The sequence below is a fragment of the Juglans regia genome, chromosome 14, assembly GCF_001411555.2.
Source record: "Juglans regia cultivar Chandler chromosome 14, Walnut 2.0, whole genome shotgun sequence".
In the NCBI taxonomy this organism is placed as follows: domain Eukaryota; kingdom Viridiplantae; phylum Streptophyta; class Magnoliopsida; order Fagales; family Juglandaceae; genus Juglans; species Juglans regia.
Window position 1 is genome coordinate 17,936,949 of NC_049914.1, and position 64,790 is coordinate 18,001,738.

The following is a 64,790-nucleotide window of genomic DNA, read 5'->3' on the forward strand; positions in this document are numbered from 1 at the left end:
AACAAAGTTATGCGAATCTCTTCCCTTGAATAAGGTTGTAATAGATCATGATTCATCAATGCTGAAACTTTAGGCTGTAAAGTGTCAATAACTAATGACATTCTCCCTTAGATTAGATGTAGTAAACAACCCTCAAATATAAGAGTTTGTAACTTCTTCCAATTCTCATATCTCTTTCCATGTCTGGCAGGTTTGGTGTTATTGGTAATTTGGTATACTTTATTAAGGTGAAATGTTTCAAAAAAAACACATTTAACCATTTTCATTTCAAAGGAACGTTTCAACATTTTAAGTGCAAATAATTTAGAAAGGTCACTCGTTAGAAAATTGTTGCACTTGTGCTCGTCTCGCTAGTATACCTTTGAGATTAATCATGATTTGTTTTTGGCATCCAATGTCAATAAAAAAAAAAAAATCTATTCAAAATTATTCAATTACTTTTTAAATCAAACCAAACATCTTTCCATCTTAACGTTTCCTATCCAACCATTATTCAATCATTAGCTAAATACAAAAGTCAATAAAATTTAAAAAACAAATGGTGGACCCAAATGGCTACCTAGGTTAGCCAACCCGAACCGCATGACCTTGAAGGCCAACCTAGGGCACAACCCAAATTTTAGGTCAAAAGCATAAACTCTAACCCCGTTCGAATAGTAAAAGTGTTTCATCTCATCTTATCATTACAATTTTCCCTAATTTCCATACAAAATATAATAAACAATTCAACTTTTTTAAATCTCAAGACAATAATAATATTAAAAAAATAATATTCTAACAATATTTTATTTAACTTTCAACTTTTTCTCTAGAAACTAGTTACTTAGGTACTATTCGAAGTTTGTTGAATGTATTTTGTCAACTTAGGGGGTTCTACTCCATTTTAAAGACTCCAGAGTGGACAAAAGAGTTTCACTAGGATAGTCCCTCATTTTAGCATTTGGAGTCATGATAAAATAAAATGACATATGCATGGGTTAGAAATATTTTTGTGACATGCTTGTATGATTATAACGTCATTTATGACATGTACTAAATAATCATCTAGCAGAATAAGATAACATGGTATGACATATTATAAAAAAAAATTAAATAGGCATAAATAAAGAATGAATATAATTAATGCACCTTACTGCCTTACATACATAAAGATACCGCAAATAAGTTATAAGCTAACTTATAGAAAGTCGTGTGTAACATACGTGTAGCATAGGCTGAAATGAGAGATGTTCTAGAGTTAAAATTTCTTAATCCGTATAAAAATAGAACCTAGTAACTATGGGCTTAATTTGCAAAATTACCTCTTAACTTTTGAAAAATTGCAAATTAACTCCTAAACTTAAGAAAATTGCAAACGAAGCCCAAACCTTACCACAATTTACATACCTCACATAAGTTTCATCCAAAGTCCAAATATGGGCTTAGATTTACAAAAACTAAACCCTACTCTAAGAATGTCTCTAGGTCAATTCATACATAGGCTAAAAATGGTGTTTTGCTTACTACTTGGTCATTAATCACACCATCATGCTTAACTTGAAATCACCAACTCATAAATAGCATATCCCTAGTTCTAATATCATGTCAAGATATTAAATCAAGCATTATACAAAACCTTAAACTCACCATTTCAAAGAATTAAACATCAAGATTAGGTCAAACCGGACCTAATCTTGGTGTTCTGGGTTTAACACTTGCATTTTAACTCCAATGACTTCAAAAGTTGACAAATCTCACTTGTAACATGTTCAACATTCATACCTAAGTTGATATCATGCTTAAGAAACAACAAAAATCACATTCTCAACAAATGAAAATTGGCTTGTGTGGAAAACTTGGAAATCGAAACTTAGCATGCTTCTGACTTAAACATAAAGACCAAATCCTTGATTTACATGCAATAAATCTTGAAATAATAAATCCATATACCTCACATTCAAGTCATAACTTGATATTAGCATCAAATCCAACATGTGATAGCAAATAAACACACCAAAGCATCCATGAAGCCTCTAAACTTAGCATAAAAACATATTTTTTGCATGTTTGTCCAAAACTCCAACAAGACCTTAAGTTATAAAGCTTTAAAAAATCCACTTAATCCATAGATCAAAGCTTTCAGAATAAGATTTACAAAAAATAAAAACCATAGATTCAAGATCCTAAGGCTAAAAAACAAACTAAACCAACAAAATTCATTTGGAAGGATTCGACTATAACACTTTGTAGATCATTGAAAATCATTTTATGAAAACCTAATATGCTCTAAATAAAACCATAAACTTACACAAAAATTATGTCAACACATCATGGAACCGAGATTTACAAAATCTTTCAACAAAACAGCAAAAACTTCCAAGCTTAACAACATACTCCCAAAACTGAACATCATCACACCAAAATACCAACATTCAATCCTTCAAACCTCCCATAAAATTAACCAACACTCTCCCACAAATTCAAGACTAAAAAATTTTAAAAATATAAGAGAAGCTAGGAGAATAAAACTTACAAGGATTGGAACAAAATAAGCAAAGCGCCAGAAAATGTTTTCCTCCAATGCTCACTCGATTTCTCTCTAGAAAAAGGGATGAAAAAATGAAGTGTGGGAGAAATGAGAGGGGTGGCATGGGGATGCATAGGAGCTGACTTGGATTAGGTGAGTTCTATGACACAAGATGTGAGGGTGGCTTATGCAAGAGGAGAAACAAATCTGATGCAAAGAGGTTGTATTTTGTGCTGCCGAGATGGTGATTTTAAGGGGTGATGTGTTAGTTATTTGACCTTTCTTAAATGGTACTATTTGGGGCTGAAAATGAGGTGAAATTTCAGTCAAGGAAAGGCCATTCAAGTGGGAGAAATCTTGTGGGAGAAGCTTGGAGGAACTAAGTGTTTCAGCTAGACTAAAATGAGCTTAATCAAATGCATGCACTTAGGGTTTAAAGAGGGTTTCGGTTAGGGTTTCAATCAAGATCTAATTTTCTTGGTTAAAAGCAAGTACGAAGGTGTAAGGGAGTGAATGGGGGTATAAGAGGGTACATTTGAGTGATTGGTTTCTTGTAGAAGTTGCCTAAACCAAGAGGGAATCACAAGCAAAAACGGATTGCATGATTTAGGGTTTCAGTTACCCTAAGCATTTGGGGTTTTGGTTTGCACCACCAATTCTGGGGTTTCATTAGGTTTAAAACCCTCTTTGTGGTTGACCAAATAGTGCTCGAGTGGATGGAATAGTGAATTGTGTAAGAAGCTTATTCACTTGCTTGGTTTTCACTCCATTCACTTTACACATTTGTACTTATTTAGACAAGCATTAAGTGGATTTCCAAATGGGTGGTTGTGATGATGCCACATGTCTAAAAATATGAGCTAGGGATTCTAGGCTAATTTGGACTTCCTACATGGCGATTTGACAGCTGTTTGGACCAAATGCCTAGTGGGCTCTCCCGAAGGGTTACTATTCACCTGAAAAACTTGAAACTTTTTATTACACTATAAAATCTTAATTATTCATACAAGTCTAATGGTGTAATTCATTTCGCCAAATTATACTCCTAAGTGCCTCAAATAATTAAAAATTCAAATCCGTTCCTATAGCGGTTCATAATCTGATTACATCAATGGGCTAAAACCTAAGAGAAAACTTAGGGAGCGGTTCGGTTGCTCCCCCTCATTAAACAACCCTCCAATTGTTGTGCGCCACGTAAGCAGTTTATAATGTTTAGTTTGCACTTACATACAACTGATCAGAGACCCATACAACCCCCTCCCTTACTCCTTTGTCTTCCATACCATCCCAACCCAAATGAAATCCCACCTCACACTCATCCCTGACGGCACTCGACCCAGATGGTGGTAAGGATGGAGCTTGACCCAGACGGTGATGGAGCTTGACCCAGACGGTGATGGAGCTCGACCCAGACGGGATGGTGCACAATCTTGTTGATTTTTCTTTCTTGTTACATGAACACCGGTTACAAGATGCTCATTTGAACAGTTCAGAAATGCTACAAAGTTCCTTGTTCACCTAGTAGTAAGTTATCTAGCAACAATTTCTGTTGCCATTCAGTTTTAGTGTTCTTTTTATTTATTTTTTCTTTTCTGAACAAATATTAGAGCCCTTCACATATCCAGAATTCCTAACTGTGTAGGCTCCTTTTTTTAATTCTTGCAATTTTCCTAGGGTCATGTTTGTGATGCAGGAATGTAGAGCACATGTTGTTCAGTGAAAGGAAAAAGTTGAGATGCTACCAAGTTAAGTTCAAATACCCTGTGCAATCCTCCCAAACTTACATCTATGGGGGCATTCTTATTGCCAGATTCTTTGTATACTTTCTTGTCATATTCTTTTCATCCCCCGGGAGCTTGGAGATGAAGATGAAATGAGGAAGGCGCTGCCCAAACAACGATTTCTGCCTCTTTTGCGTGTGGTGATTCTGTGTGGTGATGTCTAACTAGTCTATTGTATTTTTTTTCCTATGTGTTACTATCTTAATGGAGGGCTGCTATTCTATCTATAACAGCCTGACCATCCCGCAATGCTTCTAAAAACCTAATTGATCGCTTGTCGCTTGATTCATGTAATCTTTCAGGATTTTATGACATTTCTACGGTCTAAAGAAACACTTCTATCCAATTTCTTTTGGGAAGTTACAAAACTTTAGCGCATAAACATTAGTAATATTATGGGATACGAGGATGAGGAGCAAGTGCAACCCGATAAATAGTTCACGGATCTGTCCCCGTTATTATGTTGATATTCGTAATATTCTATTGTTACTTGATTTTGGGCGATGATCAAGATGGGGTTCGTAAATTTTTAACAATTGTATGGATATGACTTATGGATAATATTATTATTTGGAGAGTTAAGTATAAATCTCTGTACTCATATTTCTAATTATGACTTATTTCTTACCCTTGTTTCGTTGTGATTATTTTATATGCATATGATGGGCATACAAGTACACAGCGTTCTACGGAATGCAAGGGGTGTTTGCCTATATGGCGAGCATCCTGATGTCTCGACCTTTTGCCAAATTCTAAGCAGGTATTGGGGCGCCACAAATTTTTCATTGTAGACATGGTTCCTTGGATTATGCAGACATTTACATTGGTTTTGTGTTTTGGTTAACTTTTGTAGGTTGTAAGCAAACAAAAACCCATTGATGAATATATAACAATTTGATTTGTGTTTGCCTTTTTTTTGGTTGCGTGGCATTGGGTTCTTTTTCTTCATTTGTTTATTTTGTTACTTTTTTGTGTTGACTAATTGAGGTCGCCATGGTCTTTTTGCCTTAGTCTTTTTCCTAATGTTTTTTTTTTTCCCTCTTTTGTGTCAATCTCCTTTATTCTTGCTGATTGTTTTTGGCTTTCCTTTGCTGGTTTGTTTATTTTCGGTTCGGTGGTTCATTCCTTTTGTCATATTTACTATTTTATTGTATCTCCTTTGCTTTGCGTTGATGGTCAAATGAGTGTTACCCTTTTTGTGTGCAAGTTGGTGGTTTTGAGGTCCAATTATTGCCTATCAGATGTGCATGACTTGGTGTTTTCTTGATATATTTAGCTAACATTGGCCTTCCTTTTACTTTTAATCCATTATATGGTGTTCCTTTACTCTATGCCTTGTTTTTCCTTGGAGTTTTGCTACACAACCTCCATCACACTCCACACTCCACATTTTTTTGAATTTTTAAAATTTTTAATCTTTTTTAAAATTTTTTTTTGAGTTTATTCTTTTTAAATTATTTCAAATTTTCTATTCATTATTTATATAATAAATATTTGATAAAAGAAAAAAATAATAAAAATTAAAAATAATATAGAGTACGGAGTATTAAGAGATTGTAAAGATTTATTCTTTCCGTTGATGGTCCAGTTCTGTTGTTCCTTTTCGTTGTATGACATGCTTTTTTCTTTTATTATTATTGCATTATTGGAAGTTGGTTGCTGATGTTTTCTTTTACTATATCTTTAATTTGAACGATGTTATTGTATTGTGCTATAAAAATTCTATGGTCATGATTGATCTATTCGTATGAAACCTCATGTTTGGATGATATTTTATTATTTTAAAAAACTTCACGTTTTTATACTTTTATGGTTAAAAAAAAAATTGATATGTGAAGATTTCTTTTACACTTTCAAAGATAAAAATTTCATTGATGGCTATCACCAACACGCAATCCACAACCACATAAAAAGAAAAAAAGAAAGCACCAAATCATAATTCAAAATAAGTAGAAAACATGAAATATATATATATATATATTTTGGCAGAAATAAATGAAAAACAGAATTATAAACATTTGATTTTTGAATTTTGAATTAGTTTGTTAAGATAGGATTTTACGTATAATTGTAAACTTGAATTTCTTATGTAACAAACAGCTTGATAGAACACTATAAATATACAAACATTTTCAGTAAGGTATCAAAACCTACTATGATAAAAAACCGAAAAAACCTCTCGTCTCTCTAAACCTCTTCCTCTCACTAAGCTATCTAAAACTTCAGATAGAACGAAAGGGGGTGGGAGCTTCGGCTTCCCCCAAATTCCTCCTTCCCCTCCCCCTTTTCGTCTGTCCATGTTTATCTCTGCGTAGTGTTTGTCTTGGTTTTATTTTTTTATTTTTCAGGCCGAATAAGGGAGGATTGTCGTTCGGGTCTTTGCATCCGTCTACCTCCTACACGCGCCCCACCGGGATGAAGCCCAGTCGTCGATATTTAAGCCCACCAAATATGGCGTTCATCGGCCCGCACGCGCGGGATGAAGCTTTGGATCTCGTCGACGCGTGCCCACCACGCGCCACTGCAGAGCCCTTTGCCGATACCATGCTCGGCTTCTCTGGACTCCTTGACTCCGGGGTTTCCAAGATCGACCGTCGGTTTCCCTCCCCGAGTGACTAGCCCCCTGTACGCGCCACTGCCGACACATCGTGCACTGTTCATTAGCTGTGGTTTTCTGTTTCTTTGTTCTATTCCAGTATTTTGTTGCGTTTTGTTTTGTGTTCTTGTGTTCTTTTGTTGACCCAAGTGAGGTGTTGTGGCTTTGGATCGTACGCAATTTGGGGCAAGTGCTATTTGAGAGTGGGGGCGATGTCATGGCCGATGATATCGTACGACCAGTACTCACGTAGGTGCTACCTGCGTAGTGGAGGCTGTTGTGTCCGTACGTGAGTTGGGTGCTCGTGCCGTCAGGGCTCGAGATGCCAATGCTTGCGGTGGGCATGTCGTCCGGGTCACACCGAGGCTTGTAGTTTTGTAGTTTAGTTTGTTAGTTAGTAGTTTTTAGTTGTTAATGTGTTTTATTTGGTTTTTGTTATTTTAGGTTTTAATAAAATAGAAATAGGCTATTGGATTTAGTGTCCATAGCAGTGTTCCGTACTTTTCCTCCCTAGGAGGATAGAGGGGCCTTCAAGTTCTGTTTACAGAACGCTTTCTTTGTTAGGAGAGAGTTTATTGAGAAGTTAAGACAATGTCCACCACAAAAAAATTTGTGTGTGGGGAAGCCCTAGAGCTTATGCATAGTTGGCTTATAGTCTGGATTTATCCATGTATTGATAAGTCACATTTGTAACTTCGGTTCATTAATGAAATGAGACTATTCATAAAAAAAAAAAAACCTACTCCATCATATTTTCTCTTTTATCCTATATATATATATATATATATATATATATATATATATATAAAGATATAATAGGCATCACCTAAACAGAGAAACAAAAGACAAAAGTAAATAAAAAATGAAAATAAAATGAATGAGAGAGCATAATAGGAAGACGATATATTTCTTAGAACGATAAGGATAAGATTAGGCCTGTGTAGGAAATGTTAGGACCCAACCCGACCAAAAAAAAAAAAAAAAAAGCGGGTGGAGCAACTTGCGGGTCGAACCCGCTGAAACCGACATTATAAGAAAAACTCAAATTCAATTCAAGTCGTCAAACGATTTGAATCCCGTAGAACCCTCGAGAAAACACTTTCTCGCCCTTTCCTATTTGCCAAACAACCACCTATTCCCATGGCCTCTCCTCAGATCTACTCCTCTTTCAAGTACTCCGACAGCCACACCGCCGTGGCCATTTCGTTCTGCACTGCCATAGTCTGCGACACTATCTCCTGGCTCCTCATCTATCGCATCAACTCCTTCAACTCGAGGTCCTCAATTGACAAGGCTACCAAGAAGCGGGAGATGATGAAAACCGAATCCTCCGCCAAGATCGCCAAGAAATCTAAGATCAAAAAGATTGAACGTGTCGAGAACAGCCTTAAGGAGTCGAGCCGCGACCTCTACCTCTTCAAGTTCAAGTCCGGCGCCGTCATCGCCCTTGTCCTCTTCGTCGTCTTCGGTCTTCTTAACTCACTCTTCTTAGGGTTTTCACCATCACGCGGCACCATCTATCTCCATAATATTTTCAACCAATAAAAAAATATGGGTCGTTAGAGAGGACCAACCATATGAAGCAACCAAGAGAGGGCCTAAGACGAGGAAGCTAGCCTAGAGACTAAAAGCAAGAGCAACCCTCGTTGTGTTTCTACTTAGAAATTGAAGTGGTTTGACAACATTAGCATTCATGGAATTCGAATGGAGTGGTTTAAGGTTTATGTTCATGGGATTTGTAAGGTTTTTGTTGGATCTGTTTGTATACAAGATTTGGGTTCCTGCTTTCAATCTCGGGTCGGGTCGCCCATATCAGATTGGCCTGTGTTTGAGACGATTCAGGTCGGGTCGAGCCAATACATGAGTCAGTTTGCTGGGATTGCAGCCCTACATAAGATCTAGATATAACTTATTATTATGGATTTTTTAATTGTCAAAAAGGGTTAGTTATAAAATTAGTCCCTTGATTTTAGCAAGTTTGCAAATCACTCAGTTGGTTTTAATCTTTTTTATAATTTACTCCCTGGGTATGCAAATTTTTGTAATTCGATCAATCCATCAGACTTTAGTTCAAAACGTGTAAATATTATTTAGATCAGAAGTTGAAAATATTTAATTAAAAGAACTTTCAAACATATTAAAAGGATAAGAAAAAATGAAACTTAATAAAATAATCATAAAATATGAACATGGTTAAGAGAAACAAAATAAAACTAAAAATGTTAGTAACTAATTTTAAAAAATGATGAATTAAAAAAAAACTTATTATTTTGAAATTATAAATTATTTAAAAATAATGATAAAACTATTAAATTATTTAAAACTACATTAAAAATTGTAGAAAATTAAGAAAAATATTTGAAAGAATTCTGGAATATTATTTTTTTAAATAAGTTAAAATAGTTTATAAAAAATCTAAAAGAATAACTATAAAAACATTTAAAAGAAAAAAAGAAATAAAAGAACTCGTAGGAGAGGGAACCCTTTGGTGGTAGCACCTAGAGGGGGGAGGAGTCGGATCCCCCTCAAAATTGTTTTTGTTTTTTAGAATAAGGTAACTATTTTATGTTTTAAATTATTTGTTCTATATTTAAAATCTTGTTAGATTTTCATTTTTTTAATAAGGGTGCAACATGTCACCATCTATTTTCATTTTTTTAGAATAATGCCACATCGCAACCTCTTGGCCGGTTAGATGAATTGGCTGGAGTAAACAAAGGATAGAATTGCAAAAACTTGCATATCCATAGAGTTAAATTATAAAAATTTGAAGCCGATGGAGGGATTTACAAACGAGCTAAAACACAAGGACTAGTTTCATAACTTACCCTTGCCAAAGGCTGTCATTTATTGCATTGGTTGTTTCAAACATAAAAGTGCCTAGATTAAAGTTGAACATTAAGCTTTTCTCTCTCTCTCTCTCTCTTTTTAAATAGGGAACGGACTTTATTCATTATAAATCAAATCAAATCAAATCCTGAATACAAGAAGGGACATTCCCTTGTCAAGAATAGTATGAGGAACCAATAGAGAATACCCAGGTACAACCTTATTAACATCTCTTCTCACATGATTAGCCGACCATTTGCCAAACTGCTTCAACTATAGCTTGACATCTTCAACTACCATACTTGTACTCACCCTCCTCTGTGATGTCCTTAATAACCTATTGAGAGTCTCCCTCTAGAATTACATTATTGAGTCTCATCTTTAGGCCAAAACATGTAGCTTCCAATGTACCAAATGCTTCTGCAAGTAGAGGATTAGGGAAGAGGGATTTGCTTAGTCTTGAGGTGGCAAAAACCTTCTCAGTCCAGTCTCTCACTATAATACCCACAATAATTTTGCACTGTGTTCTATCAACTGCAGCATCCCAGTTAATCTTATAGGTGTTTAATGGAGGTGGATGTCATCTAAGATCCGTAGGTTTCAGCACACTTGGTTGAACATCTTTACTAGTTTTGGAGTCTTTCATCCATTGTAACACTTCTTAAGCTTGCTGGGCTACAATGTTGGGGTGTCTGAAATCAACTTGAAACACACAAGTATTCCGTCTCTGCCATACTCTTTTAGACACCACTGCTACTTCCTCCACAACCTCCTTTCCCTAGTCAAATCCCATCTTCTCAATTAGTTCCGTATAATTACTTTTGATGATGAATCTCTTTTGGATTTTCCTAGTACATTGGTTCCATATGTATTGAGCTTGGTGACTCTCTCGAATTCCTATCCTGTGTCGTCTTTGAGCAAACTTTTTCATTCTGCTTAATAACACCACAATGAAAGCAAAAAGAGGGCAGTCTTTCATACTTTGTAGGAAGCCATAACTGTTTTTGATCTATAGTCATAAATCTTCCTCTAGCTAGAGGTTTGTAGATATCTATCTCCACTTTGATACATAGGAACTGACCCCAGCCATTAACTACACCATTAGTATCGACTTCTACAATCTTTCCCACTCCATAACCAATTTGATAACCCACCTCTTTAGTCATGCTAATTAATGGCATGTTATGGACCTGTATCCAAAATGCTTCGTTAGAAAGGGAAAGTCCCATGGTGGGATGGACCCATCAAAAGCTTGCAAGCATACTAACATTCTGTCAAATGACCATGGCCTCTCCATGAGGATTTTATGCTTATCCTGTTCATATTGAAACTTTACCAAAACACGATTTTCTCCCACATCCTTGAATTGAATCCAACTTTCTGTCCTCCAAATCGTCGACATTGTGGACCCGAATGCCTCCATATTGATCATTTTGTCAGTAATGACCAATGCAAGAAGACACATATTCCCTTTGGTGACTGATCTGTTGACTTCTACTGGCGTCAGAATGGCTTCTTGTTTTTCTTAATCAGTTGAACATTCAGCTTTGATTTGAAGTAATTGCTACTTGTAGAATCATTTTTTTGTCATATTTTAGATATTAAGTTTTACTCTGCGTGCTCTCCATCTTGTCGATCTTGATTCTTTAACATTCTATCCAGTAACTCGAAAGAATCTTTGCTAACATATATTTTTAATTAAATGCTACTTGCATTGCAATCTAGAATAGCTCTTTATCAAACAACTATCTCACACAGTCTTGTGGAAGCAATCGACATCGATGACATTTGCCATCCTTTACGGAAAAAGAGCTAACATATTGTTGCTCATAACGTTAGCACATTTGAGATGTTAGGCTGAGGACCCAATATTAATTTTGTAATATCCAATCCCCCCTAGGGTTATGAATAATGTTAATTTTAAAAAAAATAGAGCGACTGATATATATTCTACTCGCCATTAAAAACTTTACTTCTTATTGAAGCGCGACAAGTACAAAAGATTGATTTTCATAAAATAAAATGTACTTTATAAAATCAAATGAGTCTGCAGAAGCATCTATAAAAAATCTTTCACACCTTGTACTACAAAATTAAATGTTTCTACCTCTTCTTCCTAAGCCAAGTTCCGTCTGGAAACCTCACATCTCACTTTAAGCATCCACTTAGGACAATCACATATTTAAATAAGTTGAATACTCAATAAGAACTACTACATTTTGTAAACATATAAGAACTTAGATTTTCAGTCAGGCAATAACATTCACAATCACATTCATTCACATTCTTCACATTAAGGCATATTAATACTAATATATGCATTCTTTAGTCATAATGTGCAGTCAGGCATTAACATTCAGTCACGTTCAACCTTAAAGAGTCTCATTATGACTTAAACACCCAACCACACCTTTTATCTCTCTATTTCTTTCTCTTGTATCTCTTAGTGCCAACACCTAGCCACTCCTCCACTACTTCAGAATACTTCAAGCTTCTGCTTCATCTACTCCATCTCCTTTGTTGGCCAAGTCACACACACACACCATTGGAGATTTGTTCACAAAAAATACAAGCTACCAAAATACCCCTTTTGCTAGCCATCAACCTTTTAGGTAAAGGAGGAGCTCGACTTTGGGTCACCCAAGGACGTATAGATTCTTTTCGAAATATGCCTTTTTATGCTTTTGGATGATGGATAAACGAATGTGTTTTGTAAAGACCATATCTTGGTTGAGTAAGGAAGAGATGAACATGAGCATAGGAGTCTCAGTTTTGAATGTTTGGTATGATGGTTGATTTTCATAAGATGTTTAGTGCTTGAGTTTATTTATTGATGCTTTGATGTTGAATCTAAAGGAGTACCTTGATCAAGAAAGGCATGGCCCTAGTGAAACAAAACTTTGTCCTTGGATGGAACAATATGTTCATACGTTATGTGTGTTCCTTGATATGTTTTAAGTGAAAAGTTTGACTTGGGTTGATGATGGTTTTAGGTTTTATGTATGTGTGCATATATGTGTAAATATGGGTTTGCAAGACAACCGAACCTTGCTTGAATTCTGAAATATTGGAGTGTGATTTGGGAATGTTGATTTGGAGCAAGTTAAAATGTGTTTTTCTAAGGGGTTTTCGATGTGACCAAGAGAGGGTCTCAATTTGATTTTTAAGGACTTGATCTCTTAGCATGTGATATTTGGTTTTGATTTTAGAAGTTTTAAAAACTGTTTCCTTGGTGTAGTTGAGATCTTGTAGTGAAAGTAGTGTGATGGAAATATCTATGTTGTTTGATAAATGGATGGAGATGTGTGTGATAGATCATGTTTAGGTTGGATGAAAATGGTGTTTTGAATGATATGGAGCTCGGTTTGTTTCATGACGTGAGTTTGAATTTTAATGTTGGTTGTACAAAGGGGACTTATCCTTGTGACCTTCAATTTGACATTCTATTAGTCTTTAATGGTGTTTTACATGACTTAGAGATGTGTTTAATTAAGTCTAAGCATAGATATTAAGTATAAAGCTTGAATTGGAAATCCTTGAGGCTTTTGGGTTGCCCTTTGTAGGAGTCTTTGGTGCTTGTATTCTTGGTATGACAAATGGATATTTTCAATACTTGCAATACAGATGTTTTGATTTAATTGTAAATTAGGGATTTGAACTGAAGTCATTTTGAAACTTGATGCAATGGGTTATGAGTAAGTCCCAGCGAGAGAAAACATTATTTTATTAGAAGAGCCAATTAAAGGGCATACTTGGCAAAAAATGCTTCTCAAGGTGGAGAATTCAAGATTAGGAAATTAGTCTAGTTATTGTTAGGGCATGTTTTGGCTAAGGGTGTAACCGGTCCGATTTGGTCCAGTTTTGAACAAATCTTGGAACCAAACCGATATACATCGGTTTTGCATTTTTAAGAATTGATACTGCATCGATTACCTTCCTAAACTTGTACTTCCGGTTTTTAGTTTTTAATATATATTAAATCTCTAATCTCTTATATATATAAATATTAGTAATACACTAATACTATTAGTATAAAGTAATACCATTGGTATAGTACTATTAATATATGTTAGTGATAATATAGTAACTAATATACTAATATATATTAGTATTACTAATATATTTATCAAAAGAAATATGTTGATAATTTATTAAGCTATAAAATGTAATTAATATATATTTTATATTTAAAACATATAATCAAATAAATTTTCATGTTTAAGATTAAAATTTTATGTTATAAATTATAATATAACATTATTTCATATATAATTATAATTTATAAAAATGATATATAATTATAATTTCTAAAAATGATATATAATATAAAAATATTATATATAATATTAAAAATTAATTAAAAATATATGAATTTGCAAACCAATCTGGTTCTATTTTTAAAATGGAGGAATCGGTTCCAGACCAAACCAACCGCTCTGATCCAATTCAGGCCTATTCTCCGGTTTATTTTTATAGCCCTAGTCTTGGCTACTTGGAAAAATAGTGATTTCCATAGAGTTGGGTGGAAATAGAATCAAAATGTGAGTTTAACTTGAGATCTAAGACACTATATCAAGTCTAAAAGAAAATGGGGCCATTTTACAATTTAGATAATATCCAAGGACTAAAGTGAAAATTCAGCTTTCTTAAGGGCTTAGTTGCAATTGTTAAATGCCTTGGAAATATTCTTATTTTCTTAATTTTACTCTTTAAGAAAAACTCACTTTCCCAAAACATAGCTTAACCGATCCTTATTTTCCACTTAGTACGCTCGAGTAAGTTTCCTCTCGACTATATTTATTGATTATATGATTTATGATTGTGGTTTACTTGTAAGTGTTATTTTTATTTGATTTTTATCACTATTTTATTTATGAAAAGTGTCATTTTCCCTTAAATACTATTGATTTTATTTTATTTCTACATATTTTTATTTATTTTCTTAGATTTGAAGGAATGAGAAGATTTAATATAAAAGGAGACCATTTTTGTACAAAAGAAGAGACTACGGATCCAGACCGATGAGAGGCAGTGAGATCTGAAGAGAGTCGATGGGATTTGGGAGAGGAGCCTTGTCTCATGGGTAGCAAAGAGATTTCTCTCGTCCAAAAGCGAGAAGACTTACCTCTCGGTAGGTGAGGAGACTCGCGACCAGAAAATGCGAAGACTTAGCGACGAGGTTCTAGGCAGTTAGATTGGGCGACTAGTCTAAATGACCAACTTAAAAGATTAACCTAAACGATATCGTGGACAACAATTAGAAAAGGTGAGATGAGTCTTTTATCCCGGTGAGAGTCTTTTATCTTGGTGGGAGTCTTTCCACTTGGTAGGCGAGGAGAGGGTCGTGTGGTTTTTGTAACCTCCACGCTTGTTCATTTTTTACCTCCACGCCAATTATATTCAGCGCACACGACATCTACTTGGTGAGATAATTCATCCCGACTGGGATCAATCTGCTGCTGACCACCAAATCCTTCCGAGCTCCACAATTCAAGTCACATATCACTGAATCTTCCATTTTAGATAATCTTGTTATCCTTGGGATAATTTCTTTTATGTTAATATTTATCTTTATAAATTATTTTGCAGATCTTTAGGCTAGATTGTAGCAGCATTTACATTGTTTCCAGATTTGAATTTCAACATCTATTTAATCTTGACTTGTGGGATGAATAAATGAGAGTTCTGAATCGGAGTCAAGAGTTTTTATGTTTTAGAGTCTGAGTCTGAGTTTAGAGTTTCAGAATTTATTCTTTAGTGTTTTTCCGAAAGACGGAACTGGAGGGTAAAGGCGAGAGCCGCATGCCGCATGCCTCATCAACCGACTTCAACAAAAATACCAGTTTTATTCTTTTTCTTTTTAATTTCATTATGAACTAATTCTATTTTCTAAACCTTTGATGTAGCCTAGCATTGAAGACACAATCTATATTCTAAGTTATTTTATTTTCAATATTTTCATGATTGAGTGTTTATTTCTTATTCTTAATGCTTACAATTTTCTAACTAACTATTGTTCGATCTTTTGGATTGCAATGAGACTGAGAGGTGATTTGTAATTAAAGCTCTAGGATTAAACACCATTAGTTGAATGAAAATAGAGATACTTTATCGCGACTAATGTGAATTTCAAGAAAAAGCCAAATAATTTAATGAGTTTCAAATTAGTTAAATTCACTTCAATTTTCCAAATAGTAATTAATTTAGTCTATTTCAATACTCAATAACATAATTATTCCTGTGAGTTCGATAATCATTTTTCTTTAAAAGCACTTTATTACTTGTTACGATTCTGTGTACTAGCAAATATATTTTTATGCAAACAAGTTTTTTGCGCCGTTGCTGGGGAGATTAAGAAAAAATAAGATTGATAATCAATTCTCACTACAGTTGGCTACCGAGGAGAGCAGTGCAATTGTACAAAAGAAGCTGCCACCTAAGGAACTAGGTCTTGGAGAAGCAAATTCGACCACCATCTCTCTACAGCTGGCAACTGAGAAGAGTAGTGCAATTGTACAAAAGAAGTTGCCGCCTAAGGAATTAGGTCTTGGAGAAGCAAAACCGACCACCATCTCTCTATAGTTGGCGGATATATCCATTAAATACTCAAGAGGGCTCATTGAAGACGTACTGGTGAAAGTTGATAAGTTCACTTCCCGACCGACTTCATTGTACTCGATATGGAAGAGGATGAGGAGATCCCTTTGATACTGGGCTGATCTTTCCTGGCGACGGGGAGAACCTTAATTGATGTCTAGCAAGGGAAACTCATTTTGAGGATTGGCGAGGAGCATGTCATGTTTGACGTGTTTAAATCTATGGAATTCCCGTCTGATGTACATTATTGTTTTCAAATAAGCGACCAAGACATGGTCAAGGCTGACGAGACGTATGGAGTTGAATTTCCAAAGCTACCACTCGAGGTATGTCTTACTCACTCTACGTCTATTGAATAAGAAGATGAAAAGGTTAAGGAGTGTGAGAGATATTTGAAAGCTGCACCTTCCCTTTCTCCTTCAATAAAACCGAAAGTGGAATCAGCCAACGTCACCAAGGAACTACCTAGGCTTGAACTCAAACTACTTCCATCAAATTTAAGGTACGCATTCTTAGGCCAGGACTCTACTTTTTCAATCATTATTAACAGTTCCTTAAGTGATGTAGAGGAAGAGAAGTTGCTGAGAGTCTTGCGGGAACACAAAATGGCCTTGGGTTGTACCATCTTGGACATCAAAGGAATTAGACCATCTCGGACATCAAAGGAATTAGTCCTTCAACTTGCATGCACAACATTTTAATGGAGGATAATTTTAAACTAATCGTCCAACCTTAAAGGAGACTGAACCCATCAATGCAAGAAGTATTGAAGCTTTTAGATGCCAAGATCATCTATCCAATCTCAGATAGTGTATGGGTAAGTCAAGTGCAAGTTGTCCCAAAGAAATGAGGGATAATCATGATCAAGAATGATAACAATGAACTCATACCGACGATGACGGTCACAGGATGACGAGTATGCATAGACTATTGAAGACTGAATGATGTAACTCAGAAAGACCATTTTCACTTATCTTTTATTGATCAAATGCTAGAAAGACTTGCCGGCCATGCCTACTACTGTTTTCTAGATGGATATTCCGGTTACAATCAAATAGCCATTGCACCTGAGGATCAAGAGAAGACCACTTTCACCTGTCCTTACGACACTTTTGCATATAGGCGCATACCTTTTGGTTTTTACAATGCGCCAGCCACTTTTCAAAGATACATGATGTCTATCTTCTCGAACATGGTGGAAAAAGTTTTAGAAGTCTTCATGAATGATTTCTCGGTTTTTGGTCACTCTTTTGATAACTATTTATCTAATTTATTTTTAGTTTTGCAGAGATGCAATGAGAAAAATCTTTTTTTAAATTGGAAAAAATGCCACTTCATGGTCAATGAGAGAATAGTACTTGGCCACCACATTTCCTTCAAGGGAATCGAGGTCGACAAAGCACAGATAGAAGTTATTGACAAACTCCCACCACCGACCAATGTGAAGGGCATGATGAGTTTCTTGGGTCACGTCGGATTTTATCGTCAGTTTATCAAGGATTTTTTCCAAATTACTAAACTTCTATGCGCTCTGTTGATTAAAGATACTCGGTTTAAATTTTATGATGAATGCTTGCATGCTTTTGAAACATTAAAAAAAAATTAATTTCAACACTTATCATAGTAGCACTGGATTGGAATTTACCTTTTGAATTAATGTGTGATGCTAGCGATTATGCTATAGGGGCTGTTTAAGGACAGAGAAAAGATAAAATTTTTCATGTTATTTATTATGCAAGTCGGACCTTAATAGAAGCTCAAATTAATTATGCTACTACTGAAAAAGAATTGTTAGCAGTTGTGTTTGCCTTTGAAAAATTTCATTTTTATTTGATAAGTTTGAAGGTGGTTGTCTACACTGATCACTTAACACTTAAATACGTACTGTCGAAGATGGATTCTGCTACTGCAAGAGTTTGATTTGAAAATAAAAGATAAGAAAGGTACCGAGAATGTAGTGGTCGACCACTTATCTCGCCTTGAGCTTAAAGAGCCAGCTGGCGAGGAAAATTTTCCAATTAATGAGACCTTCCCGGACGAGTAGTTAATGGCTATACAATTTGTTCCATGGTATGCCAACATGGTAAATTATTTGGTGTCCAAAATTCTACTGACTGAAATGACATATTAACAAAAGAATAAGTTCTTCTCTGACTTGAAATATTATTTTTGGGAGGAATCTTTTCTGTTTCGGCACTGCACGGACCAGATAATCGGGAGATGTGTGCCTGAGAAGGAGATGGCAACTCAGACATTGCCACTCATTGGAAGTGGGCGGCCACTTTGGTAGGCAAAAACAGCAGCGAAAGTTTTACAATGCGGCTTTTATTGGCCGACTATTTTTAAAGACTCTTTTAATTTTTTTAATTTATGTGATCATTGTCAAAGGGTTGGCAACATTTCTAGGAAACATTTTTTTTTTATAGAAGAGCCAAAGTCACTTGTCCATGAGTGACCCCGTCCAAAATTTTATTAATAACCCTCACTTGTGGCGGAGGAATACCGTGGTTACAGACCGACACCTAGTATTACAAAGAATATTACCAGATGTCAAAATTACACAACAAAATAACAAACCTACTAAAACGGACAAACATTACACACGAACAAGACACTAACGATAACGTAAAGAAGGCAAACCCAAATTATCCAAACGGATTAAACCACGAAGCACCCTAGGCACCTCCCTAACAAATCTCCACTCTGAATTAAGACCCGACGCACCACTCCGAGCCAACCAATCCGCAACTTTATTTCATTCTCTATAAACATGACGAATAACGCACACCATAGAATCCATGAGAGCCAACGTATCTTCCCAAAAATCTTCTAAATACCACACACCACACCTTCTCCTATTCCACCATGAAATCACCTCTTGCGAATCTAATTCAATTTCCACAAAATTAATCCCCAAATCCTTACATGCCTTGAGCCCCTGAAGAACAGCTAACAACTCCGCTCTATTACTTGTACCGATACCAATAGAAGAATTAAAAGCATAAACCATAAGACCATGATCATTCCTAATGATACCGCCCACCCCTGAACAACCAGGATTACCCAGACTACTCCCATCTGTATTCAATTTAAACCACCCATGAGCTAGCTTTTGCCAAGCCACTGGTTGTAAATGCTTTCTAATAGGAACCAAAACAGGAATATTCAATGACTGTAAAACCTGTGAATCATGTCTGGAACAATTCCTAACCTTTTTCATATCTCGAACTACAACTCCCATCCATCTACTAATAGAAAGCCGAACCGAAAAAATAGACTGGAACCTTCCCTCCATACGCGCAGCGCAACGTCTAGTCCATAGATGCCAAGTAATAATAGATGGTAAAATCCCCACTATTATTCCCAGTTGAGAATTAAAAGATGCCATTCGAAACCAAATTTGTACCGTCTCCCTCCAAGTACGACCAATAGGAATACCAAAAATAGATCCATAGAAATGCCATAAAGCCGATGCAAATTCACCTGTAAGTAACACATGATCTTGGTCTTCATAATTACCTTCATCACAACAATCACAACGAGAAACTATCTGGATCCCAATGCGTCGAAGACGATTATCAACACTTAATGCCATGAACCACACCTTCCACATTAAAACCGAAACTTTAAGTGGAAGTAATTTATGCCATACCCAAGGATGCCACTCCATACTAGATCCTTGAACACGAATATAATCCCAAGCGGATTTGGTCGAAAAATTCCCACTGTCATTCTTCATCCAGATCAACACATCAGATCAACACATGAGATGCCTTTAAACAATATTTTAGTGATTGAATTATTTGATGTTAGGGGTATAGATTTCATGGGTCCTTTTCCATCCTTATATTCTAACAAATTTATTTTGGTTGTTGTAGATTATGTCTCCAAATGGGTGGAAGCGGTCGCCTTGCCAACCAATGATGCGAGGGTCATAGTGAATTTCTTGTGGAAGAACATTTTTTCTTGATTTGGCACGCCGAGGGCCATAATCAGTGATGGTAGGAAGCATTTTTGCAATCGCCAATTTGAAGTGCTACTGACTAAATATGACGTTACCCATCACATGGTGACATCATACTACTCTCAAACGAGCGGCCAGGTCGAGGTATCTAATCGGGAGCTGAAGTGCATACTGGAGAAGACAGTGAGTGTCTTTTAGACAGATTGGACGAAAATGTTAGATGATGCGTTATAAGCCTATCAGACAACATTCAAAACACCGATCGGGATGTCACCTTATCGACTCGTTTATGGAAAAGCCTGCCATCTACCTGTGGAGGTAGAACACAGAGCCTATTGGGCGATGAGAACACTAAACTTTGATTTATAAGTGGCTGGCAAGAAGAGAATACTGCAGCTCAACAAGATGGATGAGTGTCGCAATGATGCTTATGAGAATGCTCAGATTTAAAAAGATAAAACTAAAAGATGATACAATAAGCCTATTCCGAGAAGGGAATTCGAAGTCGAGCAAAAAGTTCTATTATTTAACTCAAGACTTCGACTCTTCCCTGTAAAGTTGCACTCTCTATTGTTGGGACCATTTGTGTGACCCGTGTCTTTCCCTATGAGGCGGTTAAAAATCATAACAAGACAAAAGACACATTTAAAGTAAATGGACAGAGATTAAAACCCTATATGGATGGAGACTTTAACTCAAAAAAATGTTTCATCGATCTCGCTAGTAATAAATGATTAGAGGACAATGTCTAGTTACAGAATTTAAATAAAGTGCTTTTAGGAGGCAACCCAAGTTTTATTTTATTAAGTTTTATTTTTGCTTAATATTATTCTCTCTTTTTTTTTTATCTTGTAAGAACGAAGAGGCGATGAGATCTCCAAGGACTACACGGCTGCACCTTTAAGGAAAAAATTCAATTGGAATACCAAAAAAAAAAAAAAAAAAAAATCAAAGGAGCATCTCTTACATTCTCTCATTCTTTGCTTTAATTTTTCTTTCTTTTTTCCATTGAGGATAATGTGATATTTAAGTTTGGGGAGAAAATATATTATTTTATTTATATAAAAAATAAAATAATAATAATAATGATGATTAAAAAGTATGGTTTGATGAATAAAAAAAGCCTATGATAAGAATATGATTGAAATTGATTATAAGTTTTAGGAAAAATTCTCATTACTTAAGTCTAGTTGTTAATTGTTTACTTGGTCTTACTTAATTTGATATTTTCTAGGCTCAATGAATGCTTCTTATGATCATTAAGTGTTTTGAGTACCTAGAGAAATTTTATGTGAATTTTGTGAATTTATAGTCTCAACTCACTCTAGAACTTGTTTGATTACACTCAAGGCGAAATCTTAGACAAAATATTACTGTGGTAATGATTAAGGCATTCTTTGGATCGATTGAGCCTTTCAAGCTTACCTATTTATTATCTTTATCTCTAGTCGCCCCTTTGACCTTTATTGAAATATATTTTGGCCTTATATTTTTCTTTCTTGTAAACCTCATATTCTCTACCTATTTGAGGTTAAATACTGATTTCCTTATCTTTCAAGAGAACTAAGTTTACACAAAGTCATAGACTCACAAGAGCATGAAAGGCAAGAGAGGTAGAATGTCTACAAATAAAGTTAAATATAGCAATATTTTCAAAATCATAAGTTTGGGGATGTGAAGAGTCAAGTCGTCTACTATGTAGCCAACAAGAAAAGGTCGACGAGAGTCATCCACAAAGACAATTGAAAAAGTATGGAATATTTCCACAAAAAAGAAAAAAAAAAAATGTCTGACCTACCAAATAGAGGGGTAAAGAAAGAGATACTTGGAAGTGCAATAAAGAGAGATATGTTGAGAGATTTACAAAAATTGAGAAGAGATGTTTGTGTTAGAAGTGAGAATGCTCTATTTATTCTGTTAGTGTTCAAACTTAAGTTCTCTTGTTTTGTTTGAATCCTATATTTTCTTTGCAGCCCTTACACTAGCCTTACATTACAAGTTTAATGAAGACCTATTGATCCCTGGTGATAGTTTATGTTTTACATTAGTGGAGAGTGATTTTAAAAGCAAGCCTATGGAGTTTTTAGAGATCCATTATCTATTTACTTGTTTGCATAAAACTATTTGGGGAGTTAATGATGAAGTGAGAATGATGGGTATGCATGAATGTGGAGATGGATAATGCGGTGGAATTGAGTTTTGAATTAACTTTTGGGTTTGATTGATCTTGAATGATTCGTTTGAATTATAGAGTTTATACAATCTTTGAAGCAATAATTTTTGTGAATCAAATCAATTCTTGTTTTAATTGTCTTTTTTTTTTAATTAAGAGCCGGAAGTCATATGTCCAATAGTGACCCTTTCCCAAATTTATTCATAAAACCTTCACTGGCCAATGGGAGAAAAAACCCAACAAGAGCACAACCAAGAAAACAAACTAAATAAACCTATAAATCAAAATAAGGTAAGCAAAACCAAAAAAAAAAAAAGGCTACTAACACCTTAAAGAGGGAAGGCTGGAGAAGTCCAACCAGAGCAATCCTCTAAGAATCTGAGGCATGTTACAATTATTAGAGTAACCAATTCTACGTCTGAGGCACCCTCCTTTGCTAACCAATCCGACAATTTATTACCTTGACGGAACACATGCTGGAAACGACAATTGAGAGTACGAGTCAAACCAACAAGCTCTTCCCAAAACTCCTCTAGGTACCAAACACCACATCGCCCTCTATTCCACCAAGAAATAACCACCATCGAATCAATCTCTACTATCACATGTAAAATATTTAATGATTTGCAAAGCCTCAAACATTTTCTTCTTTACTCGGCGAGCAAAGTTTAAGTTTAGGAGTATTTGATAAGTGTTATTTTTATGTGATTTTTATCACTATTTTATTTATGAAAAGTCTCATTTTCCCTTCAATATTATTTATTTTATTTTATTTCTACATATTTTATTTATTTTCTTAGATTTAAAGGAATGAGAAGATTTAATGCAAAAAGAGAGCATTTTGGTACAAAAGATGAGACTACGGATCCACACCGATGAGAGGAAGTGAGATTTAAAGAGAGCCGATGAGATTTGGGCAATGAGCCTTATCCCGTGGGTAGCAAAGAGATTCCTCTCACTCAAAGGCCAGAATACTTACCTCTTGGTAGGCGAGGAAACTCACGACCAGAAGGCACGAAGACTTGGCGACAAGATTCTAGGTGTTAGATTGGGCTACTAGTTTAAACGACCAACTTAAAAGACCAACCTAAACAACATATTGGGCAACAACTAGAAAAGGTGAGAGGAGTCTTTCATCCCGGTTGGGAGTTTTTCCACTCGGTAGGCGAGGAGAGGGCTATGTGGTTAGATTGGGCTACTAGTTTAAACGACCAGCTTAAAAGACCAACCTAAACAACATCTTAGGCAACAACTAGAAAATGTGAGAGGAGTCTTTCATCCCGGTTGAAAGTTTTTCCACTCGGTAGGCGAGGAGAGGGCTATGTGGTCCTTGTGACCTCCACGCCCGTTCAGTTGTGACCTCCACGCCAGTTATATTCAGCGCACATGGCATCTACCCGGTGGGATAATTCCTCTTGACCAGGATCATTCTGCTGCTGACCACCAAATCCAAGTTCTGAAATCAATCTATAGGCTAACAAATCCTTCTTAACTTCGCAATTCAAGCCGCATATCACTGAATCTTCCATTTTAGATAATTCGCTTATTCTTGTGATAAATTTTCCTTTATGTTAACATCTATCTTTAGAAATTATTTTCTAGATTTTTAGGTTAGATTGTAGCTGCAGTTATCTTGTTTCTAGATTTGAATTTTGACATCTATTTAATCTCGACTTGTGGGATGAATAGGGGGTTCGAGTTTTGAATTGGAGTTGAGAGTGTTTATGTTTTCGAGTCTGAGTTTAGAGTTCTAGAATTTATTTTTGAAGTATTCTTCCGAGAAGGTGGAACTGGAGGGCAGAGGCGAGATTTGTATGCTTCATCAACCGACTTCAACGAAGAGCATCAGTTTTATTATTTTTAATTCCATTATGAACTAATTCTATTTTCTAGAGTTTTGATGTAGCCTAGCATTGAACATAGAGTTTATATTCCAAGTTATTTTATTTTCAATATTTTCATAATTGAGTGTTTATTTCTTGTTCTTAATGCTTGCAATTCTCTAGCTAACTATTATTTAATCTATTGAATCACAATGAGACCAAAAAGTGATTTGTGATTAAAGTTTTAGGATTAAACATCATTAGTTGAGTGAAAGCAGAGATGCTTTACCGCGACTTCGCTTAGTAACTATGTATTTCCTACCATTTTCGGTAGCAAATATGTGGACTACAAAGTAAGACATGTGTCATCAAGTATCCATCGAAATCTGATAATCATAATTCTAGTCCATGCCCCTAAGAGCACTGATTCTTCAGAAGTGCAAAACAAGGGAAGAAAAGTAAAAGAGAGAAGAAAACGAGAGGGTGGGGGGGCTGTAGCTACCTCTAGCATTGGCAACGATGGCCCTTACCAGAAAGTCGATTCTTTGGCTTCTTAAGCCAAGTTGTAAACTGCAACAAAAGGCATCAGAACACTCCCCATCCATAGTTTCCCATCCTTTTCCTCCACTTCACTTACTGCCTTGACAACTTTCCCCCGACTGTCTTCCAATATCTGCAAAAGCTTACCCTCTGGGCTGTATTTGACAACTGCTGCATAGAGCCGGCCCCCAACGTGAAGCATGAACTGAATTTTCACAGGAATTGGAAGCTTGAGGACAAATTTTCTGATTTTTGGGTATAGTGCGTAGACATAAGTAGATATGGATCGTCGAGAGTGGATTGCCACCCAAAAGTCACCCTTTTCGTTGGTCCTGACATTGTCAGGAAATCCGGGCAGGACTGCTAGTACCTCTGATGTCCCTGCCTTCTCACCTTTCAACCAATACTTTCGTAACCTGCATGATCAAAGATCATACAAGAATTCGTCAATAACTAAAAGAAAACAGCAATAATTACTTCTGATGAGAATAGCTTTAATTGAGCGAAAGAGGTTCCCAGGAAGTTATTTGGAGCATACACACCAAACAACTTTGAAATCATTCAGTTCTATCAATAGAATAGAAAGGTACTCTTGGTCAACTCACAGCATATAGAAAACAATATTTGGACATATTTTCTGCGAAACATCTGTTGCAAGTTCCAAGTTGAAACTTGCTCTCTAGAGTCATAAGGCGAGATCGCTTCAATCAAACCAGCCCGATATATTTGCGATTAATGGCAAGCAATAAAACAGAAAGACAAAGACATGAAAAAGTGTAGAGCAAAATGAGGGCCGATCTCAATTCTCAAGTAGACTCTACATGCAGATATGACCTATACGTTTGTTAAGGGTGGTAAGTTCATAAACAGAATCCTCAATATTGACTTGGGAAAACCTACAATTAAGAAGGTTAGCTCACCTGCCAATGGATCCTTCACAAAAGACAAAGAAGGAACCATCCTTGCTCAAGGACACCCCATTTGGAAATTGGAGATTCCTCAAAAGGACACTGGTTTCCTTAGTTGTTGGATTGTATTTCAGAACCCTCCCAGTATTCTCCGCAGAAAAAATCAACTGCAAGAAGTTCCTGCATGAGATAACCATGTTAACACTAATGCATAGCGGCTCCCTCCTGTTAAAAAAAATAACGCCTGGAGATTATTAAATAAGGCAGCAGAAACACGTAGGAGTTCTCCATAACATAATAAGAGTGGGTGGGAAGGATCAATCAGGGACGCCCTAAGAACTTGACAGAAATAGTCTTGAATGATGTATACCAATGACCTGCTGATTGATAGTCTTTGGAATTCATTGATAGTTAAACCAGGAAAGTAAAAAATTCAGGATCAAGAAATTTGTTGATAGTTTTGTTGTATCAAAGCCACCCAGAAACACACTCAAATACAAGATAGAGACAATATGTAAGTGGTTCGGCAATTTGCTTACGTCCACTATAGCGGAAACAATAGATTTCAAAGTGTTTGTATAAAATATACAAACTCTAACAAGATTATCTCTAACTCTACAAATGGCCTCTTCTATGTATTTCCCACACACTATTTCGTTTACAAATGATCTCCTTTTATAGGAGAAGCCTCAGGAGACAAACATACAATTAAAGGTGTAACACCCGGATCCAACCAAACTCTTTTTTTTGATTATTTATTTATTTTGTTATTTATTTATTTTTGTTTATTTTATTTTTCTACCCGCATGTTTATTTTTTTTCTTTCTTTCTTTGCGTCTATATTTCTTTTTTTCACCATAGTGTTCCTTTCGTCCATGACTTGCACGTACTCACCCCTTATATCCATAATATTTTTCAGATATTTTGGATACTTCAGCGGAGGTTCAAGAATAGGAAGCATGGGTAAGGCTTGTGGTCATAGTCTATTATATATACAAAGAGGGTATTTGATATTGGGGAATTTTATGGAATAGTTTCGTTCTGTTGACTCAGTACTTTGGGAAGTTGACTTTTTATTTTGAGATTTCTTCGTAATCTTAGTTATTTATTTTGGAGTAGATGGTTTAAAACAATAAGGTATATGATTAAATGAGGAATTGGAGTTTACATTTGTACAATGAGATATGATTTTAAGTGTTAAGAGGTAACTCTCTGACCCATCCGGGACCGGGGCGTTACAAAAGGGGCTATAGGAGACAAGCTTGATATTTAGAGCAACTATTCAAGACTTCTGAGGGGCTATTGTTCACACTTGGGTTGATATTTAACAATCACCCCCTCCACTCATATGTGCCATATTAAGCTGCTGCAAATTGTTGTTTCTTTCAAATGATTTTACCCTCTCATTGAAATACTCATTATATCTGTCATGAGATTTCTGCTATCAAATGTGCTTTAAGGCACCAACGCACCTGAAGGTGCTTAGCAGTGTGAGATATTGATCAATTCCAAACAGTGTTGGAATTTGATCCCTGTGACGACTTTCGTCAACATATCTGGTGGATTGTCTTCAGTGCTAACTTTCTAAAGTAGAATGTCCCATTCATCTAATATCTCACATATAAAGTGAAAACGGACATCTATATGTTTTGTTCGAAAATGATACACTTGATTCTTGGCCAGATGAATTGCACTCTGACTGTTACAGTAAAAGGTAACCTCTTGTTGTTTAAAGCCCAAATTTGCTATCATTCCCTATAATCAAATGACTTCTTTCACGGCTTCTGTCACAGCCATGTATTCAGCCTATGTTGAGGATAGTGCAATTGTAGATTGCAAAATAGATCGCCAACTAATTGGTCCTCTAGCCATAGTGAACACATATCCAGTTGTCGATCGTCGTTTGTCATGATCACTAGCATAGTCTGAGTCAATATATCCAGTTACTAGACTATCTTCACTCTTCTCGAACTTCAAATCAAGATCTACAGTCCCTAGAATGTACTGTAGAATCCATTTAGCCGCATGCCAATGTGTCTTTCTAGGATTATGCATATATCGGCTGACTAGCTGACGGCTTGGGAGATATCAGGCCATGTACACATGATGGCATACATTAAGCTTCCCATAACACTTGCATACGGGACATTTTTTATTAGTCCCGCTCTTCATCACTTTTAGGAGACTGCAATGCACTGAGCTTGAAATATGGGGCCATTGGATACTTACTAGCTTTGTCTTCGAGTTCATGTTGAAACGTTGTAGTACTCTCTCCATATACTGCTTCGAGTGAGGTGAACTTTGCTTTTCACTCTATCTCTGTTAATCTCCATCCCCAATATTCTAAATGCTTCTCCTAGATCTTTCATTTCAAACTCTTGACTCGATTGAGCTTTCAATCGATCTATCTCCACTTTGTTTTTACATGCAATCAACATGTCATCTACATATAAAAGCAAATATATGAAAGATCCATCTGCGAGTTGTTCGAAATACACTCAGTGATCGTATCGGCAACGAGTGTATTTCAAGTCAATCATGAAGCGGTCAAAACGTTTGAACCATTGTCGAGGTGACTGCTTCAAACCATTGAGAGATTTCTTCAGATTGCAAACCAATTTTTCTTTACCAGCTTCTTTAAAACCTTCCGGTTGAGATATATAAATCTCCTCCTCCAGATCATCATGTAAGAAAGCTGTCTTCACGTCATGATCACTATAGTCAATTCCCTTTGTCTGAGCATAGCCCTTGGCTACCAATTTAGTTTTGAATCGCATCTCACTTTTAGCAGCTTGATCATCTTTTTAATTGAAAACCCACTTACAACCAATTGATTTCTTTCCTTTTGAAAAGGCACAAGCTCCCATGTCTGGTTCTTATGAAGAGACTACATCTTCTCGCTCATTGCACTTTTCCATTCAGTCTTTTCGCTAGACTGTATGGCTTCTTTGTAAGTGGTTGGGATCTGATCGCCTTCAGCTGGAAGTGAATACGTCACAAAGTCTACGTAACGTGCTGGTAAATGCGTCTCTCTTCTCGGCCTGTTTGTTGGAATTGATTCAGGTTGGCTTGGAGATATCATGACTGGACTATCAACCTCAAGTTGCCCAATCTCTTCATTAGCGACTCCTGATTCTTTTGGTATAATAAACTTCACCTTCTGCGACTCACAAGGTGCTTTGCTATCATGGCTGCCTTCATGGGAGTCTTTATGCTCATGCGACTCGAGCATCTCAGACTCGTTGAATGTAACATCTTTACTGACTATTACCTTCTTTGACTCTATGCACCAGAGTCTATACCCTTTTACACCAGTACTTAAGTCTAAGAATTTTGCTTTCTTAGCTCTAGGATCAAGCTTACTTTCTTTAGTATGATAGTAAGTTGGACATCCAAAACTATGTAAAGAGTTATAATCAGTAGCATGTGTACCTTTCCATATTTCAATGGGTGTCTTCCTGCCATTGGCAACTGCGGGTAATCGGTTGATGAGGTGGCAGGCATACGTCACAGCTTCAGCCTAAAATTGTTTACTGAATCCAGCTTCCAGTAACATACACCGTACTTACTCTAGCAAAGTACAATTCATCCGTTCTGCCACACCTTTTTTTTTGCGGTGTTCCTCGTATAGTGAAGTGTCTTACAATTTCCTCTTTAAGGCATACTTCCATGAAGGGGTCTAAAGTGTACTTACCTCCATTATCTGATCTGAGCCACTTGATCTTCCTCCCAGTTTGAGTCTCGATCATTTTCTTCCAATCAAGGAAGATCTTCAACACTTCATCTTTATGCTTCATTGTGTACACCCATACACAACGAGAATAATCATCAACAAACGTTACAAACCAGTGTTTACCTCCCAAAGATGCATTTTTGGTAGGTTCCCAAACATCAGAGTGTATATAGTCAAGTATCCCCTGTGTACTATGGACTGTGGTTCCGAACTTGATCCGCATCTGCTTCCCTAATACACAGTTTTCACAGAAAGAAAATTTACCAGTCTTGGCACCTTTGAGTAAGCCTTGCTTTACAAGTGTTTGCAAAGCTTTTTCTCTTGCGTGTCCCATAAGTATGTGGCAAAGCTTGGTGGTGTCAACATCAGTCTCATCTAGCTTCTCACAGATTGTGGAAGCTCTTCCACTAACAGTACTTCCTTGCAAGAAGCACAAATTTTCTCGCTTTAAGCTCTTCATAGTCACCTGAATCCCCATTACCACCTTGAGAATTCCATCTTTTATAGTGATTCTGAATCCATTTGAATCCATAGTCACAAGTGAGATAAGATTCTTCCACAAGTCTGGAACGTATCGAACTTCTGTCAATGTCCTGACGGTTCCATCATGCAGCTTCAGCCGGATGCTACCTATTCCCTGAGTCTTATAAGCATTATTGTTGCCCATAAGTACTGCTCCATCACTCTTTGTGAAGTTAGTAAACCAGTCCCGATTGGGACACATGTGCTAGGTACACTCGAAATCCATTATCCATTCATCAGAATGACAAATAAATAATAGACCTGTTAAGGCAAGATTTGCATCTTCATCTCTGCTGGCGACATTGGTTGTGGAGGGTTGGTTCTTCTGTTACCCCTTTAGCTTGGGACAATCCTTTTTCCAATGCCTTTTGTTGTGACAAAAGACACGTTCATCTTTGGTGAGTCTTCTGCCGACTGATGAACCACGTGATGTGGCCCGTGTTCTCGATTGAGAATCCTTCTTCTTTTCTGGACACCTTGACTTCGGTCTCCCTCTTGCTTTAAAGGCTTCATTTGATGTATTTAGTTGTACCTCCTTATCTTTTCTGTGGTGCTCATTATTTATCAAAACACTAGATACATCGTTAAAACTAATATTTTCCTTCTCATACAAAAGTATGGTAATCAAATGTTCATACGTATCAGGCAATGAATTTAATAAAGTTAAGCCTCCTTATCTTCATCTTGGATTTCTACATCTAAATTTTGCAAATTAGCAAGTATCTGATTGAAACTATTAAAATGTTCGGAAATAGACATACATTCTCGCAATTGGAATCTGAAGAGCTTTTTCTTCAAGTATAAGCGACTCTCAATACTTTTTGTCAAGTATTTTTCTTCCAATTTTCGTCAAAGTTCACTTGCTTTTGTCTCTCTCATGACAAAATACTTCTGATCTTTGGCAAGGCACAAATGGATTGTACCACAAGCTTGTCGGTTAAGCTTGTTCCAATCCCTCTCTGTCATGTCCTCCGATTTCTCTTCCAGCGTAATATCCAACTCTTGTTGGATCAAAACGTTCATGACTTCACATTGTCACATACCAAAGTTATCAGTTCCATTGAATTTCTCAACTTCAAATTTGTCATTTGACACTATGGATCTACGCCCAGAGCTACTAGCATTTCTAGAGCTCCATCACCTGCAATTTCTCCTTTTGATTCCATCTGAAATATTACTTGCCTCTGAAAAATGAATTTGAAAATTTCAACCGTACGGATGAGTCTAGAATGATCCAAATAGTTGGAAAGCACTATTGGATCGTCGAAATCAGACTCCGAATGGCGTAGATCAAGCCCAAAATAGATTTGAAATTTTAAACGGTCTAGATCGATCAGGAACAGTAGCGGAGCGGGTGGAGACGCGGGGGGAGCTTGGGCCCGTGTATCTCACTCGTCTTCAACCTCTGGAGTGCATGGGGGCGTGTGTAACTCACGCGTCTTCAACCTTTGTAGCGCGTTGGGGTATGTGGGCGCGTGTACTGCACTCGTCTTCAACCTCTGGATGACCGTTGGCAAGTGAATCGCACCTTCCGACCTTCTAGGAGTATGTGTGAGCTCCTTCAACGTCCGTTTTTTATTCCATTTGCGGCAACGTGCTCCTCTTGTTGAGACGAACCTCCTGGTGTGGTCAAAAGTTGATTTGGATCAACTTGAATTTTCTGGGTAGCACAAAACTGAAGCTCTGATACCAATTGTTGTACCAAAACCACCCAGAAACACACTCAAACACAAGATAGAGACAATATGTAAGTGGTTCGACAATTTGCCTACATCCACTGTAGCGGAAACAATAGATTTCAAAGTGTTTGTACAAAATATACAAACTCTAACAAGATTATCTCTATCTCTACAAATGGTCTCTTCTATGTATTTCTCACACACTATTTCATTTACAAATGATCTCCTTTTATAGGAGAAGCCTCAGGAGACAAACAGATAATTAAAAGGGCTGTAGGAGACAATCTTGATATTTTAGAGGCAAGCTTGATATTTAAAGACAAACTTAATATTTGGAACATTTATTCAAGACTTTTGAGGGGCTACTTTTCACACTTGGTTGATATTTAACAAGTTTTTTTTATAAAATCTGAGTATTCGATGGGACAGAAAAAAGGAGGCACTTTTATTTTTTACTTTGGGGCATATTACAAATATGCGCTTGACAGAGAGTTATACATGCATTTTTGTATATTTTAAGAATAATATGCAAAATTCTGATATTGTTAAGTTCTAAATCATTCATAATTAAAACGCGATAGAGATTTTGAGGATTAACCTAGTAACTTAAGAAATTCATACAATTTGGTAGACGAGTGCGTGAAAATTCTACCACCAACTCGTGTCACTATAATATAATTTGCCTACAAGAGCTGATAAGTGCCTTAAATACAAATACAAAGGTGAAAAATGTGCAAAGTGGAAGATGAAAGCCACCACTATACAAGAATTGATTCAGGGGTGGGTGGGATATTATGGGCATGCTTGGCAAAAGGTTTTGGTTTATTTTTTTTTCACAGGATTGATTCATTAGGGGTCAAGTTTTGGTTTTGATTGTATTGGCACATGTTTTTTCATTAATGGTCCTAAAAAATCAATATAACCAACAAAATCTCACCATTTGTCCATGTCACTCCATCTACTCATATAAATGGAATAGATCAACATTCAAAAGGAAAACGAAGTGGCACAGGGGTGAAATCTGCCCCTACCCCCTCCGTGGTGCAAGGTTGAACAGCCCCCAAGTCACTCAACTTGGGGGGTGGTGCTAGCTACTAGGGAGCATTTGCCTCCTCACACTGCATGGGGGGAAGATCCACCTCCAAGGGAGCTGTGAGGGTGGCATGAGGACTGAGGAGGGGGATCCCCCTCCTAGGTGGTCATGTGGAGGTGCAGTGAGGAGGGGGATCTGCCAAACACAACTAAGGATAAACCAGTTTTGAATCCTAAAACCAAAACTGAAACTGGTTACTAAATATAAATGATCTCTTCAGTATTGGCCAAAAACATGTGACTAGTTCACTTACATCAAAAGAAGTGCCAACTTCAAAATGTGAGAGTGTCAGCAGCCTAAAGGGAATAGCATCAAGGCTTACCTTCTCTGATACTTAGTGCTGCTATCTGTAAAATAAACATTCCCTTCATCATCAATGTCTAGATCGTTTGTAAACCTCAATGGCACCCCTTCTGCCTCAGTCGTTAGTGATATTGCCAAGCCACCTTCTGGTCCTACCTTCATTAGCCCAAAATATGCATCTGCAATGTATAAATCACCTGTTTTCTTGTCAAACCGAAGCCCCAACGGCCGGCCACATATGTGCTCATTCTTCAAGTAACTCAAAGGCAACGGTTTTGGATTACATAATTCTGACCTGAATGCCAAATAATAGATGGAAAAGAAATTATCATTTTAAAAGGTATTATTACAAAGATAGATAACTACAAGCACAACTGGGAAAGATATTTTAACAAACTAGCAAAAAGACGCTCAGACCAGTTCTTTCAATAATGGAAGCGATCAGATGGAGCCATTTATTAGGTGATCTCATGAGACATTTTCTTATAATTTGCTTTCTTACTAGGTCTGAACCAACAGACGAAGACTACTGAATATGGCTGCCAATAAATTCTCCAAGAAACCTGTTGTAAGAGAACATTCCAATGCAATAATCACTATTTACAGCCAACACCAACACCGAAATGCCTAGAACCAATTTGATGAAGGATAAAAGAGTATTCTGAAGAATTCATTCACGGAAATAACCACAAACCTAAATAAGAATTCACCAAGAAGTAGTTCCTGTGCAGAATCCAGAGCAATTTCATCCCGCAGATATGGTGTGGAATGTAGATGTTGAAATGCTTATGATAATTAAAAAGAAATGATGTATAAACCACACACTTTAATATTTCAATAAACATGATACTTAGCATTTTATCAATTAAACTACCATTTAGTAGCATTACGTCTATAAACATTCCTCTCACTCCAAACGCTACACTCAAAACATCGAAACAAACAGAACCCCATCGCAAGAACTCACCTGTTGGATGAAGTGTAAGCGAAATCTGTCCAAGACTGACCGTCCCAGAACAGGACCCGCCCATCAGCGACACCGGTATAAGGTCCACGGCCAAGAGGGTCGAACGCTATGCTCTCGGGGCCTTGGACTTGGTTGAGGAACTTGATTTCGGATTTCTGGAGCAAGTTCTGGGTGTCTCTCTCAGTAGGGACCTGGGACCAAGGTGGCATCTCAACGGCGTAGGCTTCAAAGTCTGGGAATTGCGAGATTGCGCTGTGCTTGAAAGGGTCAGTGCCACAATAGAAGGCTAGGATGAGGAAAAAGAGCCCCGCGAAGGTTCCGAACGGTGACATTGCAGTGACTCCGGGTTTTTTCTGGCGACAAAGGCTGGGATCGAAACAGACGAGGATCGGTCTGAGCAACGTTCTGTGATGGGCCCTTGTACTGTAAATGATTTCTATAGTAGTGATGACTGCTTCGAGGGAGTAGGCACCAGAAAGATGATCAAGAAGTAGAGAGAGAGAGTAAATGAAAGAGAGAGAGAAGAGAATTAGCACTTAAAATACCAGAGCTGGCCTCATTCCCAACTCATGGCTATCTCTTTATACTGCATCTGTGAGAATACAATGTATGGGAAGAATTAACACGACTGTGTTTAATCTCCTGAAATGAATATGAAAACGACACCGTATGCTAACTAACATAACTGCCAATACAAGTAGAAGAACGACACCGTATTCAACCAATTCATTAAAAGAAAACGACACCGTATTAACCTTCTGCCCTTCACCTTCAACACTGCAGCCTTTTCACTGCACTGAGCACTCCATTACTTTCCAGTCCCTACACTCCATTACTTTCGGGCACATTACACGTTCTACTCTCCAAGCAGTTACAGTCCTGCGAAGTTTTGGACTCTGCAGAGGGTTGTTGGACCTGTAAAGGAGGGTTCGGTGAGGAGTAATTATCAAACAGTTACAGTCCTGCGGAGTTTTTGGACTTTTCTATCGCTATAATACCCCACCTCTCAATTCTCAACTGTTAAAAAAAATAAAAATAAAATTCTCAACTGTATTTCGAGAAGACTTAATAATTTTTTATCCTTTGATATTGATAATATAAATACTAACATTGCAAGATATAATTATTATATTTTTAATACTATAGGTAAAAGATATCATCTATATAAATTAAGGAACCATGTGGGGAGAAGTTCTTATAGGAAGTAGGAAGAGTAGACTCTGTATATTTAGAACCAGAGCAAGTAGAAACAGTAGCTTTATTGAGAGGATTGAATATTGGTATACCTAATCTGTTTATTAAAAGTGATTGTTTGTTTTTGGTGGAAGAAGTCAATAATGTAGCTGAATGTGCTGCAATTTGAACAGTAGTTGCTAATCATGAGGTGGTCTATCAACTTACTAGACATGCATGATCCAATATTGTAGACATGCATATTTGCTAGAATAATGTTCATCTTTTCATTGATTAACACTATTGTACCATATTTTAAAATTTTTATACATCGATGAAATGAAGTTTTTTTCTATATATAAAAACAAAAAAAAAGTTGTTTACCGGGATGCATATCCAGGTCAGCATACGATAAAGATGCAAATATCGAAACATTTAAGTTATAATTGGATATTAAGGTTTCATTTGGAAATTGAGTTCATCTCAACTCATCATTACAATTTTTTCAAATCTCAACATAAAATATAATAAACAATTCAACTTTTTCAAATATTAAAATAATAATAATAATAAATAATAATATTTTAATAATATTTTATCATCTCAACTCAACTTAACTCAACTCAACTCACTTCAACATCCAAACCCACCTTAAGATTTAATTATGATTGCCCATTGGGTTGTATTATAGAAAAAAACCCTCCAATGAGAGAGACACACAAGCGGTCTCATATATTTACTGTAGACCTTCAAACTGTAGAAAAAAACTAATGTTTCCATTTGCGAGAGTCACCCTTCCCCTCAGTCACACACGCACTCTCTCTCTCATTACATCGATTCCAGCGACGACAGATTATTTCTCTCAAATCCTTTTCTAGGGGATTTTTCTGTGAAAACGGTTTTTTTTTTGTAGGCATGTGAAACAGTGAAAACAGCTTTTCGTTCATACGCTTCTTCTTTTCTTTCTTTTTTTGATCTGAGAAAATTGTGGACTGCCATGAAGCTTAGATTTTTTTGTTGTTGTTATTTTTGGGTTCTGGGATTTTGTTTACTTGTTTGGTATATGCTACAGCTTTGAGTGTAAAAGCTAAACAATGGGTCGAGAGGTATGCTGGTTTTATTTTCGTGTGTTTTTTTGTTTGAATTCCGTTACGTGTTATATTCACTCAAACATAAATGATGGTTTATGAGATTCACTTTCTCTAGTAGGAGGGCCATTAATTAATTCTATCAAAAGGCCCAAGGGCATCTAGTATAAAAGTTTCATTGCACAATGCATGATGAGACTTTGCAGGATAATTAGAAGGGGTTTAATCAAAGTTTTAAATTTCGTATCATATCAATCGATACGGTCGAAATATACAGTTTTTGTGGCGTAGCCGGTACAGAGAAGGGTATAGTTTCGTACTGGTCAGAATTTTGACCGTTTCGACCTATATCGATCGATATTTCGACCTTTACTTTTTTTTTTTTTTTTTCATTTCTTCAAATCGCAAGCTCATTTTTGACCCCCCAATTTAAACCAGACTATTTATAGTTTATATATAATTTATTCATATATAGACTATTATTTTGAAATATAATTTATATATATTTATATATATAATTTATTCATATATAGACTATTCTGAATTGGCATCCAAACTGGTACCGATACTGAAATATCTTGTTTCAATGCCTCGACCAAAACGGTCACTGGTATGGTATTCAAAACATTGGGTTAATACCACCATAAGGGCTCACGGGGTGCAACCATAGTCCTAGGTCATGGTGGCCTGACGAACCACTCCACTCAAGGCTCAAACCTCTCTGGCTCGATAGGGCCAATGCCAGTTTGTTAAGGACATGAACGCTTGCTTATCCTGAGACGGTTGGGATGTTTACTCATTCAAAGTGAGTAAATAGCCTAAATGTTCTAGGGTTCGAATTTCAAATAGTGGGCAAATCAATTAGTCTGAGTGTTCCTAAAAAGACAAAAGCTCTATGTAAAGAATTCACGCACGCTAATGAGCTCTGGTATAATTTGGCTCTAAGAATACTCATATCATTACTGGCTTAGGCATTAGAGGTGCCCCATCAAATCCCTTAGCCATCTAACTCTTTGGTTGCAGGACATCGGGAGTACGTAGCAGTGAAACACGTTCTTAACAGTTGGCGTCATCTGTGTGATTCAACTATCTTGAAATTAGTATGCTTTTCACATGCCCACCACCACTCGATCTCAGGCAACTAGAGATCAGGAAGAGACATCGCAAAACATGGAACGAAGGTTAGTGTAAATGGAGGAAGTAGTAAGGAAGCTCACCACCGAAGTTGAATTGCTGCGGAAGGAGAATGACGCTCTCAAGGCAAAGAACGGGCCATCAAGAGAAGACACAATGCTCAGTCAGGCCGACGAGGTGGAAATGGAGGCCCACTGCGCTAGCACTAGTAGAGCACCTTAGGAGAACGATGAGACAAAGAAGATGCATCATGATCTAATGTACAAATACGAGGAAATGACCATGAAGATAGGGACCTCGCCTTCAGTTGATCAGCTGCTAACCAGCACCAACTTTCCATACAACTCGGAGATCATGGTGGTACCGCTACCATGAAATTCAAGATCCTGTCAATAGACATGTACGATGGTTCTAAGGACCCGGTGGAGCACTTGGAGACTTTTAAAGCTTACATTACTCTCCATGGGTTTCCAGGGGAGATTGCAAGTAGGGATTTTCCTTTAACATTAAAAGGAGTAGCCCGAGGTTGGTTCGGAGCATTGTAGCCAGGCAAAATCGTGAGTTTTGAGGAATTGGAAAGGCAGTTCATCACTCAATTTATGGCCAGCTGATGGCAGAGGTGGCCAGTAGCATACTTGTTGACTATAAAGCAGAGGGAGGACGAGAGTCTGAAGTTGTATTTGGCGAGACTCAATAAGGAAAGAATGATTGCCGACAACCAAGATGAGAAAATCATGTTGGCAGCACTACTCGGAGGAATTTGGCCAAGGTGTTCTTTCATGGCCGAGTTGGCGAGGAAAGCCCCATCCACCTTGCAGGATTTATGGATCGGGCGGATGACTTTGTAATTGTCAAGGATATGTTGATTGCCTTGACTGCCAGGCCAGGGCAGAAAGAGGAGGGCATGTCGAAGGAAGGCCCCAAGAAAGGCCGAAAAAGCGGTCTAAAACCAGAAAAGAGCAGTATGAGGGGAAGCGAGAGACACTCGCATGGTGATATAGTAGCAACCATGTACACTATTCTAGTGTGCAAGACCACGACAAGGCGAAGTGTAACAACCCGTTAGAAATTCACTGGTGGAATTTCTATTGACTTTAAGAACCTCGTAAAAATCCCATAAGTTTTTATGAATCGACCAATCGCACAAGTTTTAGTCTGTCAACATAATCAGTGCTATCACTCACTATGGTGCTAGAAATATGAGTTTAATTATTTGAGGTAGTTAGAAGTCTCAGAATGTGTTTTGGTCTACGCCATTAGATTTAGTTGATTATTTAGGATTTTATGGTGCAATAACCTATTTTCATAATTCCGGACGAAACGCCTGTTCGAAATTGTGAAATTATTTTTAGGGGCACTTCGGGGTTGAATTTCGATAAACAATTTTTACTATAGGTTAATATGAATGTTTAGGATTTTTCAGTACTAAGTTTATTATGCATTTCGTTGGAGTGAATAGTAACATCAATAAGGGCACCCAATGCAGTGTTTTCAAAATCACAGTGTGGAATGTCCAAATTAGGTTATAGAAGTTTTATTTGGACATTTGGCAAGATCTTAACCACACATAATGAATAGTAGTAGACACTTGGTACCATGAGGAACCATTAGATAGATTTGTGAAGGAAATCAAGGTGTGAGATCATGCCACCTAAGCAGAATTTTGTTTCATCTAATCCACCAAATTGTGCCAGACCAAAGAGGGTTTCAATCCTAGCAAAATCCTAAATGGTTGAAATTCAATTGAAATCCCAAAAGGTTGGTTGAAACCGAAACCCTAAAGTTGGCCTCCAAATCCTTTTTAATCTGATTTATAACATTATATTTAATCATTTGATTAAATAATTTTCACATGCTATTAATTAAATAAACTCCCTGTTATGACATCATTATCTAACCTTTTAAACCTTAGAAATTTGATTGGGCCAAAAAAAATTGGATTTGGGTTTGATAACATCTCAAACCCTAACCAAATCCCCTTTAAACTCCAAATTGAAGCCCACTTGGTTGAGGCCCACCAAGGCCCACGAATTTGGCCACCTTGGCAAAGCTTCTTAAAGAAGTTTTCTTCCTCGACTGCACCCAATAATGCCTTGATGTGAAGGAGAAATCCATCCCATCAACCTTCATATCTCACAGCTGCTGCAGGCAGTCCTTGCTCCTCTCTATTCTCCACTTTATGTCACATAGCCACCTCCAATCAAGGGTCATTCAAGCCCATAACTTCCCCCTTCCAGAAGTCTAAAGTCGTATAAAACACATTTCACTCCCTTTCATCACTTCATTACCCCGTTCTTAGAGAGAAACTCAAAAGAACTCCCTCGAGCAGATTTCTGGATCTTTTTGCATGGAGGTTTTAGACCCTTTGTAAATATGTTCACATGATGAATCCTTTATAAAAGTTGTTCTTCTTTGAGTTTAGTTTTTGTGGATATCTTATTAGTCTTATTCCATGTTCATTTGGTTGGTCAAAAGTATTTTTAACCATGGAAAGGTCATTCTGGGCATGAAACTAGAGAGTATGTTATGTTTTGGAATTCTTGACCAAGCTAATGGACATATCTTGGTCCAAAAATTTCATGGAGTGTTGTTAGCATGTGTTTATGAATGCTAATTGAGGTTTTGTTGCATGAATAAAGCTTTTGATGATAGATTTCCTTAGATTTAGAAACTTGAAAACTGGAAGTGGAAAAACAAATTTTGTTTTGTGAAAGTTGAAATATTTCGTGGTCTAATCTTATTCCAAAGGTTTTGATATTTTTATGTAATGATCATAAACCTCTTATATACATGTTACAATTTTATTTTGAAATATTTAGTATTAGTTTTAAATATATGATTTTTCTATGCAAGATGATTTCGGTTAGGCCTAAGATTTGATGTTTTTGGGTTAGATCCATGTTTTATTGAGTTTTAGTCATGTGATTTTAAGTTTGATGGTTGGATCTCCTTTAAGACACATTTTTAAACCATTTATGTTTTAGTTTGAAGATCACATGTCTTTAAACCATGGAATAAGAGATTGATCAAAGTTAGTTGAGAGAAAAGTTTATGTTTTGGACTAGCTATAAAACCAAGAACTCCAAGTGTTATTTTGTGATTTTTGGTGACTTTTGTTTGATGATTTAAAGCATGGTTGATCTTAGGATGATGTTATGAATATGTTAGAAGTAAGATTTATTTATTTTTTAGAATTTTTGGAGATGTTTTTATTAAGGTCAAAACTTGTGATTTAAGGATTTACTTTTTGTTAAAAAGTATGGGCCTTCTTGCAAAAAGTTTGGTGTTGATGATTAACTTTTTCTTAATGGATATTTTTAGTGTTTTTAAACTTAGGATAGGATGATATTTGTTACAAAATCTTTGTTTAATCATGGGTTTTGAAGATAGAAGAAATTACAACCAAAATAAAGAGAAATGACCTATGAATGTTTTAGCCATAGTGAGTTTTCCATAGTTGTGAATGGTATTAAATTTTCTGAGTTGATATTTGAGTTTAGGACAGAATTTACATGAGGAATGTAAATTTTTGGTAATTTTTAGAATTAGGATGTTAAATCCTTAAATTAGGCGTAAAATGATCATTTTTCCATATGTAGAGGGTAAAATGATAATTTTACTCTAAGTTGTCCCTTTTCACATTTTTAATTTTTAGTAATTAAATTTCTAACTTTTAGAATATCCTACTAAAGTTCCTCATGTTTCGCGCTTTATTCTCGTAGAACGCGACGATCGAGGTAAGTTAGCTCTTAACTTACTATCAGTTTACTATGTATGTGTGATGGGTAAGGGAACTATAATTTATGTTCGTATGTTGTTATATATGCCATGTCATCACATGTTATATCTATTACACGAATTATTCTGTCACAAAAATCTTATTTGTTACACAATATATTCTGTCTCATGTTACTATCTATTGTAAGTATGTCACATTATGTATGCCATCTGTTACATGTATGTCATGTCATGTAATATTCACTGTCACATGTTACGTCATGTTACAAAATATTGTCTGTTACATGGTATGCCATGTTATAAAATATTGTCTGTTACATGTATGCCATGTTATGGAATATTGTCTGTTATATTTATGTCTCAAAGTATGTCATGTCTGTCATCTTACGTTCATGTCACGTTACACTACATCAGGACTTCTATCTTTCATGTCAAGTTCATGTCACGTCACGTTACGAAATGTTATGTATGCCAGTTAAGTTATTCATGTCAATCACGACCCTAAGTAATAGGATATGATAATATCTTAATGGAACTCCTTTGTTCACACTGGAGTGTCTAAATAGGTGTGAAATTTCTTAGGTTGATGAAGTACAGTCAACAGGTTGCGAATGAGGCCTAACTAGCTGGTCACCGGAGCGCGCTAGGCACTAACGTTAATGGAGCCACACTTTATGTTACGTGCATCCACAACAAGTGTGGCACAAGCAATTCATGGGACCTCAACAACTATGAAGCATGAAGTATGAGGCCATAACAACTGTGGAGCATACACTACGTGAAACACAACGATTATGACACGTAGAATACGTGGGGCCATAGCAACTGTGGAGTACGTATTAACGCACTCGTAGCTGGTATAGACACCTGTGTTGTGATGCGGCAATCGGCAGGGACACACGGTTCAAGGGAACCCCTGTAGCACCCGTATGGTCACTTTTATTAATTAAGTCTATTGAATAAGATTCTAAGTTCATATATTTCACGTTCAAGTTATGTTCAAGTTCACGTTCATGTTATGTATGCTCACGTTCATACTATGTTTCAAGTTATATCATGTTTCCCGTTCACGTTCATGTTAGGTTATGTTCACGTTCATGTTATGTTATGTTTACGTTCACGTTATGTTTTAAGTTCACGTTTATGTTATGTTTTAAGTTCACGTTCACGTTTATGCTCAGGTTCATGTTATGTTCAAGTTCATGTTCAAATTATGTATGTTCACATTCATACTATGTTTCAAGTCCATGTTATGTTTCAAGTTCACGCTTGTGCTATGTTGCTAGTCCATGTTATATTTTAAGTTCACGTACATGTCATGTCACGTCAAGCTAAGTTTCAGTTTCAGTTTAAGTTATGTCATTTATGCCATGCTGTATGTCAAATTATGCTATGCTTACTTATGACTTTGATTATGCATTTATGCTTTTATTGCCATGCATGCATCATTAACCTGTGTGGAAGTTTCCTATTAACTTGTTAAGATTTGTAATCAAATCTCACCGTGGTAGTCTCAACTACCATCCTCCCCAAATGGTAGGCGATGTGTTAGGATCAGAGCAAGGAGCAGACACTGGCAGACTGGAGGAGGTTGACTAGACGCTGTAGACGCAACACGAAGCTTGCAGCCTCCATAGTTAAGTCTTTGGATAGTATTCCGGCATCGTTAGTCGAATCACGCAAGTTACTCAATGAAATAGCCCAATAGTGTATTTTGGCAGTGTAATTATGGAGCTAGGTCTCCGTTGTTTTGAGATTACAGTCTTCGGAGACCCGTGCTGTAATTGTAGATGTTTATATTGTTAAGTATGCATGTTTTAACTATTTGGGATATAATAAGTTTGGTGCATAGTATTGCTAAAAAAAGAAATTATTCATTGTGAATATTGCATAATACTGGATGCATGTTAGAAACATTGCATCTTATATGTCATGAATGGGGGCAGGTAACCTTGTGTTGCATGTCCCGACACTTCGGATGTCTTTCCAATCCCAAGCAGAATCTGGGGGCGTCACAGGGTGGTATCAGAGTAATACGTCTCTGGGTTTAAATTCACATGTCCTTAGGAAATGCACCAAATATTAGGCTTAAAATCTTAGTCTTCATTAGGCTTGAATTTTTTGAAGTATGAGAGATAGTACGTGGTTGTAATACATGTACTCGTGTGTTTCTGGAAGTGACACATGACTCACGATAGGATACCTCGAAACCCTGAGGGAGCCACACACCAGGAGAATCAGAATTCCCCGATGGATGTAGGATTAGCTAAAGTTGTATGTCTGCTGACTGGCGTGCTTAGACAACAACAAGAACAATAAGCACATGTACCCCGACCCGAAGTCAGGGTTGTACGTATGAGAAGTTCTTGATCCATCGTTACCCGAACGTTTCTGTTAATGAAGAGCCACTGAAAGCTGAGAAATGAATTATGGATCTTAAAAGGACATACGAGATCTGTGGATGTACTGAGGACTAGAAGGTTCTATATGTTGGATACCTATTCCAAGGAGAAGCTGGAATATGGTGGGATACACGAAGGCAGCTTCTAGTTAGGGAACTAGAAAGTTTGGCTGCATTGTCTTGGGAGAGATTTAAAGAAGAGTTTGACAATAGATTCTTCCAGATTCTATCAAACAGCTGAAGGCACAGGAGTTTGCGACTTTAACTCAAGGCAGTTTGACTATAGAGTAGTACATCACTAAGTTTATGGCATTAGGAAGGTTTGCACCGCACTTGATTTCTACTCAAAGGATGTAAGCACAAAAGTTTCAAGTTGGACTTCAGCCAAGGATCTGTAGCCAAGTAGCTTGCCTAAGAATAGAGAATTACCAAGAGTTGGTAAACGTGGCTGTGATAGCAGAAACAGAGCAGAAGAGTTAAACTGCCCTGATCATTTTGGAAAGAAAGAGGACTTCATCATATGCTATTGAAGAAAGTTCGAAAATAAAGAAGATGTTTACTGGATCAGATAAAGGAAAAGGCATTGAGACTGGGAGCTCAATGTCTATCACATTTCCACCTTGTGGAAAGTGCGATAAACACCATGGAGGTAAGTGCAGAATTGCGTTGGAAACGTGTTTCAGGTGTGGCCAACTGGGTCATATGATCAAAGACTGCCCCAGTGTTTCTTTGAGGAATGAAAGAAAGGGGGATTTCTCTCAACAGCTACTACAAACCAAAGCCGAGGCAGCACATGCCCATGAGAGTGTATGTTGTCACTTAGGGAGATGCAGATACTGACGCCCCAGGAACTGAAGAAGCTGGCACCATCACTGGTATTTTGTTCTAAGACCTAAGTATTGTTAAGCTTATGTAAAGTTGATTTGATTGCAATTGATTGTATTGTTGCAATATTGTTATTTGGGGAATGTCAAGTCATTGAAGTTTGTAACTTGTATGCTATTGATTCAAGTGAGTCCATTTCTTTAGTAATTGTGGTATTACACGAGAGTTTAGTTCGGAAGCCGAATTGTTACCCAGGTGGTAAGAGTAACAATTCTCATTAAGAGCGTTATTGTTCATATCTGTGTAGATATATAATACCCTTTAGCAGTTGGATGAAGGATGTTGAAGGTTGATAAATTAGTATTCCACATAATTGGAGTGTATTGATGTTGAGAATCCAAAGGAATTTTTGTTTGGAAGAGTAAAGTGTTTAGAAGAGGCTTTGGATGTTGTAGGATTCGCTAATGATGGTAGTTTAATCCAGTTGTCATTAAGTACCTTTGGCAAAGCATTGTGTCTGTGCAAAACGTAGATCACTATTATATTGGATACTTTTATATTAGTAAATCTTGGTCTTGAGGATTTACGTGAACAGTAGGAACATATTCTTTTTATTAGAGTCAGAATAAGAGGCAATTTATGATAGATAGAAGAGCTAGGCCAATCATAAGAGAGTAAGTCTTGAGTTGATGTTAATAGCTGATCATTTATCGAGGTACCACTTAGGAGGAAGAACGATTCGTTGTGATTATGAAGGAGTAAGCTAGTCCTAGGCAAATAGAATTCCTTGAGGAAATAGAGAAAGTGAATTCAATTGTGTATGGATTAAATTCTTCCAAATTGAACTGCATGAATACTTGAAGTTTTAGATTTAAAGAGTATGCTGGTATGACTTGACCTATTTTGAGGAATGATTCCAGTACAAATTGATATGATTTGAGAGAGAGAGAGAGTTAAGAATGGTAGATATATATACGTTGTGGATAATTCTTTGAATATTAAGGAGAATAGTGATTTCATTTAATCAAGGATTTAGTATCTTAAAAGGTCAGCCTAGAAGTCATTAAGTTTAGGCAATAACTTTTGGGAGTGTAATATCCTGTTATAGTGGTAGTTATTTTGTGTAACCATGTGATGGTTATAGGTAAGAATAGTGTTGACTACGAGAGGAAGGCGTTACCTCAAGAAGAACATTACCTGTCCCATGAGCGTTATGAGGCATACAGTGATGGATAATAGGTTGGTAAGCAACTTCTTCTTTTGAGCGTGTTTTATGTTTTTACTTGTGTCGATTTCGAGGACGAAATCTTTTTTTTAGGAGGAGAGGATGTAACAGCCCGCTAGAAATTCACTGGTGGACTTTCAGTTTCAACTCAAGTTATGTCATTTATGACATGCTATATGTCAAGTTATGTTATGCATACTTGTGACTTTGATTATGCATTCATACTTTTACTGCCATGCATGCATCATTAACCTGTGTGGAAGTTTTCTGTTAACTTGCTGAGATTTGTAATCAAATCTCACCGTGGTAGTTCCAACTACCATTCCCCTCGAATGGTAGGCGATGTGTCAAGATTAGAGCAAGGAGCAGACACTGGCAAACTGGAGGAGGTTGACTAGACGCTGTAGACGTAACACGAAGCTTGCAGCCTCCATAGTTAGGTCTTTGGATAGTATTCCAGCATCGTTAGTTGAGTTACGCGAGTTACTCAACGAACTAGCCTAATAGTGTATTTTGACAGTGTAATTATGGAGCCAGGTCTCCGTTGTTTTGTGATTATAGTCTTCTGAGACCCGTGCTGTAATCGTGGATATTTATTTTGTTAAGTATGCATGTTTTAACTATTAGGGATATTATAAGTTTGGTGCATAGTATTGCTAAAAAAAAAAGTATTTGCTACAAATATTGCATAATGCTAGATGCATGTTAGGAACATTGCATCTTGTATGTCATGAACGGGGGCAAGTAACCTTGTGTTGCATGTCTCGACGCTTCGGATGTCTGTCCGATCTCAAGCGAAATCTAGGGGCGTCACACAAAGGGAACTAGGCACAATGAGGATCACAGGCAGCAGCCCAAAGGTATTGTACGTACCATATGGCGAATGGTCATCGAATCGAGGATTGTCACATGCTCAAACAAAAAAATGAGGAGATGAAGGGTAAAGGGGAGCTAGAATGCATTGTCGCTGAAAACACCTCTCCATTGCGGCATTTATATGATAGAAGGCAGGAGCGTAAGCCTAAATGGAGAGAGAGCCCGAGGAGGAGAGAATCACCTAAAAGGGCAAGGAGATCCCAGGAACTAAGAAATCACCGACCCAGACAATATATGGATCGAAGAAACCCACCTTTGGGGGAGATCCGTACCATAGTTGGGGGTTATGCTAGAGGTGGGCCAACCTTGTCGGGAAGGAAGACCTATGTAAGATGGGTGAGATATGAGGAGATATACAGCGTGGAAAGGCCTGTCAAGTAGGCGCGGGGACAAACCTCGCCCCTAATCTCTTTTGATGATGATGACTCTCGAGGCGTAGTACACCCACAAAATGATGCATTGGTGGTAACAATGTTGGTAGCAAATTACACGACATGGAGGATATTGATAGATAATGGATGTTTAGTAGAAATCCTATTCTGGGACGCTTTCATGAGAATGCAGTTAAGTATGGGTCAACTTTGCCAAGCACCAACCACATTGAAGGGGTTCATGGGAGATGCAATTCAACCCATGGAGTCAATTACGCTACCTATGTAGGTGGAAACTGACCCCAACCTCACCACCACGCTGACCGGGTTCTTAGTGGTGAGAACGCAGTTGGCATATAATGCCATTATAGGCCGACCAACGTTGAATGCCTTGATAGAAATCACATCCACTTATCATCTGAAAATGAAGTTTTCCACGAAAGCGGGAATTGGCAATGTGCACGGGAGTGTTACGTACAGGAACTGAGAAAAGGAGAGCAAGATTTGAAAGCAGTAGGGTCGCGGGAACGATGATGAGACCTTCTTGCCACCGCCCCCTAAAGTCTTCATAACGAGGGAAAAAACGAGGGATGAGGAAACATTGAGACGGGGAGAAGTCGACGAGCCATTGGAACTTGTCCCCTTCAATCCAACCTAGCCGGATAACCATGTGAGGATCAGAACTACAATGGTGAAGGAAGAAAGGGCCCGGCTAATCCCACTCCTCCTGGAGCACAACGACATCCTTGCATGGAATCATCAAGATATGCCAGGGATAAGCAAAGAGGTTATAGAGCACCGACTAAACATTAGCCCAGACATAAGGTCTATTAAGTAGAAGAAGAGGAATTTCAGCACTGAGAAAAGTATTAGGCGATGGCAGAGGAGGTGGATTGATTGCTGGTGACAGGATTTATTAGGGAAACTCAGTACCTTGACTGGTTGTCTAACATTGTGTTGGTGAAGAAGTCCAATGGCAAATGGAGAATGTGCATAAACTTCAAGGACTTCAACAAAGCTTGCCCAAAAGGCAGTTTCTCTCTCCCCTGGATAGACTTAATAGTTGATGCCACAACGGGTCACAAGGTGCTGAGTTTCATGGACGTCTGCTTCGAGTATAACCAAATCAAGATGGGCTGTGCTGACCAGGATAAGATGACCTTCATTATCATCTGGGCCTGTACTGTTACACAATCATGCCCTTCAAACTGAAGAATGCAAGAGCAACCTACCAAAGACTAGCCAACAAAATGTTCAAGAATCGGATAGGCTGGAACTTGGAAGTATATGTGGATGACCTTTTGGTAAAGAGCATGGAGTTTGGGTAACACATGGAAGACTTGAGGGAAGCTTTCGTTGTGCTACGTCAGTACAATATGAAGCTTAATCCAACAAAGTGCGCGTTTGGGGTGTAGTCGGGCAAGTTTTTGGGTTTCATGGTGTCCAAAAGTGGCATCGAGGCAAATCCCAAGCAGCTTAGAGAGATCATTGAGATGAAGTTGCTCATTACTCTTAATGAGGTCCAAAAATTGGCAGAGAGAACAGTGACCCTCAACAAGTTCGTGTGCCACTCAGCGGACAAGTGCATGCCTTTTTTCAAGTATTGAAGAAGCATTTACACAACTAAAAGAATACTTGATCCACTTGCTATTGCTTAGTCAAACCAAGCAGGGAGAACCCTTATCGCTGTATTTGGCTGCCACCCCAAATGTTTTTTCTGCCGCTCTAGTCAGAGATGAGGGCAAGGAGCAAAGATCGGTGTATTATGTCAGCAAAGCTTTAAAAGGGGCCGAGAAGAGATACCTGAAGATAGAGTTGATCGCTTTCGCACTTGTGACGTCAACATGACAATTGCGCCCTTATTTCCAAGCCCATCCCATAAGGGTCATCACCTCCACACCCTCGTAGAAAGTACTCCAAAGGTCTGACACTTTGGGGCGACTAGTGAAATGGTCCATTGAGCTGAGTGATTATGACATCAGTTATGTCTCCATAACCGTTGTCAAGGGAAAAATCCTGGCTGACTTTGTCATAGAACTAATGAACTTTCCCGATGAGACACCGAAGCCACCTTAGTAGGAACCATGGCTACTACAGGTCGACGGTTCATCCTGTTGAGTAAGAAGGGCTTGGGAGTCCACATGATAGCGGATAACGACGTTGAGTCATTTTATGTTGTCCGACTGAACTTCAAGGTGACGAACAATGAAATGGAGTACGAAACGATGCTCACAGGGTTGGTCGTAGCTGAAATATCAGGTGGAATGGTAGTAGTAATGAGAGCAGACTCCCAGGTGGTGGTGGTGGGCCAAATCACTGGAGAGTATTCAAAGAAAGGACCAAAGCTAATAAGGTACTTCTATTATGTCCAGGAGAGATCTCGTTAGTTCCAGTATTTTTGGATCGAATGGATTCCCAGAAGGGACAATTGGAAGGCAGATCAATTAGCAAGAGCAGCATTGACAAGGCGAGAGGAGATGTTGCCATCGGAAGTAACTCTCAGGACAGTAGAGATGGTAGCCATAGGAGAGAAAGTTTTTGAGATCAAAGGTAGCTCACTAGGATGGGCATATAACATCATTAGGTACTTGGAAGCTGGGGAGCTACCCACTTCCCGGGAAGAGGCGAGGAAAGTCAGGAACAGGGTAGCTCAGTCCCCTTGATAGACGGAACACTGTACAAGAGGGGTTTTTCGAGCCCCATTACTAAGATGCATATCAAAGGAAGAGGCCGAGTATGTGATGAGGGAGATACACGAAAGCGTTTGTGGAAATCATTCAGGAGGAAGGTCATTGGCAGTGAAAGTCATGAGAGCAGGCTACTATTGGCCCAATGCCCTGCAAGACTCAGAGGAGTTCGTAAAAAAGTGTGTCCAGTGCCAACTACACGCACTAGTCCCGAGCATGCCCCTTGAAGAACTGAAGTCAATAACTTCCCTATGTCCATTTGCTCAGTGGGGGATAGATTATGTCTAGCAAAGAAGGAACCAAATTCATCATTGTCGCTGTCGACTACTTCACTAAGTGGGAAGAAGCTGAGGCAATGGCAACAGTGACTGCTCAAAGTATGACGAAGTTTATATAGAGGCAATCATTTGTAGATTTAAGATTCCACAAAGCATTATCTCCGACAATGGCAAGCAGTTTGATTTAGAGTATTATTGTAGGTGATGTTCAGAACTCGGGATCAAAGTCAAGTATTCATCTCCTAGACACCAACAGGCAAACCGACAAGTCAAAACAACCAACAAGACCATAGTGGGAATATTGAAGAAGAAGGTAGGCGAGAAGAAGGGGGCGTGGGCGGATGAACTCCCCGAGATCTTATGGGCGTACAGGACAACACCTAAGACGTCAACAAGTGAGACTCCTTTCGCCCTGCATACGAAACCGAAGCCATGATACTAGTGGAAGTGGGGATCCCAAGCTACAAGAGGAAGAGCTTTGATGCCGATGAAAATGGAAGGAAGCTGGAAGAGCATTTGGACTTACTGGAAGAAAGAAGAGTGAGTGCCAAGACAAGGGTGGCCGCCTACAAGAGGAAGACAGAGCAATACTTCAACAAGAGAGTAAGGCCGAGGTCCTTCAGGGTTGGCGACCGGGTGTTAAAAGAAATTGGAGTGACCACTGCAGAAGAAGGAAAGCTAAGCCCAAGATGGGAGGGGCCATACATAGTCACAGGCATCACCCTTGGAACATTGAACATTTGAGAGAATTTTATGTTTAAGTTATTTTTGATGAAAATTTCAGGAAATTTTTATTAAGGCATTTTCGATGAAATATTCTTACTGAAGGAATTTCGATAAACTTAGTTATTTATGTCATGTTCTTTCTTTATATGTTATCTTCCTACTTTAGGATCATATTCAGAACATGCCAGAGTTACGCAGTCGAGCAACTCTCCCGCTACACTCTACTCACCAGAATTACGCAGTTGAGTAACTCTTCCCTACACTCCACTCGCCAAGGTTTCGCTGTCGAGGCACCCTACCGCTACCCCTTCTTGCCAAGGATACGCAGTTGAGGAACCCTCTCGTGATGCCACTCAACAGAGTTACGCGATCGAGCAACTCTCCCGCTACACTCCACTCGCCAAGGTTACACGGTTGCGGGACCATCTCACTACACCTTCCCGCCAAGGCTACATGGTCGATGAACCCTCCTATTACTCCACTTGCTAGGTATAAGGGTATAATTGTAACTTTAAATTTCTTAACGGGTCATAATGGGTCAAAACAGGTTGATCCGTTATCAACCCGTTAAGCAATCGTGTCTTAACGGGTGATCGGTGCAAAACTGCAAGTGCACAGTATCGTAGTTTTATAGTAAAGTGATGAGAAGAGTATCGTCCTCAGGGATTGGTAACTTACTTTTGACAAATACCGAAATTATACTAATCTCGACTTTATTTAGAAAAGTCACTAAGATTTTTGTAATTGCAAACTAAAATAAAATAAATTCAAAGAAAATACTTAAAGGAAAAGAAAGATATTGTTCAAAGATCAAATCAGTGAGAAAGAAAACTTCTAGGAAATCGATTTCACCTAATTCCTCACTATGCTTTACTCATTTAATTAATTGAATTAAATTCTCTCTGTTTGTTAGCAAATCTCCACAAACATCCAAAAGCCTCTTTCGACAGCTAATTGAAAATTATTCTTATTCATTATTTTACATAAGAGTATGCAAATTAATAAAGCAAGAAAGCAATAATATCAATGATTTTAATACTACATAGGTTCATATAAGCCTTTCGATCTCTATATTTACCTATGTCGAAATATCCAAGATTTATCCTATAATTCCTTCTTTCGACAGCAAATCACAAGATTAAAATCATCTAATTAATGGCCAGTTAATTAGAAGTAATAAGCTCAGAATAAATCAGACAAATATAGAAGAAAATTACTTCAAATTAACATAAAAAAGCAAGCATAGTTCGGAACTAGATTACATTGTTTTCTTAGAATAAATAAAATTTAGTTCATGCTAAAAATTAAATTCAACATAAATGAATTCACCATAATTTTTCTGAGAGAAGAATAGAAGAAAATAAACACTAAAAATACTCCTTACAATCCCAGCCTCTCAATCGTAGCGTCAGTCCGTGATCGTTTTTTAGGTCTACGTTGTCTACCTCTTTTTCTTCTTCTCCTCTCTATTTCATTTTTCTCTTTTTTCTTTTTCAACTCTGCTTTTTTTTACGTTGCTCTCTTTCTTTTTCAAAAGTCAAATTCAAAAGCCCCCTTTTATTTCTTTTTTTTGGTTCCATTCTTTTACGTTGCTCTCTTTCTTTAGGAAAGTCAAATTCAAAAAGCCCTCATCCAAAGACCAACTCACTCCTTTTTAATTCCATTCCGTGCGTGCTAAAGCAAAAATTAATTTCCTTCTACGTGTCCGTCCGTGCGTGCTCTTCAGCTCTCACCTTGCCGTTTCGTGCGCCTTTTGTTGGGAAATATTCTGAAATGCTTTGTAAAATAGAGAATATATAAAATAACAAGAACAAATTTGAAAGAGAGAACCTGATATTGAGGCACGTTGTGATAGACGCTTTCCTTAGAGTAGATTCTGCCGCCTCCAATATTAAACATGCACTAGGCTTCTTGACAGTCTACTCCCAAGATACAACAACATTGGTTTCCGTTAATCTCCTCATCGGTGCACATAAAAGGAGATCCTCGAACCCGATATAAAATAGTCAAAGCCCAAAGAAAGAAAGACAAAGAGAAGGAGGAGGTGTTTCTCTAAGTTTTGTAGAGAATTTTCAGTTAATGAATTTGTGGGTGGGGTTCCCTATTTATAGAGAATAAAAGGTCACATGTAAAAAGTCACAACTTATTTAAATGAAAGGGTAGATGTGAAAAGTCACATCACATAAATGAAATGGTGTTTGTGAAAAGTCACAACTTAATTAAATGAAATGGTACATGTGAAAAGTCATATCACATAAATGAAATGGTGTTTGTGAAAAGTCACAACTTAAATGAATGAACACTTTTGAGAAGTAACAACTTCTCAAATATTAGAGAATACATTAAAAAGGTTTCTAATTCACCAAAGGACACAACCCTTTGTTTGGTTGGGAAGCGGTTAAGACTCATATCCCTAAGAGGCATACATTGGTTCAAGTACCAAGACACAAAATCTAGATAACCGAACCGATACATTGAACAATGTTAATGGTTCACATTATTTTCACTTTATATCAAATATTTTAATCATTTCTAAGATGAAAAACCAACAATCCCTCACCTGATTAAAATATTTTAAAGAACATAATAGAATACAATTTTCTTTCTTTAGACTAAGTACTATGCATCAATAGAGGTAGCTTGCGGCTTTGAACGTCTACCTAGTGTTAGCGTGTTTCCATCTGAAAGATCCATGGTGAACCAAGTCTTGAACCAGAATCTTTAACTCAGGCTTCTCCACACCACACACATAGTACGGCATATATCATGTTCCTTTCAAGGTGGTGCATAAAGGCCGTGCACCGTATCTTGGATTCATGAGCACTCTAGGAAATAGTGTAATTGCCATAGACTGCGGCCCCACAGTCACGCTCACATAGGTGAGTCCTCCAAGGGTACCTGCAATTTAATATCTCGCCTTAATCTTGGACTCATTCAAAGCATTTCGCTTTTCCTTTGCCATTGCATTTGTAGCACTCACACCCTAGGGATGAACCTATAATAATATTTTAATAGTGCTATCCAGTCACTCAAATAGTTTGTTCTTCCCATTGAACCTTCTTCTTGGGATCTCCAGTCAGGAAGGTTGGGTTGCCACTATTGGTGACCTAATTAATGGACTTCAGTCCCATCCCCCTTGATGTACGTATAACCTTCGACTTTGCCAGTCCTTTCGTCAAAGGATCTGCAAGGTTATCTTCTGACTTTACATATTCCAAAGTCAGGTATCCATTCTTTATCAGGTATCTTATCGTAGAATGCCTGATACTTAAATGTCTCCTCTTATGATTAAAGTGTTTATTATTACAAATACTTATCACAGCCTGATTGTCACAAAGAACAGAAATGGCTGGCATTGGTTTTTTAACTAGTGGAATTTCTGATAATAAATTCTTAAGCCACTCTACCTTATGTCCGGTAGTATCTAAGGCTATTAATTCAGCTTCCATAGTAGATCGTGAAATCACAGTTTGCTTAGAAGATCTCCAAGCCACAACTGCTCCACCGAGAGTGAAAATATATCCACTCGTTCCCTTACGATCTACTGTGTCAGTTATCCAACTAGCATCACTGTATGCTTCTAATACAGTGGGATACCCAGAATAATGGATACCATATGTTATGGTTCATTTCAAATATTTAAGAATTCTTTCCAATGCCTTCCAATGAGAATTATCAAGCCTACTAGTATATCTGCTAAGTCTACTCACAGCATATGAAATATCAGGTCTAGTAGAATTAGTAATATACAGTAACGTACCAATAATCTGAGAATATCTCAGTTGTGACACAGGATCTCCAAGATTCTTACTTAAATGCAAACAAGGATCAAGAGGAGTACTAATAGGTTTGCATTCGAATCTCTCAAACTTTTTAAGAATCTTTTCAATATAATGAGATTGATTTATGTTAATACCATCACGAGATCTCATTAATTTAATACCAAGAATTACCTGTGCCTTTCCCATGTCTTTCATGTCAAAATTCTTAGATAAAAAATTTTTAACATCAAGAACAATATCTATATCAGTACCAAAGATGAGAATATCATCAACGTAGAGACATAGCATTACGCATGCACCATCAACTATTTTAGTGTATAAACACTTATCAGATTCATTTATCTTAAAATCATAAGATAAAATTATTTCATTAAACTTTTGGTGCCATTGTTTAGGAGCTTGCTTCAAACTATAGAGAGATTTAATAAGTTTACAAACTTTTCTTTCCTGTCCTGGAACCACAAACCCCTCTGGTTGATCCATGTATATCTCTTCTTTTAGATCGCCATTTAGAAATGCGATCTTTACGTCCATTTGGTGGACTTCAAGTTTATGGATCGCTGCTAGAGCAATTAGAACACGAATTGTGGTTATTCTAGTAACAGGAGAATATGTATCAAAATAATCGATACCCTCTATTTGTGTAAAGCCCTTTGCAACCAGCCTAGCTTTAAATTTATCAATAGTACCATCAGGTCTCAATTTCTTTTTAAAAATCCACTTACATCCAATGGTTTTACATCCAGGTGGAAGATCACATAAATTCCAAGTACCATTAATCTTAAGAGATTCTATCTCACTATTTACTACTTCTTTCCAGAAAGTAGAATCAATAGAAAGCATGGCTTCCTTGAAAGTCAATGGGTCTTCCTCCATAGAATAAGTATAAAAGTCATGTCCAAAATCCTTTTCCTTTCTAACTCGTTTTCCTCTTCCAAGTTCATTCTCTAATCCAGATACACTATCAGGATTATTTATAATGGTAGGTTGACTACTGGTGGAAGGAAAACTTACTGTAGGTAAAAATCTTTCTAATTTATTTTTGAAAGGAAATAGATCGTCAAAGAATGTTGCATCTCTAGACTCCATGATGGTGTTGGATCAATACCTTGGACTTCTGATTTGATTATCAAAAACCTATATGCAGAACTATGTCTAGCATACCCAATGAATACTGCATCTACTGTGTTGGGACCTAATTTCCTTTTCTTAATTTTTGGAACATTAACCTTTGCAAGACAACCCCAAACTCTAAAGAAATTAATATTGGGTATTCTACCCTTCCAGAGTTTATACTGTGTCTTGTCAGATCCCTTAAATGGTACCCTGTTCAAGATAAAACAAGATGCAAGTATTGCTTCCCCCCACCATTGCTCAGGTAGGCCGGAACTAGAGAGCATGCATTTGACCATATTCACCAAGGTTCTGTTTTTTCTTTCAGAAACACCATTGGATTGAGGAGAATATGGAGCAGTTTCCTCATGTATAATACCATTCTCCTCATAGTATTGAGCCAATTGATTAGAGGAGTATTCACCTCCTCTATCAGACCTGATAATTTTAATTTTTTTCTCAAATTAGTTTTCAACTTCAGTTTTATAGATGACAAATTTACTAAATGATTCATATTTTGTTTTCATCAAGTAAACATAACAAAATTTGGACATATCATCTATAAAAGTAATGAAGTATTTATTACCACCTTTAGAGGAGACACCATTTAAATAACAACCATCACTATGAATTAATTCAAGTAGCGATGAGTTTCTTATAATAGATTTAAATGGCTTTCTAGGCTGTTTTGATTGAACACAAATTAAACATTCTTCATTCAAATCAACAGGAACTTTAGGAATAATCTCTAAATCCATCATTCTTTTGACATTATGATAATTAACATGGCCTAATCTAGCACGCCATATTGAAGAGGAACATGTAGAAAATACAAATTTATTATTAGAATCAAATTTGTCTACTATATTATTTTGAATATTTATTACAAACAAACCACCACTCACATAGCCTTTCCCCACAAATGACCCATATTTAGTTACAATAACTTTATTGGATTGAAATAATAATGTGTAGCCTGCCCCATTGAGTAAAGATCCACTGATTAGGTTTCTCCTCGCCTCTGGTACGTAAAATACTTCTTCTAAAGGAAGAGTATTTCCAGATGTTAATTTGAGTACAATTTTTCCTACTCCAAATACTTGTGCAGAGGTAGAGTTACCCATCGTCACTTTCATGCCGCTTGTATCCTGATATGTTGAAAAAATTTTACGGTTAGAAGTGACATGTACATTGGCTCCTGTGTCTACTATCCAATCAGTAGCACTACAAGCCAGATAAACTTGGGGACTTATGGTTACATACCGTTCATCGGTTCCAACAGAGTTGGTCCCGGAAAGCACCATATGAGCCTATGGTTTAGGCGATCTTGGTTGTTCATTGCCTCGATATTTCCTCTTCTTATAGCGACAATTTTTGGCCAAATGACCCGATTTTTTACAGTTAAAACAAATGAGTCTTTTATCATCTTTGTTAATATAGGATTTTGGTTTCAAATTATTCCCATAATTAGTTTTACCCTTATTGAATTTACTTCTGATGTAGTGGGTTCTTATGAGTTTTATGGCCTTCTACAATATTTGCTTTAGACTGAAAATCAGAAACCAATGGTGGGATGAGATCATTTTCCAAGTGTTGTTCTTGGATCCTAATGGCAGAGATCAAAGTTTCCATGGTCATATCTTCAGTCTTATGTTTAAGAGATAGGCCAAAATTCTTCCATGAAGGAGGCAACTTGTCTATTATACAAGCAACTTGGAGACGTTCGATAATACCCATTCCCCTTTGGCCCAATTCATGGTAAAGAATAGTTAACTCATGGGCTTGCTCTACTACAGATTTGGAATCATCCATCTTGAAACCAAGAAATTGGCTTGCGGTGTACTTATCCATTTCGGTATCTTGTACACCATATTTCTTATCAAGAGCATTCCAAATATCTTTGGCAGATTTAATGTGTAGATAAACATCAAAAAGTATGTCACTTAAATAATTTAAAATCCTACATCTACACAAATTATCTTTTTCTGCATATGTTTGCAATTCAATAGTACGTGCGGGCTCATGTAAATCATCAGAAGGATGATCATTCTCAATAACAAAATATAATCCAAGCATTGTAAGAAAGATTTTCATCTTTTCTTGCCAACGCTTAAAATTGATTCCTCCAAATTTCTCGGGTGCAATAGGTTCGTTTGAAGTCATGGTGGCAACCAATCAATTAAAACACACCTCTAGTTTAACAAAGAGAACTCTACTCTAAGATTGTTGGGAAATATTCTGAAATGCTTTGTAAACTAGCGAATATGTAAAATAACAAGAACAAATTTGAAAGAGAGAACCCGGTGTTGAGGCACGTTGTGATAGATGCTTTCCTTAGAGTAGATTCCGCCGCCTCCAATATTAAACATGCACTAGGCTTCTTGACAGTCTACTCCCAAGATACAATAACGTTGGTTCCCGTTAATCCCCTCGTCGGTGCACACAAAAGGAGATTCTCGAACCTGATATAAAATAGCCAAAGCCCAAAGAAAGAAAGACAAAGAGAAGGAGGAGGTGTTTCTCTAAGTTTTGTAGAGAATTTTCAGTTAATGAATTTGTGAGTGGGGTTCCCTATTTATAGAGAATGAAAGGTCACATGTGAAAAGTCACAACTTATTTAAATGAAAGGGTAGATGTGAAAAGTCACATCACATAAATGAAATGGTGTTTGTGAAAAGTCACAACTTAATTAAATGAAATGGTACATGTGAAAAGTCACATCATATAAATGAAATGGTGTTTGTGAAAAGTAACAACTTAAATGAATGAACACTTTTGAGAAGTCACAACTTCTCAAATATTAGAGAATACATTAAAAATGTTTCTAATTCACTAAAGGACACAACCCTTTATTTGGTTGGAAAGCGGTTAAGACTCATATCCTTAAGAGGCATACATTGGTTCAAGTACCAAGACACAAAATCTAGATAACCGAACCGATACATTGAACAATGGTAATGGTTCACATTATTTTCACTTTATATCAAATATTTTAATCATTTCTAAGATGAAAAACCAACACCTTCTACACCGACTGGCCCGGATTTCATTCCAACTTATAAAGCCAAGTCAAACTGAAAGAGGCCCCTGCGTTCATCTCGCATAAATTCAAACCTTGGGTCCAACACCGTAAAGATCAAAGAAATGATCTTCTTGTCGTCAGTTCGTTTACGTAAAACTCTCTTTGGATTTTATTTTTCAAATGTCAAACTCTTCATTTAAATGAGGGAGTTCCTAGACAATAGGCTTGAAAAATTGAGTCTTCATTTTCTTTAAATTTGAAATGAATTTAAATAATGACAATGAAGTCTAAAATCAATTAAAATAATAAAATTAGACTAAAGTTTAAAGTTAAGAAGTGATAAAATATACTAAATTATGCAAGTCATCAACGGGTCAACCCGTTTTGATCTAAACTCATTAAGACTAAACCCAAACCAGTTATTATTGTATCGTGTTCGTATTGGGTTAACGGGTCGTGTCACATATTGCCACCCGTACTCCAGCTACACCTTCTAGCCTAGGCTACATGGTCGAGGAACCCTCCCGTTACGTGGTCAAGTAGCTCTCCTGCTACACTCCACTCGCCAAGGTTATGCGGTCAATCAACCTTCTCGCTACCCCTTCTTGCCAAGGCTACATGGTCGAAGAACCTTCCCGCTACGCTGCTCCCTGGAGTTACGCAGTCGAGCAATTGCCCCATTACACTCCACTCTCCACTCACTAGAGTTACGCATTCGAGCAACTCTCCCGCTACACTCCACTCACCAAGGTTACACGATCGAGGGACCCTCCCACTACTCCTTATTGCCAAGGCTACATGGTCGAGGAACCCTCTCATTGCAACACTCGCCAAAGTTACGCAGTCGAGCAACTCTCCCGCTCCACTCCTCTCGCCAGAATTATACAGTTGAGCAACTCTCTTGCTACACTCCACTCACCAAGGTTACGCAGTCGAGGCACCCTCCCACTACAACGTCTCACCAAGGCTACTAGGTCGAGGAACCTTCCCGTTACGCCACTCGCCAGAGTTACGCGGTCGAGCAACTCTCCCAGTACACTCCACTCGTCAAAGTTACGTGGTCAAGGAACCCTCCCGCTACACTCCACTCGCCAAGGTTACATGGTCGAGGGACTTTCTCGCTACATCTTCTCGCCAAAGGCCACACCGCTGAATTTCGATTAAGTTTATTTTGTCCTTAGTTTTTTCTTCTTAAACTTGATTCTACATGACTAAGACCAAAACTAACTACATTCATACTGTGTAAATCAACACAAATCCTTCTTTTCTTTCTCCATAGTTGGAACAAAACAAAGGTAGTAATTCCTCATTGGCAAATGTTCATTTCACTTAATATAAAAATCATAGTTTAAAATATACAACTACCAAGGTTTAGTTGCCCAAAGTTCAGCAAAACGAAAAGTACAAAAAGAAAAACATCAAGGGCGATGAGGAGGAGGGAAGGCATCCGACATAACATCTGGCCCGATAAAGTTGAAGTAATGGTAGGCGGTAGGATTGGCCCTTATCTTTCTCTATTTCAAGTTGCGGAGATTTGTCTCAGGATGTGCAAGCAGAAGCTCCCATAGTTGCTTAATCCCGAGCTTGAAGCCATGGCCAAAACCACTGTCTCGGATTACGTAGGCAAAGTTAACTTAGGGAAGGAGGCGACTGATCTGTTCTTGTGAGTGGCCTAGCTCCCCATTATGCTCATATACTTTTGATTCGGAAGAGGCCTAGTTCTTCTTACAGGTCTCCAAGCTCTGATTTAGTGTAAAATAATGGCGATCGTGCTCCCTAAGAGGGCTCTTAGCCTCGACCAAATCCTGCTTTGCCTTAGTCTTCTTGCCTTAAGCTACACTTAGTCAGATAATGGATTCTCGACGTTCATCCTCTGAGGCAGTGAGGCGGCTAATGTAGTTAGCCTTCGCCTTCTGCAGTCCCTCATCCTCTTTTTCCACTTCACTCAGGTGGGCAACCAAATGTTCTCATTCAACCTCCCTATCAGCCACTTTAGCTTATGAAGCGCAGTTTCTTCCAATGCGCTCACCAACTAAAATCAGAGAGAGGCAATCTGGTCTTGAAAGGTGGCTTCAACTCAGGAAAGCTCCCCACCCAACTCTTCTTTCTCCACTCGGGTAGAGACAACAACCCCGTGGGCTTTGCCAATGAACACGTGCAGGGAGTCATTTTCCTCCTCGAGTCCCATATGGTTTTCCACCAACTCAACAACTAACTTGTCAACTCCCTGCAAAAACCCAGTCAGGACAAAAAGGTAACAACCTAATAGAAAGTTAAACTAAAAGAAAAATGAAGCTCACCGGCGAAAGGATGCTGTGGAGGTTAAGGACAGTGGAATGAAAAGCCTCATCATGGCACAAACTGGTGGCCTGAGACGAGTCACCGGGACGAGAAGAGGAAGCACCATGGAGAGCACTTGAAATTCGAAAAGTGACCCCAACATCACCCTCTGGGGTGCACGACTCCCGAATAGTTTGGTGATGGGCCACCAGTCGCCTGAGTTGATGTCCCAGCTGTTTGGTCAAATTGAGGAACAATGACTTCCTCCCAGAATGGAGACCCGCTGGGAGGGCCAGTTTGAAGATTGCCTGTGGGAAAGGTTGGAGAAGGCTCCTCAACCCCTCTGGGGGAACTAGTGAAGGGTAAGGATGGGATTGACACCCTGCTCTCGCTGGTGAAAGCTAGGTTCTGGAAGATAAAGGGCAACTCAGGAGTATCCCCACCCAAGGTTGTCAAGGTAGCAGGAGATGGCTTGCCAACAACTTCAAGATGAAATGAGTTGCCAAAACCATCTAGTGAGGAAGGAAGGCCTCTCATGGAAGGTCCATTAAAGAAGTCTAGGTTCAGAACAGAGACAAAATCATGCCCCTCCAGATGAGGGTCACCTTTAGGGTTGATTGCCAACCCAGAAGTTTGGGCCTCCTTTCCAAAGGGAGCCTCTGACCTCATGGCCGCCTCAGCCTCCAGTATAAAGTCCAATTCAGTGTTTTCCTAGTCCATGATGTCATCTAACTAACTAGTCTTGGGCACCCTTGGAAGAGTTGAACACGTCCGAGAACTTGGCCCCAAGGCGAGCTCTCTTCTTTTTACCCCTGCCTCCAGGAGTGATCCTCTTTTTAAGTTTCTTGCTAGTAATGGGGCACCCAGAATTTCGTGACTAAGCACATGGGCTTGGCTAGGTACCATCAAGAACCTATCGATGTTGGTGGGTGTCAAAAGGGTGTCAGACCAAGTGGATTTAATGTTAGCCATCGCCCAAGATTGAACTAGGCGGATATGAGCTTCCTCTCGGGGAGACAACAAAATCTCAAAGTCACGCTTATCAAGAATTCCCGATGTGAGGCTTCATCCACCGAAAATTTCCACCCCTACCTGAAACAAAGAAAAATTTCCTTAACCTATCCTTGGCATGGGAATAGTTATGCTCTAGCTGCACCAATTTGCTGCGGGACCTAAAGCTACAAAGGTTCCCATCCAAACGCCTAAACCAATGAAGAGAGAGGAACTTTTTGAGCTGTAAGGTCGGGATAGTCATCACAAGTGGGCTCCAAGACTCGCCGCCACAGGATGTAGCAGGCCATTAAAATATGCGAAGTATTAGGCACCAATTGTGCCAGCACAAGGCCTAAGACATCTAAGACATCACAAACAGGCCATAGAAAGGGCGGATGAAGCCCCATTGAAAACATAGCTAAATAGAGGACAACATAAACTGCCATACCTCTGACATCAATGGCCCCACGTCGCTGGTCGAGCAGTGACCGTTTAACACCCAGACCCAATCTTAGCCTATGCCCATGAAGAAGCTCTGATGCTAAGAAAAAACCACTCATGTACACTCTTATTTTATTTATATTTATATTTATTATTACTATTATTTTATCTTCTTGGTTACTTTTTTTTTATTATTAATTTTTCTCCCTCTCTTCTCTCCTCCACCAAATAGTTTCTCCCTCCCTGTTACCCATGTCCTAATCTCTCTCAACTGCTCTCCATCATCCCATCATTTTATCTCTCTCCCTCTTGCGCGCAGGCTAGCATAGTTGTTGTTGCCTTCACACCCTCTCTCTTTATCTATCTAACTTCTACGCACCACGTCGCAAGGCACCTAGAAATGCCACCATCCAACTACGGGACAGCCTCCACAGCCCAGCACCTTCGTGTCCTCAAATGGGAACCAATCGTTGTGCGCACTTCAATAGTCGGCAACAAGCAACAAATTTGCACCGCTGCCCTTCATGTCCAGTAAGTAATAGACAAGCCACCTCAATGTGCACTCAAGCCTTCATCAGCCCTTCCCGCCGCCTCAACCTTACATTGAGAACCCCATAGCAACGAAGCTCCGTCACGCCCAACCAACCATCACCAACCTTCTTGGGAAGCAAAAATCGAAATTGCTCTAGTTTAATCCCATAAAACAGAGCAACGTCACCCTAAGCATGCTGTACATCTCCTCACGTACCACCATGCATCATCAAGTAGCACCACCGTGACATGCACCGTGCACCACCTGGAACCACCATACCCAACCTGGAGTCGTCGTGAGCCACCATCACAGCACCTTCACCCCTTTCGACTACTCCCTATTGGCATGGTCTTCATGCTTTCTCCCTCTCTCTAAACTCCACCGCCTGCCACCGAGGAGACTGCCATGATTGTATCTCACCAGCCCAGCCCCTGCACCTTCACGTGTTCCCTGCTCTCCCTCGGTGAGTGTTCTTTTCATGTTATGCTGTGATCTCTCTCTTTCTCTCTCTATGTTCTCTCTCTCTCTCTCACGTATTTCTCTAACACTTCCCCTCTCTTTGTGCCCTGCCGCCACACCCAGCTGCGCCACTATCGACATCCACCCAGTGTCGTTCCAATTCGTTGTCGCTAGTTTCCCTCACTATGAGCTTGGTTGCATTGCATGGTAGTGTTAGCTTTTATTCCCAAAAATCTGCCCATTCATTTTATGATGTTTCCTAAAATATCCCTGTTATTAGGCGGGTTCTATTATGGGTAATTGTCTATATATTATACTTATTTTGTGAAGGCTGTGTTTTAATATAAGATCAAATAAAGAAAATAAACATGGATTTTAATTATATTATGTTAATTTTAATCCCTTGTCGTATAGCATTTGGAAAGCATGTTGAAGAAATTGTTTTCAGTATAATTATATTACTTTCAATAGTAAATAAAAAGATTTTTAATTTTATTAAATGAGTTTTCTGCTTGTTACATTATTTGAACTTGATATAAGTATATTATTAAGTTGTAAATTAGAAGTATTTAATTTGTTTTTAAACACTAAGCCTATTATATGATACAAGTCCTTGATGGTTTTTACATTAGATATGATTCAGAATATTTTATGAATTACTATTGCTTAAGAAATTTATGAATTTCCTACTACATTATATGTTGGCAATATTAAATTATCGTTTTAATAATAATTTATAGAGATATGAGGGAGAAGGTGGATGAGATTTTAGTCTCTTTATCTTGGCCTAATTCCGAAAAAGACGTTCTAGTTTGGACTCCTATGGAGACAAGTATGTTCTCTACCAAATCTGCTTGGCATTGTATTCGTATTAGAGGTTCTCCTCTAGACTAGCATAATTGGGTTTGGCATAATACTCTTCCTTTAAAATGTCTATTCATTTTTGGAGGGCTTGGCATATGGCTTTGAGTGTGGATGATCATTTGTGCCGTTTTGGTATCCCCCTTGCTTCCAAATGTGACTGTTGTAATGTAGGCCATATTGAAAATATTAACAATGTACTCTTTGAGGGTGAGTTTCCTCTCAAAGTATGGTCTTTTTTTGGCACGCTGTTTGGTATTCCTTGTTACTTGGCAGATCTTGAAAGCAAAATTCTGGAATTTGGTTTAGGCGTGCTAGCTCCTCTTCTCAGGTAAGTTTTATAGTTGGAATCATTCCCATAATTGTTACTTGGCGCTTATGGAGGAGAAGATGCCTTGCTCGAATGGAAGGTATTCGGGAATCTTATGAAGTTGTTATTCATTCTATTTGTGTGTGGCTTGGTTCCCTCTGTCATGTGGTAAAGAATCCTAAGTGTTTGTCTCATCGAGATGGTAAGATTTTAGAGGCATTACGGATTAAACCGATTGTGCCTAAATCTCCTTGTTGCAAATTGTGGATTAAGCCACCGTCGGGATGGTACAAATTGAACATGGATGGTAGTAGTCTCGAAAATCCGAGATCGTGTGGCATTGGTGGGGTTATTCGAAGTGATTCAGGAGGTCTTGTCAAGGCTTATGCCTCTCCTATTGGTGTCGGTTCCAATAACAAAGTGGAACTTCTGGTGCTTCTTCAAGGATTGAAATTTTGCAA

General features: G+C 37.8%; 2 protein-coding genes across 2 annotated transcripts; one reads left to right on the forward strand and one right to left on the reverse strand.

The window, feature by feature from the left end:
* Positions 1–8,023: 8,023 nt before the first annotated feature.
* LOC109014034 (calcium load-activated calcium channel-like) lies at positions 8,024–8,428 on the forward strand. Its single transcript, XM_018996345.1, has one exon. It carries the CDS (start codon positions 8,024–8,026, stop codon positions 8,426–8,428), a length of 405 nt encoding a protein of 134 aa, XP_018851890.1.
* Positions 8,429–24,534: 16,106 nt separating this feature from the next.
* Positions 24,535–34,623, reverse strand: LOC109014002 (protein STRICTOSIDINE SYNTHASE-LIKE 3-like). The gene is made up of 4 exons (XM_018996297.2): positions 34,015–34,623; positions 33,067–33,342; positions 25,730–25,897; positions 24,535–25,225 (listed from the first exon to the last, which is right to left on the reverse strand). Exons 1-4 carry the CDS (start codon positions 34,344–34,346, stop codon positions 24,823–24,825), a joined length of 1,179 nt encoding a protein of 392 aa, XP_018851842.1. The 5' UTR covers positions 34,347–34,623; the 3' UTR covers positions 24,535–24,822.
* Positions 34,624–64,790: the final 30,167 nt, after the last annotated feature.

Coding starts and splice junctions, on each gene's coding strand:
- LOC109014002 (XM_018996297.2), bottom strand. CDS start 34,346: ATGTCACCGTTCGGAACCTTCGCGGGGCTCTTTTTCCTCATCCTAGCC. Junction 25,898..33,066: donor AGCACTAAGTATCAGAGAAG/GTAAGCCTTGAT, acceptor TATCTCATGCAG/GAACTTCTTGCAGTTGATTT. Junction 25,226..25,729: donor TGTGAAGGATCCATTGGCAG/GTGAGCTAACCT, acceptor TTGATCATGCAG/GTTACGAAAGTATTGGTTGA.
- LOC109014034 (XM_018996345.1), top strand. CDS start 8,024: ATGGCCTCTCCTCAGATCTACTCCTCTTTCAAGTACTCCGACAGCCAC.